The sequence below is a fragment of the Daucus carota genome, chromosome 2, assembly GCF_001625215.2.
Source record: "Daucus carota subsp. sativus chromosome 2, DH1 v3.0, whole genome shotgun sequence".
NCBI classification, from domain to species: domain Eukaryota; kingdom Viridiplantae; phylum Streptophyta; class Magnoliopsida; order Apiales; family Apiaceae; genus Daucus; species Daucus carota.
In genome coordinates, this window is record NC_030382.2 from 58,005,898 (window position 1) to 58,077,986 (window position 72,089).

The 72,089-nt window shown below is 33.9% G+C and overlaps 2 protein-coding genes, 1 long non-coding RNA gene, 1 other non-coding gene and 1 pseudogene across 9 annotated transcripts; 2 read left to right on the plus strand and 3 right to left on the minus strand.

The window, feature by feature from the left end:
* The first annotated feature begins 18,430 nt into the window (after positions 1–18,430).
* On the plus strand, positions 18,431–22,308 carry LOC108206150 (BTB/POZ domain-containing protein POB1). Its single transcript, XM_017376354.2, has 6 exons — positions 18,431–18,824; positions 19,435–19,575; positions 19,775–19,917; positions 19,993–20,056; positions 20,255–20,531; positions 21,258–22,308. Exons 1-6 carry the CDS (start codon positions 18,614–18,616, stop codon positions 22,075–22,077), a joined length of 1,656 nt encoding a protein of 551 aa, XP_017231843.1. The 5' UTR covers positions 18,431–18,613; the 3' UTR covers positions 22,078–22,308.
* A 228-nt stretch (positions 22,309–22,536) lies between these two features.
* On the minus strand, positions 22,537–25,182 carry LOC108208147 (uncharacterized). 2 transcript variants are annotated; one of them, XM_017378641.2, is made up of 5 exons: positions 24,992–25,182; positions 24,669–24,914; positions 23,926–24,120; positions 23,173–23,460; positions 22,537–22,886 (listed from the first exon to the last, which is right to left on the minus strand). In XM_017378641.2, the coding sequence occupies exons 1-5, from the start codon at positions 25,025–25,027 to the stop codon at positions 22,812–22,814; spliced, it is 840 nt and encodes a 279-aa protein (XP_017234130.1). In that variant the 5' UTR covers positions 25,028–25,182; the 3' UTR covers positions 22,537–22,811. The 2 variants fall into 2 exon arrangements, with proteins under 2 accessions (XP_017234130.1, XP_017234128.1); XM_017378639.2 differs by having other exon boundaries at positions 23,920–24,120.
* Positions 25,183–26,535: 1,353 nt separating this feature from the next.
* LOC135150874 (uncharacterized) lies at positions 26,536–29,787 on the plus strand. 5 transcript variants are annotated; one of them, XR_010289333.1, is made up of 5 exons: positions 26,536–26,737; positions 26,811–26,880; positions 27,741–27,846; positions 28,765–28,850; positions 29,475–29,768. It is a non-coding gene; the product is annotated as an uncharacterized LOC135150874 (long non-coding RNA). The 5 variants fall into 5 exon arrangements; XR_010289331.1 differs by having other exon boundaries at positions 26,811–27,846; positions 29,475–29,787; XR_010289332.1 differs by having other exon boundaries at positions 26,536–26,880; positions 29,475–29,764.
* Positions 29,788–31,996: 2,209 nt separating this feature from the next.
* LOC108207884 (uncharacterized) lies at positions 31,997–45,839 on the minus strand (annotated as a pseudogene).
* Positions 45,840–52,899: 7,060 nt separating this feature from the next.
* Positions 52,900–71,240, minus strand: LOC108207885 (uncharacterized). Its single transcript, XR_010288664.1, has 24 exons — positions 70,986–71,240; positions 68,548–70,662; positions 68,129–68,449; positions 67,961–68,047; positions 67,302–67,889; positions 67,042–67,206; positions 66,660–66,954; positions 66,297–66,511; positions 65,911–66,216; positions 65,749–65,812; positions 65,279–65,518; positions 61,549–61,658; positions 60,620–60,759; positions 58,576–58,718; positions 56,537–57,984; positions 56,033–56,353; positions 55,867–55,953; positions 55,140–55,724; positions 54,889–55,053; positions 54,517–54,811; positions 54,155–54,369; positions 53,763–54,068; positions 53,277–53,661; positions 52,900–53,191 (listed from the first exon to the last, which is right to left on the minus strand). It is a non-coding gene; the product is annotated as an uncharacterized LOC108207885 (transcript).
* Between the last annotated feature and the right edge of the window lie 849 nt (positions 71,241–72,089).

A 72,089-nucleotide genomic window follows, 5' to 3' on the forward strand; every position in this document is an offset into this window, starting at 1 on the left:
TTTGTTTGGCTTTTTGAGAATAAAATTTTCATAAATCAAATGGAAGCATCATACAATATAAGTTGTTCATCAAACATAATTGGAATTATAAATTACCAACTTTTCTTACATAATTGTGGGCTTGCATGAGTTGGATCTAGACTAAAATCCTAACTTATCTGTAAATATTAACAAAAAATTAATTTTTAAAATATCAGTATTAATTAAAGATTAATGCATAACCAGATTTTAAATTCCGCTAAGTTTTAAAATTTTATACTTTATTATTATAGTCCCGAAACTGTGATTACCTAAAATTCTTTTCCTTAATTATCAATCACAATTATTATGCACTGATGTGCCGTCATGTATCATATAATTGTTGTTCCATCTCAGTCTAAGTCGTATGGACTATTGCAAATTGGCAACGTATAGTACATAGATTCCTTAAGTTACGAAATAAATTAAGACAATAATCTCCCACTTTTCACTCAAGAATAAACACACATCATCACATCGGAGCCCAGTTGTTTTTCTCTGGTTTGCTTTAGATATAATAAGAGATTAAAAATGGAAACCATGCACTAATTAAGCACACAAATGTTTGATTATTTCCCCCAAAATTCGATAAATTTCTTGTCTTACATTTTAGCCTGACATTTTTCTTTCTTTTACATTCTAAGAAGAACGAATACTTGCCCAATTTCAAAATAACAGTCATTTTTTACTTTTACATGTATTTCAATATATTATTCTTTAACTTCTCTAAATAAAAATATAATATTATGTTTCAAAAAAAAATATAATATTATATTTTTATGTATATAAAAAATTAAAAAAAATATGTATAAGTATATTTTTTTCGGGTTAAATGGCTATTTCGTCACTGAAGTGGGACTAAACTTGCAAGTAGGTAATTGAACTGAAAAAACTTTCAATTGAGTAACTAAACATCATTTAACTCTCAATTAAATAACTATACGTACACATAGATTTCACAACCGTTAATTTTCTTTGACTTTTAACAGCAGACTGTTAACTATTGCCATTCATCGTCCATGCAAGTGAATAACCCGACTTAAAACTTGACCCGATCCATAAATAACAAGTTTTAATGCCTCCCATATAGGAGCAGCAATCCCACATCGGTAGTTCACATGCTCAAATCTTCGATTCAGTCTTCTTCAATTTGTAACTGAGATTCTAGAATTTGAACCAGATGAGCTCATGATTCAACCTCGAAAAGCAACAGATGTGTTAAATCTTTAAAGAATAATGAGAGTTAATGATATACTCCCTCTATTTTTTTTATTTGACATTTCGACTTTTGACACACTTTTAAGTGCTTTGACCAGGTAGTTAAAATTATTACTTCTCCGTTCCTTTTTACTTGTCACTTTGACTTTTTGCACATAATTTAAGATGATTAAAGAACATACTTCTACTTATTATTTTTAATTTTTTTTTTCTGAATTAAAGTTTATAGTTTATATTTTTATTCATAAAAAGAAAATTTTTAAAAAAACGAGCGGAATTATGTTTTTTAATCACCTTAAGTTACGTGCAAAAAGTCAAAGTGACAAGTAAAAAGGGACGGAGGTAATATTTTTTAAATTTTATTTTTTTGAATAAAAATATATAATCAAAATTTTAATTCACAAAAAAAATTAATCAAAAAAAATATTTTTAACTACCCGGTCAAAGCACTTAAAAATGTATGCCAAAAGTCAAAGACTCAAATAATAAAAAACAGAGAAGAATGAGGACTGGGTTTAATCTTTATTTGGGGTTAACCGTTCAGCCAAGTCAGCACAGCCACATATGCTTATTTTAAACAAATCAGCAAAGACGTTAGTTTTCCATCCATTTCTTAAACTTTTAAACCGCGATTACCTGATTGAAAGTTTCAAAAGATTTAACTAGTTAACTGAAAGTTTTTTCAGTTCAGTTACTCACTTGCAAGTTTAGCCTCACTTCAGTGAGGAAATAGCCATTTAACCCATATTTTTTCTACAACTCAAATTACATGGAAAAAATCAAAAAAAAATTATTTTGAAATAGAGAGAATATAATGCAATGCTTTATATGAACGAATTTTCTATGGTGTGCCCATGGACACACAATAGTCACTAACTCTCCTGAAAATATTGATTTTGATTGGTGGATAGATAATAAAATGTTAATGGTCCCCCTGCATTTACATCAAGTCCACCAATCAAATGAAGCCATTTTCATGAGATTTGGTGCTTATTGTGTGCCCTTGGGCACACGTTAGAAAGACCGTCATATGAAACGTTAAACATATATGATCCGGATAAACAAAAACGACAGGTCACAACAAATAAAAAGTTGAGAATAGCTGATGACGATCTAATTAATTTCCAGATTCTGCCTTTAATGCAGAACTATACGATGTTTGTCTCCGCCGAAGCTAAACATATTTACAGATAATGCTACTAAAAAGCTGCAGTGCATATTACTCTATAAGAAATGGCATAATGTGTTCATTCCAACCATCACCATAACATATAAACTCGATCAAAAGAATCTGATGCCACACATAAATAGCATTCTTAACTGTAAAGGGTTCAACCAAAACATATGGAATAACAAATGAAGTCCTCATACAACACTGATTTATTTAAGGTTACAGATGTTTCGATGAGCTTTTTGATGACTTTATGAAGCGGCTTCAGGTCTTATGTTCTGCAAATATTCGAGTAACATGAAAAGAATGCCAGTTTCACATGTTCATGTCATGGATCCTCAATAATTTGCTGGAACCCATTCTTTGGTTCACTTCGAGCAAAAACCAACTGAGTCAGACTTTTTTTTAAAAAAATAAAAATACTTCTGAATTGAAAATTAAGAGAAAAGACCCCAAACATCATTATTTTAAGATAAAATTGTCTCAATATAACTCTGTGTTATATTTTAGCTTTTTTGAAAAAGAATTTGTAAAACGGAAAATCACAACTTAAAGTTGCGTTTTGTCTGATATTATAAACACAACACAAAATTGTATTTTGAAGTGATATTTTGGAATTCAAAAAATGACAACAAATTTTTTTTCTACTGAGTAGTGACATTTGGGGTCAACGCACTTTAGTTAAGCTCAGTTCTATCTGGAACACCCAAGTGTGCAGTTAATAATGATTGAAGTGCCCATAATTTCAAAAGAAGATGGAATATCTGAAACTCATTCACATCATGGAATTCATTCGTTATTCAGTTTAAGCTACAACCCTCAACTGCAGAGAAAGAATATTTGAGACGAAAATAAGTATATAACATTAAGTTATCCCAAATCGGAAGTTTATTTCTGACGATTGTTGTGAACGAGTAATGAAGAAGATTAGTCATGACCAACTATCATGTAAAATCTCGAAAAGTTTATCAAAACGACCTCATGCGTTGGCGTACTTGACCTCGTTTGGTGCCTTCATAGTTCTGTATTTTTGAATAACGGCAGAACTTGAAAAGATCCGGATGCAATGTATTATACTCCCAACAACGATCATACACTTTTATTCATAATTTATAAAAAAATAAATAATTTTAAATAGATAGCCAATGTAAATTCAAGAAAAGACATGTGTATCAAAAATCATATTAACTTGTGAGAGAAAATTGAGGGAGTAACAATCAATCAATCAATCATCAATCAATCAATATATATATATAAAGGAGGATGCGGGCGTCTCTAGAATTGTTTGATTCAGTCTTCTGATTTTTCTTGAATTTCGGATAGAAAATATAGTTACAATTCAAAAAATCATGTTTAAGAATTCTAAAGGTAATATAATTCTTTTCTTATCGGATTCTAAAGATCATACAATTCTGTATATATTTATATACTGATAATTCTAAACCGTTAAGAAATAGGAATCTTAAAAAAAATATAATAACTAAAATCTATGAAATTCTAAGTAGTTAAGAAGTAGAAATCTTAAAATAAAAGAGACATAATTTTATCCAATTATAATTATAATTTTATCATAATATAAATGATTCTTGATTAGTATTATGCTTGAGGGGAGGGCGGCCCAAATTAATTTTTATCTAAATAATAATAATTTTTTTATTATTATTATGTTTGACGGGAAAACGGTTAAAATAATTTTTTGTCTAAATTTATAAAAAATTTATAACGCCGCCGCGAAGCGCGGCTTTTTTCACTTCCTTTTTTAATACAATTCCTTTTTGATTGGGTTTTAAAATAATACAATTCTTTTTCTTATTTAGAAATCATACCTCTTTTTTTACGAATCGACGGACTACAGAGTGAATGAGAATGCATGTGAATGGCCATCTGATTAAGAACGATAATACTGGGTCATCAAGATCACCTAAGACTACCATATCGAGTAATCTGTTCATCTCCCATCTCGAACCTAAGGCAGGACTAACATGAAAGATGGTCAGGCTTTAAATTCCAAATATTCTGAAAAACTTCTACTCAGACGGATGATACTGATACACTGATGATGCTGAAAGAAGATGCTATAATGTAAATGAGCCATAATTTTCTTAAATTTTAAATTAAAAATAAAGGATTGTAAAGAATATAATCATTAAAAAAACTAATAGCAAAAAAATTAGAATCATAAAAGAATAATAATTTTTAACTAATAAATTGGAATCATAATATAAAAATAATTAATAAAATAAAATATAAGGCATCAGCCCAGCTCAATGCATCTTTGCCATGCAGTTTTTGATACTCCTAACAACTGGGGATGATAAAATTTTCCGAACCAACGATATCCGACCGAATCGATCCAAATGATTTTTACTGGACCCGATTTTTATGATATGGTTATGGGTTTGATTTATTGAATTTGATTCGGGTTTGGTTTTTAGCTAGGTCAATCGAACCAAACCCAGCTCCGATCAACCGAACCCGATTCGAAACAAATATTATTTTCATCTAAACATCCTATTACTAAAAATTATTTATAAAAGAATTATAAAAGTTTTTATAATTCTCTTTTTTTTATAATAATTTATAAAATAAATTATTACAATATCTTTCTTACAAAAAATTTAACTACATTCATAGTTTGTCACTATTATTTCTTACTTTCTTCTTTCTCCTTGAAACTTATATATAACTTTTCATTACATTCTCCCCTCATTTCATTCTATGAAGTGAACACGGCCTTAGTTTTTGAAACAGCGCTGATTTAGAACACTCCTGAAGCGACTATACTTTGAAAGTGCTTCGCTTTCAAAGTATACTAATAATATTTATATATTTAGAGAATCTGATTTTTAATCAGATTAATTTCCAATCACCTGACTAAACTTGACAATCGATTATTTCCCTTTTTTGGTTATTATATAAACTAGCGAAAAAAGCCGCGCTTCGCGGCGGCGTTATAAATTTTGATATGAATAGCATAAAAATTATTTTGAGTCATCTTCCCGTTAAACATATCACTAGTAAAAAATTCTCGTCAAACAAAATACTAATAGAAAATTTATGATAAAAATAAATTTGGGCCGCCTTCCCCTCAAACACAAAACTAATTAAGAATTTTTTTTTAGAAATTTTGATACGAATCAATATTATAATCGCATAAAAGTTATTTTGAGTAATGTTCCCGTTAACTACGTAACCTCCCTCGTACTCTCGAGAATCATTTACATTATAGCAGCTTCTTTCAGCATGTATCAGTATCATCCGTCTGAGTAGAAGTTTTTCGGAATATTTGGATTTTAAAGCCTGATCAAACAATTTTTTTTATTAGTATTGTGTTTGATAGGAGGGCCACTTAAACAAATTTTTATATTGATTATAATATTTTTTTATTAATGATATGTTTAACGGTAACACGACTCAAAATAACTTTTATGCAATTATAATATTAATTCGTATTAGAATTTATAAAAAAGATTCTTTATTAGTATTGTGTTTGAGGGAAGGGCGACCCAAATTAATTTTTATCTAAATAATAATAAATTTTTCAATTAGTATTATGTTTGACGGGAAAGTAGCTAAAACAAGTTTTTGTCTAAATTTATAAAAAAAACATAGCGCCGCCGCGAAGCGCGGCTTTATTCACCAGTGTTTCACTATAAATCATCTAATTTCTTCAGTAGCCCATTTACAGAGGTTTCTTCATTATACTCCAAAACATATACTCCAGCCTTCTAAATATATTTGGGCCAGCCCTTTTTGAAAGTGGTAGAAATTATGTAAGATTATAGGTGCTTCACAGCAATATTGGCCTATTGGGTTTCGCAGTAATCGAAAAACATGTCCAGTCATCGAATCTATACAAGTGAAAGAAAATAATCTTAATTATTTTTTGTATAGTCAATTATATAATTTAAAATACTCGAGCACATCAGAATTGGATAGTCAATTATACAACCTTGAGTTTGTATCAGAAAAATTGATCCATACAGAGTTTGTTCTTGATCTGAACATCTGGGCATCCAAACGCATCAAAGACGTAGCTGATAAACAAGTTGGATCGGATTCGAGTGATAAACAAGTTGGATCGGGTTCGAGTGTGATCGATATTGATAATAGGTTTCTTCACTTATTTTACTGAATTACGGAGCCGGTTCATGTACGACATAATTCGGATTTGATCTCAATAATATGCCATTTCGTCAGTTTATGTGTATGACCTTCGTTTATAAAATCTTGTATATAAATAAATATTCTTTTTGTAAGGGCAAATTTCCACTGACGGTCATAGAATTAAAATTAGGGTTTTAAAGCAAATTCACGGAGGCCTTGCTGGTAACACTGCTGGAAATTGCATCAAGAAGCTGCTAATATTACTTGAAAATAATTAGCAGCTTTTTATCAATTAAAACAAATTATATTGTATAAAATTTGTATTATCTATTTAATACTCTCTGACATCCATTTAGAAGTTTTGACCATATAATTATAATTAATATTTTTTAAAAATACCTTTTTATCAATAAAAAAATCAAACTAATATTAATTTTCACAAAAGTAATTTTAAATATACTAAGTGATCGATTGAGCGAGCTCTGTATACACCAGTAAGGCAGTAATCATGCAATTATATACTCTTTTCGTCTCAAAATACATGCCTCTTTTGAAAATAATTTCAAAAAATCTTTGTACTTCTCTCTTTCCAAAGTAATTGTTTAAATATTTTTTCTATAAATATCCTTGTAATTTAATTTCCAATTCTCGATTAATATACATATATACACAACTCAATTTAATCCAATACATTATCAAGGATGGATAAAAAAATTAAATATTTAATTAATAATTTTTAATATCTGTCATTATTTTAAAAAAACATGTATTTTGGAACAGGCGAGAACTAATGAAAAAGATCGTACGAAAATAGGGGAGAGTACATATACACTCCGGTTGGACCGGTCTTTAACAGAAGTAGTAGTAGTAACATTGAAAACTCAACAACCAGCAAACATCAGCATTTAAAAAGGTGGACTAAAATCAGATTACCAAGATGATCAGGATAAAAAGTGAACCAAACCAACAATAAAGAATAGACATAAATGGAAATACAAGGAATAGATCTGAAAAAGAGGATATTTGGGTAATTGCAAACAAACAAGTACAGTGGGAGACAGACTTGTCTAGGAACTTGTTGCTCACCCACCCCCTCTACTAGGGGTGATCGCGGTGCGGGCGGTGCGGTTTTTCGCTAAAACCGCGAACCAAACCGCGCATGCGGTTTGGTTGAAAACTCAAACCGCAACCGCACCACGCTAGCATAAAAACCGCGTAAACCGCACCACAAAAATGCGGTGTGGTGCGGTGCGGTTTGTGCGGTTTGTATGCTTAAGAATAAATATTTTTAGTTGAAGTTCGAAATAAAATTTAAATATACAATAATTAATATCTTTCCTTGTAATGAATTTATATGATATTTATCATTTTAAAACTACAAAAACTACTAAAAAAACATAAACAAAAGTGTAAATATGATAATAAATATGAGTACTAACTACAAAAAAACATATTATAATAATATAATCATTTCATAAAAATTTAGTGTTATAGTAATGCGAGATTGATAGAATAATATTTAACTATTATTTGAAGAGATTTAACAAATATATATAACATAATAAATAATATATATGTATATAATATAATTTTATTTGATTATCACTAATATATATATATATATATATATATTATAATATCGCGGTGCGGTGCGGTTTGAACCGCACTGCTAATATGTCAAACCGCAACCCGCACCGCACCGCGCGGTTTGTGAAAAATTCAAACCGCAACCGCACCACGAAAATTAAAAACCGCGTTTTGTGGTTCGGTTTGGTGCGGTGCGGGCGGTTTATGCGGTTTGGGCGGTTTTCTGATCACCCCTACCCTCTACTCTCCCATTTCACGCGGAGCCAATACCACCACCTGTAACCCTAAAACCACTTCTGGTTTTGCCTCGTATCTGCTTCTCCACAACTTTGATATCAAAGTTACAACCTCTGGGAGATGGTATGGAGTATTTCACCTTCAAACCCTAGGATATCATAGTTCAATTTCTCATGTACCAAATTGTCAGATCTTGTTATGAAATATGAATATAAAACACAATAGGAGAGTTAATTAAGATACATAGCATTCATACCCTAGCAAATGATAGTTCAATTTCTCGTGTACCAAATTGTCAGATCTTGCCGCAAAATATGAATATAAAACATAAAAGGAGAGTTGATTGAGATACATAGCATTCATACCTTTGCCGTGCAATATTTGATATGCAACAATATATAAGTGGTAGAACTCAACCTAAGGGAGCTCCCTTCAGTCCAAATACAGGAAGCTTAAGATTCAATAAGTCTCCCGCTTCATTCACTCAGTTACTGCTAATTAAAACTGTTTTTAATTAGAGGATTTGGATGAATGAGTCAGCAGCTAATTGAACCCTACATGACACCCGTGAGTGGACTGAAGGAAGCTCTCTCGTCTAATTCCTCTTCCTGCATTTCAAAACCGCAAACCTAAATATACATACTCAAGTCCACAAAGATTAAAAAAAAAAGTAAATATTATTATTTACGACATAGCAAGGTTACTGCTGCCCCGATCTGTATCAGCCAACAAGTTGAATTTATCAGGTTTGTCAGCTAAAAATCTTTACTGAGTAGCCAAACGATTAAAAGTGTGACCAAAACTAGTGCCAAACTGAGCAAAAAAAAACATTACAAGGGATGAGTAAATGTATATATGAGAGATTGAAAGTGTAATACTGGGGAAGATATATGTGGAGTTACTCAAGAATCACAGCCTCACAAAAAGCAAGAGGAACTCTGATATGGGATTGTGAGGTTTGCAAGAGCGGTTATTTATAGCAATGAGAAAGGCATTACAGGGTAAATAATACTTTCAGTAGCATTATTGTTTATTATGCACGAATGCTTAATACAGAGTATGTTTATTAGGTTTTATTAGTAATATATACTACATGAGAAAAAGAAATTATTCATATTCTCTTCTTCCTTTAGAGCACACTAGCCCTTGATCTCATTGCATTTCGAAAAGTACCATAAACCATGGCTCCTTTTCATATGATGCTGCTTTTATCTTGCATTTCTAATATTATCAAATAGTATTACTCTTTTTTATATGATAATTTAAATTTAATTGTCTTTTTACTATTATGATATATATTTTAAAATATTATATATGGCTAAAAATTTTACACTAAAGCATCTAATATTATAAAAACTTTATTTAAACAATTCACCGAGGAAAGCCATTCAAGAACTATCACCGTATAAAATCATGTATACAAGAATATTGTTTAAAGTACATCAATAGATCTAGACATCCAGATATTATTTTTTCTTCATAATAGGTAAAACAAATACTGCTAGGGGAACATAGCTAGAGAGAATAAGCTACTGTAATAATAATAGCCATAGGTTTCCATTTATGTTCTTTTTGGTAGAATAACCCTAATTAAGACATGTTGATGTAGTTAAATCTAGACCTATAGCAGCTAATTTTAGATCATGTAGCCTTTCTTTATATGAGTTGGAGAGAAAATCATATACATATAATATACTCCTTGCCCACCTGGACAAAAGAGTTGGTACCAAAACTTTGAATCATGGTGATTAATTTCAAAATACTTATAATTTGTACTAGTAACAGTTTGTTATATAGTGGGTGTTTGGGAGTCATGCTTACGGGCTTAAAAGCCTGATAAGCTCACTCCACTTTTAACCTGTGTGTTTGGCAATGTGAAGAAGCGGCTTAATTCAGTGGAAAAAAGCTCAGCAAAAGAAGCTAGGAAATCTAGCTTATTTTCAAACACTCGACTTCTGCTTTTTTTCGTTCTAATGACCGCAGCTGCGAATGGTTTGGTGTAACTAAAGTGTGACTATTGTGTCATGATCTTCGCCAGACTCGTTTCTGGGTGGTGGACTTAGCCTGGGCATAGACATACACTTATATTATAGATCCAGCAGCAGATTACAACTTTACTAAAATATTTAGCAGATCCTTATAACTTTACTAAAACCCATTAATTTTTCAAAAGAAACAATTTATTTATGTTACAAAATTACTAAATTAATACCAACTTATAAGTTAAGTTATCCAAACACTTAAAAAACTTTTGATAAATTATAAGTCACGGTACCCAAACACTTTTGGTAGCTTATAAATCCAAACCAACTTCTCACTTTTAATCCACTTCTTTACTTTAAGCAATAAGTCACTTCTTTTAAGCTGAGCCAAACGGCCTCATAGTATATTAATAAATCATAGTCTAGAATATCTTAATAATTAAAAACATTTAAACAATTTGATGAGATAAAGTAATGAAATACACATCCCTGTTTTTTTTTTAAAGGTAACTAGACATGGATCTGAATCTTGTGTATATAATAAAATATACTTTATAACATTTTGGTGAGGCAAGTGCACACACTTTCAGCCAGTTGTCTGAGATCATGTATAATTTGTTCCATGTAGCATTAGCCATAGAAACACTGTACCAGAAGGATGCACTGTATATATTTATAAATACTGTATTCAATCTCCCGGAAGAAAAATCATTACAAAACTATTCACTCAGCATACATTTTCTGACTTCAAGTAAAGGAAACGTTTGATTCACTTCATTATCATTATTACCAAAAACAATTGTATGTTCCTCATCAAAGTCTCTTATTTCATTTTGATATACCGAAAGCATCATAAAATTTAAAATTAGGTCAAGATGATATCAATAAAGATTAAACCAAGGGGTCACTGGATTTGGTTGCAAATGTGATATTCAAAGTCTGAGATTTGTTCGAATTGTGGCACCTAGCTCATGAGTGGCACAAGGGAAGAAATCACAAGCGAAGATAAAATATCAGGAAAAAAATAGGGAGATTCCTGAGCAAAGTGATGAGACACAAAGACATGAACAAGTAGTACTGAAAACAGGTCTTGTCAACCCGAAAAGGCTGACCTGAAAAATGGCCGGGTTCTCTTCTCTCACTCACTCAGAAACATACTTTTTGGGATACAACTCCATGCCACCACCATTCATATCCATTATCATTATTATACTACTACCACTGGTACTACTCTTCCTCTATATTCGTTGTCCAATCACCAGTTTTGTGTTTCTTTTTTGCTGCCCGGCCTCTTTACCTCTTTTCAGTTTTCACCCTCCCATCAATCCATCCATCCCCTTTTTCTTTTTACTCTCTCATCATACATTCATACCACCCATGGCCATATATACGTGACTCGCGAACCGATTAAATCTCCGATCAATTCGATTAATCCTTGATTGATCTTTGTTCTGATATTTGTTTCGTGACTTCATCGATTAAGTCCGATTTCCGCTTTTTACGATACTACTTATAACCTCTGTTCTAAAAGTTGGTGATCAACCGATTAATCCCTGTTCTGTAGCTCGTCGAACTGATTAAATCACCGATTAATCACCGATCAATCCGATTAATCCCCGATCAATTCAATTAATCTCCGATTAATCCTTGTTCAGTGACTTCACCGATTAAGTTCGATTTCCGTTTTTTACAACACTACTCACAACTCACACACCAGTACCACATGCTCTATTCGTCCTTCTCTTTTCTCAGTAATATTACAGTATTACTCTGTCGAATATATCTACAGTCGCGCTGCTGCATATATACTTTTCTTCCTCCTCGTTGGAGGTGGTTCGGTTTTCTCAGAATTTGGTTCGTCTACTCACCCGTCACACTGTTCCTGTTACAATTTATGACAGTGGCTTTATTGCAACCGGAACAATATTCAGCTTACAGTGTAACAGGCCGAGAGTGCACTACATTTTGCATTTGATTAAGTTGTTAAAGTTTGTTTAGTTATTCGACTCATCTGACTACTTGTTTTCGGTATACCATCCCTGTTCTAAACAAACTTAACTTCGGCGGTTGAAAATCTATGAGTGAATATTATTATAATTTTATATTTTTTAATTTCAATACAATTTAATATAATATATTTGATGGTGAAAAATAAATAAAATTTTGAAATAAATATTTATCATACTATTCCTAAAATCTCACACTCTCGTTAAAAACAAATTACTCTTTTTCCACATAGAATATAATAAAAATACTGTACTATATGACGTCCTGAAAGAGTAATGGATTGAGTTTCATAATATCCACCATCAGCACCTCACGCAAAATAAATTATTTATATCATAGTCATTATATTAATATTAATTGATTTTACATATCTTTATTTCTTAGATGTTTATCTGTTATGTGTGTAGAAGCGGGTATTAATTATTATCCACGAATACGTGTGAAGCGGGTATTATTTATTATTCACGAATTTTGAGTTTTAAATTATTTAATACTTCATTTTTATATAAAAAATATAACTTTTTATAGGAAAATATATTTCTTGTATAATACACGTACTAAAGCCTTATCATATTTGTATATTAAAAAATTAATAAATAATGTTACATGTAAATATAATATTTTTATATTTTTGTGATATACTTGATGAGTATATTTATATTTGTATACATATAATACGTATATATGAAAAGGGTGCGGGTCCGGGTCCGGGTCCGTCATGAGACATATTATATAATATTTATACTCATTTTTTTAAATATTTTTTATATCAAATATTATCCGCTTTACGATATTATATATCCGGTCTTCCATTAATTATTTATCTTGATCGATTGTATCTAGAGGTACGGATGCAAGCGGTGAAGATCACCATTCCAAATGGTGTCATTTCGTGGGCTTATGTACCCTCAAAAACTTTATTCTGTGGATCTCAAAATAAGATATTCACATAATGCACCATTTCAATTCTTCATGTCTGGCACTCAGGAATTTTCAAGTAAAAACACATTTCATAATTCAGAAAAAGGAAAGCTCTCCACGTACAAAGTTTCTAAAGGACTTACTTTACGATGTACAAATTCTATTATCAACATCATAAAATAAACTGCTAAAGCATCCCATTAAGGGACAGCTAGCATTTAACTTTTCAATTAAAGTTTTATCCTAGCATCAACACATGCTAAATTAGTTATTAATTACTTTAGAAACACATGAGCGAATCAGGTAATTGTGATTTGAATCTTCAGTGATCACAGTAGACCAAACCAGCCGTATTAACCAATATTTAAGATGACAATCTTGGCTTTAATTTGTACTTGGTCGACAGATAAAGTGAAGAAATTATTATATCATTAGAGTCTTTTCCAATGCAGCAGCTTCTTATTCTCCAGTATGGCCCTTTTCTTATTCTTTTTACTTTATTATTTTCAAACATTTTTTTATATAGCACTTTTAACTTGTACACGCAATTTTAGTTGGGTTAACTGGATAGTAGAAATTATTGTTTTTAATTGATATTTTCTTATGAATTAAAATTTTGATTATATATTTTATTCAGAAAAAAATATTTAAAAATAATGTTTTTAACTACCCAATCAAAAGTCAAAAAATCAAAAGCATATATTAAAAAACAGAGGGAATACGCCTTTTTTGAATATTACATCTGATAATAAAATTAAAAAACTATATGAGTTGCATTTTATTCAAGGTGCTGTCAAACCCGAGGGTGCACTCTTTCTTCTTAAGAGTTCTTGGGAACAATATATATGGCAATCGGAATAATGAGCTAAAATAATAATGGATTGATATATTTTATATGCCGGCAAAATTCCAGTTTAAAATATAAGTAAAGATCTGATGACCAAATTTTAAAGAGCAATCCAAATCGTTGTGCAGGCCTTTAATTGCTAAGTATAAGTTTGTTCGATTTTAGATTCAGTTAATTTAAATATTCAGATATTTGAATATTCAAACAGGATTACAATCTTATGACTTAGATATTTAAATCATATTAATAAGTTTTCATACGATAATCAAAGGAAAAGTTTTAAACTATTATACATATTACTAAAAAATAACACAAATAATTATATATGTATTTTTTCTAAAAAATAAATACTAATGTTTGAGCTTGACTGATCATGAGAGAGGGTACTCTTTTGTCTGGTTTTATATTTCTTGTCCACCTTTACTAATTATAATAAATTAAATTAAATGGTATGAATATGTATATTTTTGTCGGATATTGAAAATAATAACCAAAATATATTTTAAAAGATTTTAATTTTAAAAAAATAAAATAACAAATAATTTGAAACAATTTTTTTTTTTATAAAATGACATGTGCACTGATAAATGATAGCTTCGCTTCATCTAACCTAAAAATCATCCACTTGTTCCTTCAATGATGCGCATCCGTTTTTAGGGTAAAGTTCATGTGAACAGATATACATGTCGCTCTATGTCAAATATACAAGAACATCATATCATTCATGTTTTAGAAAAGAAAGAGCAATGTTGTTGTGTTTTGTCCAGCAATTTGAGTACCTAGTCCGCGTTTAGCGTGGTGCATGCATTTTCGGTAGCTAGTCCTCATTTTTGTTACATCTTGATTGCTTATTATAATTTTCGGTGCCGGTCAATTATTTATAATTTAAGGAATTATTTCAGAAAAAGTTTTTTTTTCAAAAATTATTTCTTATTTTCAAAAAATAAATTTAGTCAAACAATCTAATATCATTTAAGAAAATATATTTAGCTAAACAACTCTAGATCCAGAACTCACCCCACGGCCCCAAACCTGCAAACAGAAGCCAGCATACAAGTTATATCAACTGTTCATGTAGCTTATTGTTTTAGTTCACCAGTAATGGAACAATGAACTTTTGTGAAACTATTTCAATGAATGCCATTTTATTTCACAAGTTTTTAATCCTGGTCATTCATCTCAATTAAAATTATGTCAACTATGTTTAAAGTTAATTTTTATAACAAATACCCTGTTTAATGTTTATAATGATCGCTTTTCAGGTACATTTGGTTAAACAAATGCCCTGTTTTACTTGTTCTTGGTCCTTTTCGACTTTTTGCACATAAATTGATACGTAAAAAAAAAAATCTACAAATTATTTAAATTTATTTCAATATAAATTTAGAAATTTTACTTTTATTAAAAGAATTATATATAAAAATACATTTTTATACCTAAAATTATGTGTAAAAAATAAAATTATTATTATTATTTCTAAATGAAAATAAAAAAATCAAAATAATAATTATTTTGATATTGAGCAAATACATGTTATGTTATATACTCTAACTTTCAATTTTTAAAATCCAGTCAAACAGGTTCTAAATTATATGAGATGGAAGAAGGCTATAAGAGCTAGAACCATTTAGAACTAGACTTAAGAAATAATTATTTATTATTTCTTATTTGTAAAAATAAGTTAATCACTTTTAATAATAATATATATTGTTTCAATTTTCCAAATAAGTAAGTTATTTTTAAAATAAGGTTAAAAAAAATCTAGAATCTATTAAATTTTAAAATCTTGGTTGAATATTTTTACAAATATTTTCCACAATTCTTTTCTGACATAATCTTATAGATATTTTAATACTATTTTTATTTTCTCATCCCCGCTCTTCCCAGAAACGAATACGTCTGGGCTAACTTTTATGGCCCAATATACCTTTTTGTTGCACACACAACTTGTATTTGTCCACGAGGCCTGTTTAGGCCCAACATCCGCATTTGGCACGATTATTCGGATAAGTCAAAACAATATCGGGCAGTAGGGGTGAACATAAACCCGTTCAACCCGCTAACCCAACCCAAACCAACCTTTTTTTAGACCGATTAACCCGACCCATTTAAAACCGAAAAATAAATGGGTTAGTTTTTAAAAAACCCGATAAAATTGGGTTGGGTTAGAGTTTTACAGATTTTAACCCTAACTAACCCAACCCAACCCGATTATATATGTGTGTGTATATAATATTTACATACCTATCTTACATTTTTGAGTTTATCCTCATGAATCTTTAACCTGAATTTGATTTATCTAGGGTGTGTCTATACATTTATAATAATAATATGAATAATTTTAAGTATCTCGATAACTATAAATGTAAATGATGACTTTTGGAATTTGAACATGGTTAATGATCTGAACTGATATACAACTTATAAATAAGAGTCCATAACTGAGGGTGTATACAACAATTTTCTATTATTTCACCATTTTTCAAATGTTTTACTAATGTAATAGGCTTCCCTCTTTAATTAAAAACTTACGCATCGACTAATATTAGTGAATGATTGATTCATAGAAACTGAATAACTATAAATATGTATGCCGACTGTTACTAACTATCGACGTGCGAGTGAGTATATTTTTTTTTCCTATCCTGATGAATGACTAAATTTTTATTAATTATTATTTTCGCATGTTTTACCCAAACCAATCCGAACTAACCCGAATTAATTGGGTTGGGTAGGGTTGGGTTACATAATTTTTTTTCAATTAATGGGTTGAGTTTTTATTAACCCGCACTAATTGGGTTGGGTCGTTTTTTTCTAAAAACCCGCCCAACCCAACCCATGTTCACCCCTATCGGGCAGATATATATACTACATAAATTTACATGTCCATTTTTAATAAAAATTTTATTTGAAATTATTTCTTTATTTTAATTTTTAATGTAAAATCATATTTTTAAAATTATTTCTACTACACATATCTCTTATTTATAATTTATAGATCAATCTCACCCCACATATTTTGATCATTTAATGCAATTAATTTGTGATCATCCATTTTTTTTAAATCGTGTGATATTTTTAAAATGGACATCTAAGTTGAAACAGAGAGAGTATTATTTAATGTACAAATTCACACGTCTGACAAATACCATATAAATATCTTGAAAAATAGCATCTTATCCCCAATGGGGTTGTGGTAATATCTTGAAAAATATCTTGACTATATTGATGATAATAAATGATGTGTAATATTCTTATTGATTTTTTTTATGCATGTAGTGAATCGACAAATAATTATATACAAAAGATATGTATGGATGGAGTGTGATTTTTTGAAGATATTGCTTATAATTTTTTTTTTTACTTTTTATATGTCAGTTAAAATTTTAACTAAGTGTTAACTTGCCTTTTTACTAAAAAAAAAAGTGTTAACTTGCCTTTTAATACTAGCCGATGTTGAGAAGATTATTAGGGCGTTTTGGTATCCCCTAACTCGAAACGTGACGCTAACTATTATATTATAAAAATTATAATGACCCCATCTTCGATAAATAATGTTTTTTAGCGTAGTGGCAAGCGCCATAACGATATGAATATCTTTGTGACAATCTTTGTACCAAATTTGTAGTAATAAAGCATATAAAAATCATATCCTAAACTTTTGTAATATGTATGTATTTGAAATAATAAAAAATAAAATTTAATGTTTTATAAATCTAATATATTATAATGAATCCAAAAATGATATCGATTATATTATATATATTATTTGAATAAATTAAATTTTAAAAATAATATATTACAAACTATCCGTTCTCTGCAAAGGATGTGAACTAGTCTTTAATTAACAAATTTTCTATTGTGTTCATTATCATATACTAACGACAATTTTTTAACCATTTCTCAAGTATGTGACGGCTTTTGATTTCGACAATATCATTAATATTTGTTAATGATGACTCTTTACATGTAAAAAAACCTCCGCTAATAAAAATCTTTCATTATTTGTTTGACAACCTATTTACTAATAAATTAAATATATTCCATTTTAATAAATAATAATATGATAAATATACAAATAATGATTTAAGTAATTTAAACCCAATACGAGAAAGCCATAAATTTCGTATAAATACGTACTCCCTCTGTCACATTTAATTCTATACGTTTCTTTTAAACTGTTCGACACGCATTTCAATGCTCTTATAAAATATAGTTCCGTAACTTATTTTTGAGATTTTCTTTTTCTGTATAAAAATATAACATCTAAACTTTAATTCAGAAAAGAAAAATTTTAAAAATAAATTGCACAACTACAATTTGCAGGAGCATTAAAGTACGTGCCGCGTCCCCGTCCCCCGATGTATACAACTCAGGGGGGACGGAGGGAGTAACAACCAAACAGATAGACAGTGATACAGAGTGACACTCATGCTCCTTCTGCCTCGATTTCTGTTCCTTGTCATTGTCTAGACGCAGATTTGTGTTTGATCAAGAACTTATAACTTTCTCACATACATGGCTTCGGACTCCTCTCCGGGTCGGGTCGGGTCTCCGCCGGACTTTGCCTTCGCGTTCAACGACAAGAATTTCTCCGATCGAATCCTGAGAATCGAAATTGTCGCCGATAATTTCGGGACCGAAAATGTCGCTGAGGATGAATTTGATGCGGTTGATGAAGTGGGTGGTCATCGGAAACGGAGACGAGAAGAAATCAAGAATGATCAAGGTATAAATATAAATCCCCAATTTCAAATTTATCTGCGTATAAAAGCTTTAATTTTATTATGTTTAATTTATAAAGCCCTAATTATAATGTGTTATTAAATTTAGTAAATTAGTTTGTGTTATTGAGTACTGGATGGTTTCTTGTTGGGGAAATTTGTTTGATCAATATTTGTCGAATGTGAATTTAGGTTGTGAATTGTGACTGTTTTGTGGATATATTAGAGTGTATGTGTTAATTTTATTCTGATTTTGAGGTGTTTAAAGACTGGTGGTTTAATAAACAAGTCATAGTCTCATAGAGCTCGAATAAGACAGGATAATTGATTCGTAGTTCTGTTTTTTGGGTGGAATTCTTGTATGGAGTATGGAAAGGTTAGCCAGTTTTTGATCCGTAGCTTAGTTAGGGTAGTGTTAATCATTAAGGGCAAAACGTTGTCCAGGGTGATTACCCCTCTGCCGTTTAAACTTGTCTTTACAGTTTAGACAAATAGTTAAATAGGTTGATATGCTTGAAAAGTACAATTATGGACGAGGGAGTCTGCATGGTTCTGAATGATGCTATCTTGGCAGATTTTGTTTGATAATGAAGTGTGCTTAATTTGAAATTGCAGTGACTTATCAAGAGGAACAAATTCTGAATTGTAACATGTCGGACACAGAAGATGGTGAAACGGGCGTGAAACAAGAAAAAGATGATGTCGCAATGGTCAAGGAATTACCTTCATGCAATTCACTTGTTTCTAATCAATATGGTATGCATTTCACTTCCGTTGGTGTTTTTAATGCCTTTCTTATATGTGTAAGTTAACCTTTGTGTGCATCTCAACGAGAAATTAGTGCTTGGAATTCTTATGCGCCTTTCAAGAAGATTGTCTTAAAAAGTTAAAATCTTATATCTGTTCAATATGTAATATATAGGCAAATGTGAAAACTATGCTTCTTGTTATGTAGGTAAACTTTATGCTTTCACAGAAGATAAATCTATTCAAAGCAGTGATGCACGTGGGAGCATGAAGGATCCAAGAGTTCTTCGAGTGAACACTATACACATCAGCTCTCTGATATTGGCAGCTAAAAGCCCATTTTTCTACAGGGTGAGGACTAGGTCAATCTGATAACTATTCTATATCTGCATGACGTAATCTGATTATCTTACAACTTCTGTGCAGTTATTTTCGGAAGGAATGAGAGAGCCTGAGCAACGGCAGGTGACTTTGCAGATACAAGCCTCTGGTAATTATTGAAGTTTTCCTTTAGGTTATTAAAATGCAGGATGCTGCAACAATCTTATAACTTGGTTTTTATTTTGATATGTTGAATATTATATATGTTTGTACTTCTGACATACTGTAACTCATGCATGGGATATACCTATATGTTTGTCCAAAACGAGCTTACAAAATTTTTTCTTCTTTTTCCTTAATTGAACAGAAGAAGCTGCTCTTATGGAAATTCTGAATTACATGTATAGTAATACCATATCAACTACAGTGCCTTCAGCTTTGCTTGATATTCTTATGGCTGCGAACAAGTATGAGGTTGCTTCATGTATGAGATACTGCAGCCGACTTCTGAGTAGCCTACCTATCACTTGTGAGTCTGCTTTGCTTTATTTGAATCTTCCTGGTGTTTTGAAGGCTGATGCAGTTCAGTCACTGACAGAAGCAGCCAAGCATTTTCTTGCCCTTAGCTACAAAGACATAAACAAGTAAGTTGCATCATTTTCATTTTAAAATTTAGACTGCAACCCAGGCTTTCCCAACCAATTTTAATCTCCCAAGATTATAGCAGACGCAGGACAAGGCATAGGGACTTCGGAACTCTTCCCGTATAGATATATTAAATAGAAGTATTTCTCCCAAATACAGCACACAATATTTGAAATGTAATAGTTCAAGTCTGCTTGATAATGAGTATAAGAAGAGTTCATGTAGAAATCCTTATCAAAACCTACATTCTCATACTACTCTGCTCCGATATCAAAAGTTCACAACTCCTTTTATGACTCTTATTTTCATTAATATAGAACATTCTGAATATTCCATCTACCTGGTATTACTTTAAGTAAAACACCTAATTAGTTACAGATATTTTTATTCGTGATTACTCTATAATATGTGATTTGATTTATAATTTCTTTTTCCACATTACACACCGAGGAAACACCACCCTCTCGTAAAAAAGTAGGCAAGAGTAATAAAGTATGAACTATGTTTTTGTTTTTTTTTTTTGGTTTTTCCGCACATCATCTCTTTGGAACTTCTATAATTATTTGTATGTTATCTTCCGGAGCAGCATAGTTGCTGATTTTGTTCATTGTATTAAATATAATTCTCTTTTGGAACTTCTTACCATATTTATAGAAGAGGTCCTACCGTAGTTGCTAATTTTGCTCTTTGTAATTTATATATCTTTATTCGGGATTCCTTGCCAGATATACAGAAGAGGTCCTAAAGTTGCCTTTAGCTGGAATAGAGGCTGTCCTATCCAGCGATGATTTGCAGGTAGCTTCTGAAGATGCTGTTTATGATTTGGTATTGAAATGGGCTAGAATTCACTACCCAAAGCGGGAAGAAAGAAGAGAGGTTCTAGGTCAACGTCTCAGTCGAGTTATTCGTTTCCCATACATGACCTGCAGAAAGTTAAAGAAAGCACTCACATGCAATGACTTCGATGCTGAAAAGATATCTAAGGCTGTTCTGGAGGCTCTTTTTTTCAAGGCTGAGGCACCATATAGGCAGCGATTGCATGCTGCAGAAGAGGCCAGTGTCACTTCATTACATCGTTTTGTGGAACGAGCCTACAAGTATCGGCCTGTCAAGGTAATCCAGTTTGAAGTGCCTCGACAACAATGTGTTGTATATCTGGATCTGAAGCGTGAAGAATGCGCGAATTTGTTTCCTTCTGGTAGGGTTTACTCGCAAGCGTTTCATCTTGGTGGGCAGGGATTTTTTCTATCAGCTCATTGCAACATGGACCACCAAAATGCATTCCGTTGTTTCGGGTTGTTCTTGGGTATGCAGGAGAAGGGATCTGCAAGTTTTTCAGTTGACTACGAATTTTCAGCTAGGTCAAAACCAACCGAAGTATACAACCTTAAGTACAAAGGTAACTATACATTCACGGGTGGCAAAGCTGTTGGATACAGGAACCTTTTTGCTGTACCTTGGACATCATTCATAGCCGAAGACAGTGTGTATTTCATCAATGGTGTACTACACTTGAGGGCTGAGCTCACCAGTAAACAGCAATGAGTGAAAATAATAGGAGTTGCTGACTTTAGGTTTCAGAGTTTGATATGTATATCGTTATGACCAATAGTATTATGCTAGGACAGTCAACTTTAACTAGAAGTCGTATTATCAACTCTTAACAAGAGTTTCCCTACTTTTGAAACATTTTAGTAACGCTGTGTTACCTATCATTGATGGGCAGCATAGTTGGTTGTGTTTTCAAGTTTAAGTTTGAACCGAGGTTTTCCCGCCTTTCTCTGTGCATATATTTTTCATCATTTGCCATTGTATTGGTAGCACATATTTGCTTTTGACATGTCAAAAATTTATCGAATTTTAGTAACATGTCTGTTGCTCCATAACCAGGTTATTTTGGTAGAGAAAGATACCTTCAGTAAGCATGTCTAGTGCTCCATAACCAGGTTATTTTGGTAGAGAAAGGTTTCACGAACATGTATAATTAAATTAGCAAAGGAAGAATTAAGACAAACATTTAAAGGCTTTAATTTACTTGACCAAAATAAGAACCAGTTCAAAGAATCACCGGCGAAATATGCCAGATCAAAATAGAAGAAATCAACTTGCCAAAAAAATAAAAATTAAGAGAAATTATGCCACCTAAGAGTTTAGAGACAAAAGGAAACGAGGAGTTCAATTTCTATAACTTTCCGAGTTGTAAATTAACATCAAAATATATAACAGCACAGGCACATTAGTCTTCTTGGAACTTAACATAAAAGGAATGCCGTAGTCTTTCATTCTTGAGTAGTCTTTGCTCGCTTAGAATCCTTATCACCAGCCTCTGTCGGGCGTTTAGTTTTATGTTTAACCTGTTACCAATGAAGAACCTTGAATTAAATAAAGAAAAAGTGCAACTATATATTATAACCAATTACACTACAATGCATAATTAGAAAAAAAACAGAGGAACAATATCGACCATTATAAGGTGTTTAGGCGTCAACTAGCAGCATGTTTACAAACTTAACAATATGAACGTGAATTAGAAAACATTGTATATATGTTGAGACTACAAATATGTGCAGAGGATGATACCAAATGTCAATCTGAAGAAACTAAAACACATGAGAAGAAAGAAAAGGGGTCTGCCAATACCAAAATAGATGAAGCCGACGTGAGGTCGTTGGCCAACACGAGTTTGTTAGCTTGAGTTTCTGGGACCTTTTTGGATTCGGAGAAGTCAGAGGAGTCTTCAGCTTCACCACGAGTTCTTTTCCCGTCTTCTCCAGGGGAAGCATTGGATTCTTCAGAGTCAGATTCTGAGGAGTCTGAGAAGTCTGAGAAGACTGTGGAGTCTGAGGAGTAATGGTAGTTAACGGGAATCATTCTGACTGGGAATGGTTCTGGGAATGGTCCTGCGCTATCTGAAACTTCTTCTTCTACCTGCACACAGGAATCAATTAGTATTTGTTAGTCCAAATAGAAATGCTTTGTAAATTCAGAGCTTCTTCAAGCTCTCACCTTCACAAATTCATTCGTTCTACCCATCACCATACTTTCTTTCTTTCAAAGCCGTGTCAATTAAAGTTTTCAATTCAAATTCGGGTTGAGCCCACCCCGATACTACTTCCAACTTGGTTAAATTGTGTGTAATAGTTATGAGCTTCTTGCTAAAAGTTCTAAATACATGTGGTTTCTCCATATCTATCCATGTTTGTTATATTAAGTCACTAATAAAACTACATTGCAAATGAAAAATAACAGATGCGGTGCAGGGTTGCGTTTTGACATAATACACGTTAAAAACTGAGTAATTATCAAAAATTCATCGCACAAGATATAAGCTAAGTAGCTAAACAGTGAATTGAAGTAATTGAAATTAGACAAAAATATCATAAATACCCATACAATTTTCGGCTCCTGACGAGCATTAATTTCAGCTTCACCACGAGTTGTGTTCCTGTCTTCTCCAGGGGAAGCATTGGATTCTTCAGAGTCAGAGTCTGAGTCATCTGAGGAGTCGTCGGAGGAGTCTGAGGAGTAATGGTAGTTAACGGGAATCATTCTGACTGGGTATGGTTCTGAGAAAACTTCTTCTTCTATCTGAACACAGGAATCAATTAGTATTTGTTAGTCCAAATAGAACGCTTTGTAAATTCAGAGCTTCTTCAAGCTTTTACCTTCACAAAGTCATTCGTTCTACCCATCACCTTTCTTTCTTTCGTTCAAAGCCTTGTCAATTAAAGTTTTCAATTCACCTTACTATCAAAATATCTGGTAAAGTTAGGGCTTTGATGAACCAAATTCGGGTTGAGCCCACCCCAATATTACTTCCTACTTGGTTAAATTGTGTGTAATAGTTATAAGCTTTTTGCTAAAAGTTTTAAAATACAAGTAGTTTCTCCATATCTATCCATATTTAGTATATTAAGTCACTGACAAAACTACATTGCAAATGGAAAACGGATTTTCTAATGTGTGTTCATGGGCACACCCTAACAACCATTTTTTGATTAGATGACAGATTCCTGTTAGCTCCAATTTCATTAATAATAATAACCCCTACATGCACAAAAATATTCACCAAGCCAATTTTTTCAACCAATTAAAAAGTAGATGCAAGTGTGTGCTCGCGGAGCCCCCATACATACAATATTAGGTTCCTGACCAGCGGCATTAATTTGAGCTTCATTACGAGTTCTGTTCCTGTCTTCGCCAAGGGAAGCATTGGATACTTCAGACTCCGAGTCTAAGGAGTCCGAGTCTAAGGAGTCTGAGTCTGAGGAGTCCGAGGAGTCGTCTGAGGAGTCTGAACAGCAATGGTAGTTAACGGGAATCATTCTGACAGGGAATGGTTCTGGGAACGGTCCTTCGCTATCTGAAACTTCTTCTTCTTCCTGCACACAGGAATCAATTAGTATTTGTTAGTCCAAATAGAATTGCTTCGTAAATTCAGAGCTTCTTCAACCTTTACCTTCACAAATTCTTCTTTTGTTCCACCCATCACCATTCTTTCTTTCAAAGCCGTGTCGATTAGGGTTTTAACTTTTCAAATTTTCGGATAAAATTAGGGCTTTTATAAATCCTGCCGGCGGTTGTAATTAGGGCCTAGAAACTTGAGCCCTAACCAAAACTATTTCAGGCTTCTTTAAGACCTTAAGAGCATCTCCAACGCTAAAGATGAAACTGTTAGCTAAAATATCATCAGCTAAAAAATTTTCTGAGCCTGTAAGGATTTTTGCTCCAGCGGGTATTAGCTAAAACCATTAGCTATATTCAAAATATTATTTTAAATGTTAATTATAAATATACAATAAAATAATTTATTTGATTTTATTATGTATTATTGAAAACAAAATAATATATTTAATAAATAATGATTAATTATAATATTTAACATTTTAATATTATTATATTATAAGTTTTTAAAAATTAGATTGACAATAAAATAACATTTTCACATAATATTACATAACAATATTATTTATAAAAAACATAAATAGTACAGCTATACTTGCAATCATAATAATAGTACCTTAAATATTTCAATTTAGATATTGTAAAAATGATTTTAGGCAAGAATCAAAGTTAAAGTGAAAGATTTTAGGCTAATTATTTTTTGATAAAAAAGGTTTGAGAGAATCAAAAATAAAAAGTTAATTATTTTTTTATTTAATACAGGTGAAAATAAAAATATAATAATAAAAACATATATACTGATACTATTATAATAATAATAATTGAAAAAACTAATTAACAAAAATTACTTATATTATGTAAAACATTTTCTAATTTTCTTTATTAAGAATTCACAATTGACATTAAATAACTATATAAGTTATTATATTAGTTTTATTATATTATTTTTATTATATTATTTTTTTATTCCAAATATTTTTACACTTAACAATACATAAAATTAAGTTATAAAATTAAAATTTTATATAAATATATATAATAGAATTATAATATTATAACACATATATAATATTATATAAACACCTAGGTTGGAGCAGAGTGAAATCTTCTTTTGAGTTAAATTTTAAAAGAAAATGATGTGGATATTATATAGATGACAGACACTCATTCAACAAATGTAACGTGCTGGTTTCTCGGCATCTAAAAATATTGCTAAAAGGTCTCTGCGTTGGAGTGATGTTTTTTTTACATTTTAGGTATATGGGCTGACACGTAGATTTTAAAGCTAACAGGTGCCCTGCGTTGGAGATGCTCTAACAGACTTAAATAGTTTTCGTCCCAAGCTTTTCAGTACTCCCTCGGTCACCCATAGACTAGGAGAGTATTTTAATATCTATATCTATATCTATATAATCCTAATTTGTGAATACAAACAGGATGGAAATTTACCTCATCTACCCTTTCCACTTTTTAATCCTAATACTCTTAAAGGACTTTAGCGTAATTGCACATGCTTTCAGGGTAAACCCATTCAATTTGGATCAAACCCGTACCCTTATTCTATATGTTTTGTATGCTGGTCCGGGTTAACCCATTTTCATCCGGGTTTGAAAACTGATCCTCTCCACGACTCCGCCTTCAGTTATCGATCTCTCCCTACAATTTAGCCGTTCTATTTCAAACTGCTTGCGATTTGAATATGCCTAATTTCAAACTACTCAGTTTTCTGCCGCCATTGTTCTTCAACCAAATCCTGTAATCCGTGTTTATCGCAACGTTTCCGCCTATATGGATTCATCTGGTACGTAAGATTACATGTTCTCTCCCGGAGGTGTCTTCGTCACTTCATTTTATGTTCTTAATATGTGAAACAGGTCTGAAACGATTTCCTTCTTCCATCCGTGGCCGTGAGTTTCATAGAGGTCTTTTGTGAGTTTCATAAAGGTCTTTTGCCATTCCTGCTTGCTTTGATTCAATTTAGGTTAAGATTCTTGGGTTGTAAACTCTTTTCAAGTTGTATGCATCTAATTGTTATCTGGTTAAACTCTTTTTCTGGCTGGTTTAAACTTTTAATGATATTAATTGGCGCTTGCCTTTTGTGACAACTTTGCGATGAAACAGTAGGTTTTCTATGTTGAGGAATTAGGATCCTCAACATGTAAAAGTGTAAGCATGCCTTAGATTCGGGAAGGATACCCTTTAAGAAAGCCGATGTGTGGATTTTGGCGTATTTTACATGTAATGAGATGTTTAGAATTATAAATTATGAGTAGTTGAGCAATTTATTGGAATTTTAATCTAGAGATTTTATGATTTTATGATACTTTCTTTTATCTCAAAAAATTACATGCACAATTTTTTTATAAAATTTGGAGGGGTCTCATTTGTATTTACTACTAATAATTTTAGTTAGTTAAGATGAATTTTATATTTAAAATTTGATTCATTGCTGATATTCTAGCTTTGCTGAGATTCCTCTGGCAGTAATCAAGTAAAAACCAAATTCACAAACTAAACAATATAAGCTCTTAAGCTGATAAGCGATGCACACATATCTATTATTAATATCAATAGTGGCTATTAGTATAATTGCATCGCTTCAATGTAATATTTGTATGCTGCTATGAATTTCTACCATTTTTACCTTGAATTTCTTTCGCTTCTTTTGTTTGCCTAGAGTGCAGTTTGATCATGTCCTCCCTGCCCTACCAATGACTCTGCAGTGGTATATCGGATTAGACTTTATAGTAATTAATTTCTTATCTTATTTTGCTGATGAATATGGTGGAATGCATTATGTGCAGGAAAATGAAGATGGAATGTCTTGATTAATATCTCATATATATATATTCCAGTGAGCCTAAATTCTGGAGCAACTATTGGCCGAACATTATTCGCAAACCCTCCAAAGTAAGCCAGCCCTCTTTCCCTGTGTTATGCAGTTATCTACTTTCTGCTGACTTTGAAAATTGAACGAAGAATTAAGCTGTGATTTATATAGAAATATCACTTAGATCAGTCTTGATTTCTTTATTTGTGCACTGATCAACTCATGCTCTATTACTTCATTTTTGGAGAACTACTCTCAACTACTGGTGTGTAGCATGTGAGTTGTTATCTTTACCTTTGCTAGGCACCCAGATGTTGATTATTACTTAAAGACTTACTAAAGATTTTATTTATAATGTCACTTTGCATAAAGTTAGAGTTCATACATTGCTTCAGTCTGAATTTTGCGAACCCTGTCAAAATTCTTCACATAGTACCTGTTTAATGTCAAGAAAGATATTAATTTTGAAGTTAAAATCATCTAAATTGGATTCATATGAAGACAGAATGAGCTTTATACACGGGATACCTTTTTAAATATCTGGTACATGATCAGCATCAGCAGCGTACTTTTTACTATAAGTCAGACCCGAATGCGGTTTACTTAACATTAAAAATTAAAATAAACTGTTGTGTTATATCATTAATAATCACCCATAAAGATGATTTCAGAGTAAAAGCTTTAGGTAAAGAGCTGTTAACTTGGTGCCTTTGAAAGCCAGGTTTTTTCTAAATTCCAAAGGCCAGATATCATTTTGGTTCTAGATTAGAATCTGTTGCACAACATGGTGGGTTCCCTTCTCTATTTTTTGAGAATTACAGAGAATTACCAAAATCATAAAACCAGGAGCTGAATTATTTTTATTATATAATGATTTAACTTTTGTCTGTGACTTGCATGTCTATAGTGTGAGCAGAATAAATATTATTACTATAATATTATTAATCAAATAGTCTAATCACATATTGTTCTCAGACATTGTGTTTGAATGTTTCCAGAATTTAACAAGACTGTGCCAAATTCAAGTTTTAAGACTCCAACACGTGCTGATAATGTTGCCAACAGCCCTCACACTCCACACAAGGTTCATGTACAAATAATTAGGCATTTATGAATTACAATACTGAGCACCCTATAGCTCTCTACTGCAATCCCTCCTTTATGGTCAGAGTGCCACGATTGAATAAATATCTCGATGATTATTATGTTTTATGATGACGAGAAGGTGAAGTTTCACAATGTCGTGAAGATTTAGTATAGAATGCTAAGGCCTTTATAATTAGAGTATTCTCAGTATTATAAGACTTGCTGGTGTGTTTGAGCTCATATAATTAACAAAGCTGAATTAGATGTAAGTGTTGTGTTATTGTTGCATACTTGCAGGCTGCTGAAAGAGAGAAATCACTTAGGCTTCTGCACAAAAATAGTTTAATTACTTAATAAGCACAAGCTAATCATCTTGCAGATCTAATTCCTTTAAGATCTAATAAATATTATTATTGTAATATTATTAATCAAAAAGTCTAATCAGTCACCATGCGAACCAGCTGTAAGAGGACAATTTATTACTAAATCTTAGTAACTGAAATAAGATTATTACACTTATTACATTTCTAAATAAGGATATTTAGAAATTTCCATTTCTAAATAATGATATTGGCAATAAGTTCCTCTTTGTGACATTCTTCATATTTGTTTTTTGTCTTAGGTTCTGCCGTTACACAAGTCACCAGGGCCAAATCCGTGAATCAGACAGATGCATTTAAGCTCCCAGATCTAAAGAAGTACATGGACAAGAAGCTTCAAATTAAGATGAATGCTGATAGCATTTTTGTTGGCACCCTTCGTGGTTTTGATCAGTTCATGAACCTGGTGATTGACAACACCATGGAGGTGAATGGTGATGAGAGAAATGATATTGGCATGGTGGTTATTAAAGGAAATAGCTTGGTCACTGTTGAAGCACTTGAGCTGGTGCTAATATGTTGTGATTTTATATAAGTATCCGGTCAAGATTACGTGTTTCCACGAATTATTTTGAAAAACCTATATAATATATGAAGATTTTTGTGATAATTTGTTTATATGCTTTATTCTTTATTAGGTATGTTGTTTATACATGAAACTCCAAATTTCAAATCTCTTCGGTCTTTATTAGGTGTTTACTTTTATTTTTCTGAAAGTATATATACTATATTAAAATTTAATCAAATTTCATTCTTTAATTAAAGTTAAACCTTTTTAAATTTTAATTAAAGTATATTTAACATTTTTGAAAGTATTGATTTATTATATTATTTTAATTAAAATCTATTTGTTAAAAGTAAATTCGATGTATGGGAGTTACAAGGCAAATCAATGGCGATATTGATTACTATATAATCACATAATTAAATACTAAATATTTTCAACAATAATTTCACCCTATCTTTTTAAGTGCTTTAATTTATAATCTATTATTATTTTAATCATTTAAATCTATATTATTTTACTCTCTAATAATACAACAACGAAAGTTCTTTTTAATTAGTCTCGTGCCATTATATTAAGCATAGTATATATATTTAATGCAAAAAGAAGACATTTAAATGAATTTTTTAAAGATATTGATTGTAATGATTAATAATTCTAAGTATTTGCTCTAAATAATTGGGATTTATTTTAGTTAAATTTAAATATTTTATGAAGCCTAATTTGAAGTAGTGGGAAATTGAGTAAATACAAAATTTAAAATTCAATAATGATTCAAACTTTATAAAAATCAGTTAATTAAAGTAAATATAAATATTATAAACATGACCCGTGTGCGAAGCACGGGCCAGATTGCTAGTTTCTATAAAGTGTAAATTTATTTTTATAAACTATTTTAAATAAAAGTTAGATATATAAATTTTTGTTCAGAAAAAATAAGTTAAAAGTTATATTTTATAAAAATTAAGATACATGGAGACATCCTCAAAAAAAAAAAGATACGTGAAGACATATGAATACATAATGATTGAGACATATATCCCGTGTCGGCCTTTGCCTTCAACTCAATTCCATTTTATCCGTGTATATAAATTTATAGAACTTTTGATTTAAACAAAAACCGAGTTTTATTCATAAGTCTTGAAGATATTCGATTAGACTATCATTAATAGAATTTCTGTCAAAAAAGATAAATGAAAAAAAAGATTATCATCAATAGAAAGATATCCAATTATTCAAATCATAATATTTTTTTTGTACTGGTTTCGATTTAATTGGATACCCATTTTAATCATCGATTATCCGAATCTAGATCAATTTCATATAAATGAAATTACTTTATAGATTATTATTGAATTTAATTATATTTTAACTTATTATAATAATTTCCGAGTTAATTGTAATTGGCATCCCTTTAATTTCGGCTTATTGCACATTGCACCCAATAGTTTTGGAAAATACACTTTGCATCCCCAGACTTTTAACCCGTAGACACTTTGCACCCTTTCCGTTAAATTTTGCCGTTACCGTTAACTTTTGCAGGGGCATTTTGGGAAATTTAATTATATTTAATTAAAATCAGATCTTTATTTAAATTTTTTGACCATCTAAACGATATTTTCCGGAAAAACTTAAAGAACGAAAGTTGTAGAGAATAAAAAGATCTTCTTAGAACTATAAGGTTCAAAATTTTCGTAATTCTTTATATAATTATTTTTAAAAAATTCAAAAATTAGCAATCTTGTAAAAATGAACAATTATTTTTAAATAATTATTTAAATTTTGAACCTTATTGTTCTAGAAAGATCTTTTTATTCTCTACAACTTTCGTTCTTTAAGTTTTTCCAAAAATTATCATTTAGATGGTCAAAAAATTTAAATAAAAGTCTGATTTTAATTAAATATAATTAAATTTCCCAAAATGCTCCTGCAAAAGTTAACGGTAACGGCAGAAATTAACGGAAAGGGTGCAAAGTGTCTACGGGTTAAAAGTCTGGGGATGCAAAATGTATTTTCCAAAACTATTAGGTGCAATGTGCAATAAGCCGAAACCAAAAGGGTGCCAATTGCAATTAACTCAATAATTTCCTGAAATACTGCAGAAACTTTGGTTAAACAGATAATGTTCCGAGGAAATTTGTACGTAAGATGTCCCATGACGATTCATGAATGGATGCATTATACTCGGTTCTAAATTCTCTGTTTAGCAAACATGAAAAATATTTATTGTCAAGGAACCAGGGAGTCTCAGCAGGAAAATAAATAAGAAGTCCAAGGAGGGTATGTATTATTTAAAGGGTACTGGTCCCTGACATGTGATTGCCGGGATATGTTAAATAACACATAGTTTTTTGGCCGTTGGATGTATATCCAGCAGCAGGACTATAACAAAATTTTAATCCGTTTAGCGGTCAAAAACCGCTAGATGGGTTAAAAAAAATGTTATAATACTGGTTGCTGGATATGCATCCTAACGCCAAAAACCATGGCCAGTTAACCAGTCCACAGCCATCGATGGCTGTGTACCAGGACCCTTATTTAATTACCCTATGATCACTGCAAATTACATAATATGGAGTAGTAAACATGAGTTTAAATCATTTGATGTTGTTTGTGGGCACCAGAATAAGACCAGTATTCCTCAACTAGCTTCCTGAACAGTGAGCCGTCCTGATTCAACAGATTATTGGGCTCATCATACTCGACAATCTCTCCTGCATTTCCCAAACATTCGAGAGGAAACAATCACTATACGAAAATATTTTCACAACGAACACTTACATACTACGAACACTTACATACTGGTATTCATGTATTAGTTTCAGATATATGTACTGAAAAAGAATGTATGATAATTACCATTCCTCATGGAAAGCACCATTGTGCAGTCGATTACGGTTGGTATTCTGTGAGCCACGGTTATTACAGTGCAGCCTGTAAATTCTGTCCTTATGGTTTTCTGTATTATAGTGTCGGTTGCATTGTCGATTGATGCAGTTGCTTCATCCAGAACTAGGATCTTCCTCCTCTTTAATAATGCCCGTCCCAAACAAAATAACTGGCGTTGTCCCATGCTCCAATTTGTTCCATCCTGAACAACTGCATGTTATTCATCTTCAAATTAGTAACTCACACTAACACAGGTATCTTTTCGTAAAGGTTGAAAAATTCTTTAACTGTGCATGCAGTTGTTTTCTTACCCAAGGAGTCCAATCCTTCTTCTTTCTCTTGAATAGCATCTCGAAGGTGACATTTCTCAAGAACCTTCCTCGCATTATAACAAGATTTGGTTAGTTTCTTTGAACAAGATTGGATCTTCAAATAAGCAAGTAGAGAATTATTACCTCCCAAATTTCACTATCAGTATGCTCGAATAAGGGGTCTATGTTATTTCTCACAGAACCACTAAAAAGTGTTGGATCTTGTGGAATGATGCCAAGCTGTGATCTGAGGTCATGAAGCCCAATTGTAGAGATATTAATGTCATCTATTATAATTTTTCCTTCTGCAGGCTCTACTAGGCGAAATAATGCACTTATCAAAGTTGTCTTCCCACTACCAGTCCTGCCAACTATTCCAATACTATGCCCTCCTTCGAAAATGCAACTGATTCCACGTAGAACTAGAGGAGCATTTGGACGGTATTTGACCTGCTTAATTAAGAATTTTCATTATGTACTGGTGTCTGTAAACATTACATTACTTTGAGAAGCACAATAGAGCGACAATACCTTTAGGTTGTTGATCTCTACTCTCCCAGCACTTGGCCAGTTTGGTGGAGGTTGGTTTTCTTCTATTTTTTCAGGAGCTTCACTAGGAATGTGCATGCACTGTTCTAATCTCTCCACAGAAATAATGTAATTTGATAGCTTGCAGTGGATATTTATAGCATATACGAGGATGACATTTATTGAAAGGGAATACGATAGAGCCATCCCAATATATCCTGTCATTAAAAAGTGAGTTATCAAGGCGCTTAGTTCTTAAGGTTCTTTCGAGTACTTAAGACAATAATTTGAATGTATTATCAATTAACTACTACTCTACCACTAATCTCAGTCGCAAGTCTTGCTGTAGAACAAGTACAACTGTATCTTGTATGTATAAGCCTCACGTATATGCGATAGCATGAGAAGTGCATAAAATCGATGATGATAATTAACCTGATTTAGAAGCTTCAAGAGGTATCAAAGTCATGCCAAGTGCAGAGACTGAGACAACGACCGCACATAATCCTTCCAGACGTAGTATCAACCACTCATTCGCTGAAAAACTGTGGAAGCGTGGAATTGAGTTTGCATCAATAAGATGAAAGTTCTCGGAAATAAACCTATCTTCTTTGTTAAACGCTCTGATGGTCACCGCACCAGCAATGGACTCGGCAAGTTGGCTTGCAACTGAAGACTTTGTTGTGCCATCAATACGCATCAACTCATCAGCTGAAGCTAAATAGAATTTCTGCATATTCAGGTAGATGAATCTTGATTTCTTCCAATAACAAAGTAGTTCACATATCTTAGAAGTGTTGTGAAATTACCTGTAAAACTATGGTAATATAAACTGTGGGAATGATGAGAAATAAGATAGGCCAGGTGAGTACAACCAATATTCCAAAGCCGAGACATGTACTCATTATTGATCCAATTGAACTTGAAAATCTTATAGCCAATTCAAGGTCTATGATACTCAGATCAGAAGATAACTATTGAAAATATTAAATACACAAGTCATATGAAGACCATATTATAATAACTCAAATGTAAATTTGGCTAATTAAGAGATCCTTACCCGGCTCAGTATCCTTCCAACTGGTGTCGAGTCAAAGTAGGACATAGGTGCTCGAAAGATTGACACTAATGCCTTGGAAAAAATAGATTCCGACGCCTTAGTACTTAATATAACTATTACATAAGATCTCAGTATTAGGCACAGTGACATTGCACACCCAATACCAGTATATATCCCATTCAGTATAAGGATGCTTATAGCAGGATTTTGTAGTTCAGCAGCCAACCAAACACCTTGAACTAATTGCCCAACCATGAATAACATATAAAATATGACTGCTAATGAGAGGTATAAGAATCCCTGATTTTGCTTCAAGTACTGTACGTAAGGCTTTAGACCACTGTCTCCAATTTCTTTTAGTTCTTTTTCTATTAACTGGTCTCCCGGCTCTTTTTTAAACTCTTCTTCTACATCAGTCATTTGTATCTCTTCGTTGGAAATTGCAGTTCTTTTCGGAAGACTATAACTGGTTTTGTTCTCCCGATTGGTAGAGCCATTTTGTGCTACCAAAAGATTTTGGAATTCTGGACTATGGACCAACAACTGCTTGTATGTATCAGCTTGAAGGATCTTCCCCTCCGACATTAGCTGCCACAAAGTAAGTTGCTTTGTACTATCTGTATATATTTGAACGATATATGGATTTTATAAAATGAATACTAACCAGAACAATGTCAAATACAGGAAGGAAGTCAACTTGGTGGGTAACAAGCAAAACCGTTTTTTCTGACAATGCTCCCATGACATACTCCTGCAGGAATAATTTTTTTTATATAAAACAAAGGAAAATGTCTTCGAAACAAGATCTAAATTAGTTTGGAACTGGGATCACATTAAATAAGCTGGTTGCAGTATGCGCATCCACAGCGCTGAATGGATCATCAAGAAGGTATATATCTGCATCTTGATATAGTGCACGGGCAAGTTGAACCCGCTGCTTCTGCCCACCGCTGAGGTTAACACCTCTTTCTCCTATTACTGTGTGATCACCACGTGGAAGAATTTGCAGGTCCTGTACAAGTGAACATATTTTAAGTGTTTCTTTGTACTTCTGTTGATCCATTGATGACCCAAAGAGTATGTTCTCTTGTATAGTGCCTGTTTGTATCCATGCTGTTTGAGAAACATAAGCTACCTTTCCATAGATGTGAATCTGGAAAATGTAAGGAAAAATTTTCTGAACTGCTAAGAGATGATAGTCAAATACATTTTGAACAATTAAATATATTAAAAGCTGCATTGGTTCAAGAATTGGGAAATATACGCTTGTCCAATTAAGCAGAAACGTCTTCAAAAATGCATGTTACTTAATATCTACAGTATAATATAGTCAACAGGTGGAAGGAAAAAAATAATTAGAGACTCACCATGCCCTTGGTACTTGAAACTTCTCCGAGAATTGCATCTAAAAGGGTTGATTTACCAGATCCAACTTCTCCGCATATTGCAACCTTCTCGCCAGGTTTTACATTCAAATTTATATTGTTTAGAGTGCTCTTTGAAGAACTGATATTCCATGAAAAACTTGCTTCTTTGATCAGTATTGATGCCTCAATATCCTTGCATTGACCTTTGGAACTTCTTTTATGCAATTCTGGCTCCTCAAGAAATTTCACAATACGAGTTAATGCAACCATTGCTTCAATAAAGATGCCTGCAACATCAGGTAAAAACCTGATAGGCTCTTGGACAATACGGGCTGTTGCAAGAAATGTAAACACAGTGCTGGTATCTAGAGGAATTTTCATGAGATAGCAAGCCCAGAAAGTAACTGTTGTAATTATGATAGGAGATGACCAATAGAGAGCTAGGTAATAGCCACTTTGATTCAGAATAGTGGATAACCATCTTGCTTCTTCTTTCCTCAATCCTTTAATAACTTTCCGGAAGTGTGTTTCCCAACCATACAACTTCAGTATTTTCATGTTTGTCACTGCCTCTGTAATAGCCTTGAGCCTTAAGTCTCGTGCTACCATGAAATTTGTCAGGTACTTGTGCTGCAATCTAGCCAATGGAGAATTTCCGACTACCATCAATATCACTACTAGTACAGCTGCAATTGTCGCTTTGCCTACGGAGTAGTAAATGATAAGAAGAGCAAGACATAGTTGAAGGCTTGTTGCCCACATCTGATGAAAATAGTATGGAAATTCACCAATTCTAGAAGCATCTACTATGACATAATTTATTATCTGGCCCGGAGAATGAAATGCTTTAGCAGCGTTTGATAGTCTAAGTTGCTTTTGGTAAATAGCTGCAGATAGCATAGAGCTTACTTGGAGTCCAATTCCTCTTGTTTGGAAGTTCCATTGTCTCTCAGATAGAGATTCCAAACACTTGACCAGAAATAAGATTGCAGCCAGTGCAAATCCCTCATACTTAAACGCTTCCTTGCCTTGAGCAACCTGTATGAAAGCTTTAAGTAGCAGAGGGCCAGTAGCTAGTGCAAGTACCTTGGTCAATGCAAAAACACCCGACAGTAGAATAGCTTTGCGCTGCCAAATAAAAATAGATGAGAGAACTGGAAGAGATGCAGAAGTTCCTTTATTTGTCTGTGCTGAAAGCTGCTCCATAAACAAGGAGTAACATGTCTCTGCACGATCTGCAGGCTGTAAATTTGGAAGATCACTGTCCTCGAGAATTTTGACTTTGCCCGTCTTCAATATTGGGTTCAACCACCAAAAAGACATTCTACTCAAAACCCCTGCATTGTGGAAAGGAGTAACATTTTCATCCTCGCTGATATTGATGCCATCTCCAGGCTCCTCACCTCGCAAAGGTGTATAAAGGGTGGCTTCTTTTATGCTTCTTTCCATATCTGCCTGTTTAAGTTTCACAAAACCACATAAGAAAAAAAAGTGACTGAGAGATGATTGGCACATGACTTGTACTTTTCCAATTTCATATGCACATGCTTTTACGAGTAAAAAAGAAGAAGATCAACATCCAATCAAAAGCAGAACCATCATGCATACAAGAACTCTATTGTCCTGTATCTGTGTACACAAGATACATACCTCTACAATTGACTTGATGCCAAAGTCGATATCATCCGCAGGAAGAGGGGAACATTCTTTGGAATTGAAATGATCCTTGTACATGAAAATTAAATAAATCTGTTAAATATATAGTTCTATATCACAGCTGTTAGTAGTAACTAAGCAGCAAGGTCAATAATATAGTTCAGCACTAAAGTAGTTAGGGAGTCGTACTTTGTTCTTTTCTTTATATTGATTTTCAGCTTCCCTTGTGCTACATATTGTGTATAAAGTACAGACAAGTCTTCTATGTTTTACTCATAAACCTAACAGCAATAGCACAAGACTCTATTTTCGACAAAATTGTCCAAGTTACCAACTTACTCGAAAAATTTTACATGAAAAATGTAATGCTTGTGTGCTAAATATGATCTTCACTCGAAATTATCTTGACTTACAGATTCCGACAGACGCGATGTTGCTGGCTTTCGTATCAAATGAGATGGGGTGATAGAGGATTAGAGCTCTTTGCTTGCTTTGAGCTGTGTTCAGGTAGTTCTGTGACAGGGCCTTCTTATAAGAAGAAAAGGAAATATTACCTGAGTTAGCCATGTAGGCCATATAAATGTTTCTCTACGGACACTTGTTTCCAAAAGTTCCAGGGCATTGATCTCCTATCATTGCATGGCCAACAAATTTCATCCACACGTTATTCGTTATTGTTTGACATAATTTATGCCCACGTTATTCACACAAAGTAATCAAACTATAAACAAAGATAATTATCCATAAGATGAATATAATTAACAAAAACTTTTTTAATATATGATATATATGGTCATCTACCGAGAAATGATATCGACCTGCATTTCAGAGACATGCTTTTTCAAGAGTCAGAAATCAGAATCAATTCCCTCCCTGGCCCCCTTGTGCAGGAATTGATCCTCTTCTACGATGCAAAAGCAAAACTCGTTAATCACGAAGATCACTCACAAATGTTTAGTTGAAATTCTAAACGTATTAATTAAAATGACGTAATAATTTTGGGGGATCACAGGTGACAGAACTAAACATCATTCAAATTCTCTGGCTGTAGCTCTAACTCTTTCAAGTGTAGTTAGTTCCATTTATTTATTAATCAATCTCTTCTGCCTCGTTTAGAATACTATGCAACTGTATGTAATAAACAATTGAATTCCAATGTGTGTGTAGAAAACAAGAACCAGGAACAAAAGTAACAAGTGAAAGGTGTTTAGGCCTGAGCCTCGGCCCCCATCATGCTTACTCTTCGAATTATCAGGAAAGCATTAAACATAGGAGACTATAAATGTGCATAGAGGATGATACCAAATACTATTAATCTAAAGAAACTAACCAAAAAAAAAGGAAGAGGGGATCCATATGAAATATGAATACCGATAAAGATGAAGCGGGAATGTTCAGCAGGAGGTTCGTCTTCTTCAGAGGCAGCATTTGGTTCAAGGTCTTCTGCTATGTCTCCGAAGGAATACTCTTTTTTGTTCACCATTGTTTTATTCTTCTTCTTCTGCAGATAAATAACCTCTTCATCAAATAGTCTAACTAAAAGTGTTTTGTAAATTCATACCCTGTCTGAGCTGCACCTTAAAATATTTCATTAATGGTCTGTTGCAAAAATTCAATATTACATCTGGACCATGCATCAGGCAAAGTGGATGACTGTTTGTTGCTTTCCGATATCAACTCGAATCAGCTAAGTACCGGCTGTTTGTCAAATCTATATATCTTTCAGGGATAAGGTCACAAATATCATTATCAGAGAAAATAACATTAAATTTTGCAATCTAAAATACTAGTTCATATAATATTCATCCATCTTTCACTTCTAAACGTCAGATTTGTAGCTTTTTGAATTTTGAAGTCTTAAATCTATTTTATATAGCGTTTCACTCTAAAACGTCAAATTGTCTTATGTTTTATAGTGATTTTAGACGAGATTGATCTTCCAAAATAATGCCCAAAATTAAAACGCGGATACATTAAGTGATATTTCGGACTAATTCCCATAACAAATAAAGGCAGTTAAGGGAACCGGGTTAAAGGGACGAGAAGACCTGACCTGAGTCCCAAAATTAATGTTCCTCTCTCTTGTTATTATAAATTTTTATCAAAATATAGGAGTGATCTTATAACTTTTGAAACTATAAAAGCGGATTTCAAAAATTTGCTCGGAAAATTTATTCGGTATCCCGCCCGAAAACATTTATTCTGAATCCGCAGCGTACATAATTACATGTATAATCCAAAACTCCAAGCAAGAGTAATCGAAAAGCAAAACAACAAGAAGAGAATAATGTACAGAAGAAAGAGGATTTACCCATGCCGATATTTATGTTAAACCGCTTCAATGCCCGCGGTGAGGAAAAGGAGTGGCAGCGGGGTTTTGCTAAACCCCTTTCGGACCGAATTTTTACCTATCTCGTAAAATTCGGGCTTTGGGTATAAACCCTCTTTTTTATATTCGAAGTCTTATGGGTCATCTTGTAAAACAAAGTGGGTCAGATCCATGGAATATATTTATTCGTTTTTAGACCTAAATACTTATCATTAGTATTACATCTTTCTTTTTTAAGAAAAATGGATGTAGAATTTATTCGAATTTTACGAGTGCTGTTTTTTAGAAATATAAATCAAATTAAATTATTTTTGACAATTTGGCAAAAAAAAAAAAATTATTTTTGACAAGTGCTATCAAGTTTTCTCAGAAAAAATTGAAATCTCACAAAATTCATGGGTCGTTTAGTCCGCATGGCAGTACCTAATTGAAGCCAGCCAGGAAGGTTAATCGATACAATGTGGTTGAGTTTTCGAATAAATATGTTTCATTTGAAATTTTATTAGTTATATTAATTAATTTAAAAAATTAATGATTATTATTTTGTTATAATTTGAATCATTAATATCTATATATTATTATAAATATAATTATTAAATAGAAATGAACAATTTCGCATGGCAATTTCGGGTAACAGATCGTATTCGTGTCAGCAATCGGGTCGATTTTGGGTCAAGTTAAAATCATTTAAAATTGAATAAAACTGAAAATTGAATTCATGAGAAATGAAATTCTCATTTCAGGTCCATTTCGGGGGTGATTTTCGGGTCACTTTCAGGTTTCTGTCTCAGTAAATCAGGTTTCGGGTTCGTGTCGCCTTCGAGTCGTGTCTGATATTGCCGCCCCTTGCATGGATAAGTCCTTGTTTTAGGTTCAAATCTTAATCGATGAGGGTGTGGCATGTGAATGCGAAACTTGATATAGATACCAGATTCTTAAAAGTAATACAATACATATTTCATTGGCACAGGATGAACCATAGCTGTGATTTTCACTCTATAACCCTGAAATTCCCTCCATTCTGAGTTTAAATTGTTTGATGTTGTTTGTAGGCACCAGAATAAGACCAGTATTCCTCGACTAGCTTCCTGAACAACGAGCCATCCCGATTCAACAATTTATTGGGCTCATCATACTCCACCATCTCTCCTGCATTTTCCGAAACAAAAAATCACTACAACAAATATTTTCATGACCAACACTTACATACTGGTGTTAGTCTGCAACTTTTTGTTACAACAATTAATGTATTAGTTTCAGATGTATGTGCTTAAAAAGATTGTATGATACTTACCATTTCTCATGGAAAGCACCATTGTGCAGTCAATCACAGTTGGTATTCTGTGAGCCACTGTTATCACGGTGCAGCCTGCAAATTCTGTCCTTATGGTTTTCTGTATTATAGTGTCTGTTGCATTGTCGATTGATGCTGTTGCTTCATCAAGAACTAGTATCTTCCTCCTCTTTAATAATGCCCGTGCCAGGCAAAATAACTGACATTGTCCCAGGCTCCAATTTGATCCGTCCTCAACAACTGCCAATAATCTTTATGTTAGTAACACACACAGAGGTATGTTAGCTTTTTACACAACTGTTTTCCTACCCAAGGAGTTCAACCCTTCTTGTTTCTCTTGAACAGCCTCTCGAAGGTGACATTTCTCAAGAACCTTCCTCGCATTACATAGTTACACACAAAGTAGTGTCAATTTTTTTATAGAAAGTGAAAACAGAGATTGGACTCTGAATGAGCAAGTGGATAATAGTTACCTGCCAGATTTCACTATCAGTATGCTCAAAGAGGGGGTCTATGTTATATCTGACAGAACCACTGAAAAGTGTTGGATCTTGTGGAATGATGCTAAGCTGTGTTCTGAGGTCATGAAGCCCGATTTCAGAGATATCTATGTCATCTATTATTATTTTTCCATCCGTAGGTTCTACAAGGCGAAATAAGGCACTTATCAAAGTTGTCTTCCCACTACCAGTCCTGCCAACAATTCCAATTCTATGCCCTCCTTCAAAGATGCAACTAATTCCACGCAGAACCAGAGGCGCATTTGGACGGTATTTTACCTGCTTATTTCAGACTTTTCATTATGTACCAGTATCTACAAACATAAATTTATGAACAAAAAAAAAACCACAAAAGAGACACTGATACCTTTAGATTGTTGATTTCTACTCTCCCAGCAACTGGCCAGTTAAGTGGAGGACGACTATCTTCTACTTTTTCGGGGGCTTCACTAGGAATGTGCATGCACTGTTCTAATCTCTCCACAGAAATGATGAAATTTGATAGCATGCAATGCATATTTATAGCATATACAAGGAATTCATTCATTGAAAGAGCGTATGATAGAGCCATCCCGACATATCCTATCATTTAAAAGTAGAGTAAACTTCAAAGTTGTGGCCAAAGTTTACACCGATTTTTAAAAAGTTGGCCAGAGTTTACTATAGAAGCCCGCCATGGAGCTGCACAAACATGAAAAAAAATGTGCTAAATAAAAGAAAGTACCTAACCTGATTTAGAAGCTCCAAGAGGCATCAAAGTCATGCCAAGTGCAGAGAATGAGATAATGAGTGCACATAATCCTTCAAGACGTAGTATCAACCACTCATTTGCTGAAAAACTGTGGAAGTATGGAACTGAGTTTGCATCAGTAACACGAAAGTTTTCTAAAATAAATCTATCTTCTTCTTTAAAGGCTCTGATGGTCACCGCTCCAGCAATTGACTCGGCAAGCTGGCTTGCAACTGAAGACTTTGTTGTGCCATTAATACGCATCAACTCATTAGCTGAAGCTAAGTAGTATTTCTGCAAGTTAAGTTACACGAATCTTGAGTTCTTTCTACAAGAGTATTTCACATTTCTTAGCAGTGTTGTAAAATTACCTGTAAAACTATGGTAATATAAACTGTGGGAATGATGAGAAATAAGATTGGCCAGGTGAGTACAGCCAATATTCCAAAGCTGAGACACGTGTTCAATGCTGATCCGATTGAAGTTGCAAATTTTATTGCCACTTCAAGGTCTATGATACTCATATCAGAAGATAACTATTGGAAGTATTAAACATGTAAGTCATACGATGACCGTATTACCACGACTGGAATGTAAATTTGGCTAATTTAGAGATCCTTACCCGGCTCAGTATCCTTCCAACAGGTGTCGAATCAAAGTAGGACATAGGTGCTCGAAAGATTGACACTACTGCCTTGGAAAAAATAGATTCCGACGCCTTAGTACTTAATTCAACTACTACATAAGATCTAATAAGTAGGCACAGTGACATTACACACCCAATCCCAGTGTATACCACATTCAGTATGACGATGCTTATAGCGGGATTTTGAAGTTCAGCAGCCAACCAAACACCTTGACCTAATTGCCCAACTAAGAATAACATATGGAATATGGATGATAGTGAAAGGTATAAGAATCCCTTGTTTTGCTTTAAGTATTGTTTGTAAGGTTTTAGACCGCGGTCTCCGGTCTCTTTTTGCTCTTTTTCTATCAACTGGTCTCCCAGCCTTTCGTTAAGCTCTTCTTCTACTTCAATTTCTTGTATCTCTTGGTTGGAAACTGGGGGACTTTTTGGAGAACTATAACTCATTCGTCCTTCCTGATTGGTAGCATCACATTTTACGATCAAAAGATTTCGAAAATCTGGACTGTGGACTAACAACTGCTGGTACTTATCAGCTTGTTGGATTTTCCCTTCAGACATTAGCTGCCAAAAATAATGTGCTTCTTATTTTCTGAATATGTATCACTATTAAATGGATTTGACAAATGCAAGACATTAATCTCTCATTCTTCTTTACTGTAGAAGGGAAAACAATATCTCATGTTATGAGTGAAACTACTAACCAGAATTAAATCAAAAACAGGGAGGAAGTCAACTTGGTGGGTGACAAGCAAAACCGTTTTTTCTGATAATGCTCCCATGACATACTCCTGCAAAAATCAAAATTTGTCTATAAGACAAAGGAAAATCTTTGAAATAGGAATTGAAAAAACTGAGATCACATTAAATAAGCTGGTTGCAGTATGTGCATCCACAGCGCTGAATGGATCATCAAGAAGGTATATATCTGCATCTTGATATAGTGCACGGGCAAGTTGAACCCGCTGTTTCTGCCCACCGCTGAGGTTAACACCTCTTTCTCCTATTACTGTCTCATCACCACATGGAAGAATTTCCAGGTCCTGTACAAGTGAACATCTTTTCAGTACTTTATGGTACTTTTCTTGATCCATAGATGACCCGAAGAGTATATTCTCTTGTATAGTGCCTGTTTGTATCCATGCTGTCTGAGCAACATAAGCTACCTTTCCAGCCACCTGGACCTATAAAATATAGAAGTACTCATTTAAGTTGAACTGGTGAGAAGACACATTGCAAAGCTGCATGTTTATAAATTGAGATTTATATGTTAGTCAAATTCTGCAGGAACATCTTTGAGAATGTGTGCTACTTCAGATTTATGTTATAATTAATATTTAGGAGGTAAAATCATCTGTGACTCACCATGCCCTTAGTACAGGAAACCTCTCCAAGAATTGCAGCTAAAAGGGTTGATTTACCTGAGCCAACTTCTCCGCAAATTGCAACCTTCTGGCCAGATTGTATATTCAAATCTATATTCTCCAGAGTGAGCTTTGAGGAATTGGTATCCCATGATAAACCTGCTTCTTTGATTAATATAGACTCTGCAATTACCTTGCAATGACCTTCGGCACTTCTTTTTTGCAATTCAGATTCCTCAAGGAACTTCTGAATTCGTGTTAATGCCACCTTTGCTTCAATGAAACTTCCAACAACATCTGGTATAAGCCTAATATGCTCTTGGACAATACGGACTGTTGCAAGAAATGTAAACACGTTGCTAGTATCTAGAGGAATTCCCATCAGATAGCATGCCCAGAAAGTTACTACTGTAATTACGAGAGGGTATGACCAAAAGAGTGCTAGGTAATAGCCTCTTTGTGTCAGAATTGCGGACAACCACCTTTCTTCTTCTTTCCTCAAACCTTCTACAACATGTCTAAAGTGCGTCTCCCAACCATACAACTTCAGTACTTTCATGTTAGTCACTGCCTCCGTAATGGCCTTGAGCCTTATGTCTTGTGCTACCATGAGTTTTGTCAGGTACCTGTGTTGCAGTTTAACCATTGGAGTATTTACCACTATTATTAGAATCACTGCTAGTAGGGCTGCAATTGTCGCTTTGCCTACAGTATAGTAAATGACAAGAAGTGCAAGACATAATTGCAGACTCGTTGCCCATATCCGATGAAAAAAACATGGAAATTCACCAATTCTATAAGCATCTACTGTGACATAATTCAGAATCTGGCCCCCAGAATGAATTGCTTTAGCAGCAGTTGATAGTCTGAGTTGCTTCTGGTAAATTGCTGCAGAGAGCGTAGATCTTACTTGGACTCCAATCAGTCTTGTTTGAAAGTTCCATTGTCTTTCCGAAAGTGATTCCATACCTTTGGCCAAAAATAAGCCTGCGGCTAGTGCATAGCCCTCGTATTTAAAAGACTCCTTGCCTTGAGCAACCTGAATGAAAGCTTTAAGTAGCAGAGGACCAGAAGCAAGTGCAATTACCTTGATCAATGCAAAAAGACCGGACACTAAGATCGCTTTAAGCTGCCAGATAAATATAGTTGATAAAATTGGAAGAGAGCCAGAGGTTCCTTTTTTTGTCTGTGCTGTCAGTTGCTCCATAAACTTGGAGTAACACGTCTCTGCACGATCTTCATGCTTTAATTTCGGAAGATCAATGTCCTCCAAAACTTTAATTTTACCCTTCTTCAGTAGCGGGTTCAACCACCAGAAGGACATTATACTCAGAATTCCTGCATTACTGAAAGGAGTAACATTTTCAACCTCGTTGATTTTTATGTCATCGCCAGCCTCTTCACCTTGCGAACGTACAGAGGGTGTCTTCTTCAATTCTTGTTTCCATTTCTGCATATTTAAAATTCCACAAAAACACGTAAGGAAAATATATATAATTGCTCCTGGTCAAGTTAAGAAGAGGGCTGACAGAGGCTTGAAACCCTAAGATAACACCGCTAGCCACTGATGCCAACAATCTGGACTAGGTACTCCCAAGAGTAAGAGATTGTTTTCATTAAGACCACGGTTTTTAAAAAATTAATCTTTGAAATGTCATAAATTAAGAAAATTATCCCACTAAAGAAAACTATCATATTTCTTACACAAGCTTGTACAAGTCAGTAAATTTCAACTTACAAATACAAAACCATGATTAACATTCTGAAAATGCTAGATACCCAAAAATTGTTCCGAAATCTAGTTAGACAATATATGATTGGTTCCACCACACTAATAATAATAATAATAATAATGGGATCTTTATACGCACATAATCTGTCCAATTAAAATCAACCATTTGTCGGTTACATCATTTAAGGAAAAAAAAATTATGAACAACATTTGTGATAAGTAACATTACTCCTAACATTCAACCAGGAGCAAAAAACCATCATGCATACAAGAACACTAGCGCCTTCTGTTTTTCAATAATGACACACTCACGCACCCGTCTTGTCGTTATCTGTCTATGTTATGAACCCACAAGTGAATGAGTAAAGAACACACACCTTCTACGATCGACTTGAAGCAAATGCAGATATCATATAGAGGAAGAACGGAAGATTCTTGAGAGTCGAAGTATGATTAAGCAGATTCTCCAACGACAAGGATTTAATATGTAATGTATTAACCATTACAGTGAATTATTACTATAACTAGAAAATGGAGAAAATGCCCCATATGCGAATCATTACATGTGAAACGATTTCAATTTTAAAACAAACTTAAAATCGCCAATAATGCAATTTAATATGTTGATGAACGTCTAATTATAATGGTCATTTCCATTATTGGAGCAATTTAATCTGATGTATGACCTTGCACAGGGCGGAACTAGGGCTGAGCATTCGGTCGGTTCGGTCCAGAACCGGACCGGACCGAACGGACCGAGAACCGAACTTTGAAAATTTTCTGGACCGGACCGGACCGAAGTTTGCATATGGACCGAACCGGGACCGAACCGAAATAATTCGGTCGGTCCGGTCCGGTCCGCCAGAACCGAATTAAAAAAAAAATTAATCTGTATTTACAAAAAAAATCAGCAAGCATGATAAAAGAGAAAAAAGATAGTACCACCAATCCACATCCACCACAGATAATCTAGAGAGCTAACATTCAAAGCACAACTCCAAAATAGTCATAAGTTTATAAATTTTAAAAACCACCACAGTAGTCTCAAGTCTGCTAGTTCAAAAATAAAATAAATAGTCTGCTACTACTAGTCTTCAACTCTTCATCATTTTGTTTGTCCGCTGATGCTCTGCTGCTCATGTTCATGGAACTAACTCATGCTGTCATGCTCGATTAGGTATGCGTATGCTCGATTAGATTAGGTATAGAGAGTCTCGACGGTGAATATAGTCTATAGATATTAGATAGTATAATTATAATATGGTATTTAAAATATAAAATAAAATTATTATTTATATTATATATAAAAGTTCGGTCCATTCGGTCCAGGACCGAAATTTTTCGATGGGGACCGGACCGGACCGTATTTTATTTCGGTCCGGACCGAAATACCCGAACGGACCGAATTTTCAGAAAATTAGGACCGAACCGGACCGAAATTATTCGGTCCGGTCCGGTTTTTCGGTTTCGGTTCGGTTCTGCTCAGCCCTAGGCGGAACCAAGGGGGGGCTAGCCCCAGCGCCAGCCCCGGCTGAGAAAAAAATTAATAAGTAAAATATATATATATTCAACTTTTTAGCCCGGGGGCAAATTTAAAAATGATTATATATATAAAAAATTAGCTCAAATTGAAATTACATTTCTCTGAAATGGACTAGGTTTTGTTAACAAATCAGCTGGATAATTTCATTTATGATGTGCAAAATGATAATAGTTTCTCTGAGTTTCAAAATATTGCAGAGCTTGCTATTAAGATGGTCGGAACACATAGAAGTACAACTTATCCTTTGGTTTACCGTCTCACTGGGCTAGCTTTGATTTTAACTGTCGCAACAACTACTGTTGAAAGAGTGTTTTCTGCAATGAAAATACTTAAGACTTATTTGCGTAACAGGATGGGGATGAGTGGTTGAACGATAGCATGCTGGTTTACATCGAGAAGGTCATATTTAGAGACATAAACGACGAAATTATCTTACAAGGCTATCAAATTATGCAAAATCGTAGAGTTCAATTGTAGTTTAGCCCGGGGTCAAAATTAATCCTGGTTCCGCCACTGACCTTGCAGCAGCATGAGCATCTATAGTGATAGTTAATTTAATCTGATGTGTCTTGAGGTCTGAAGAAATATTTCTCTACAGAGTTGGTAAAACATATACTACCACGTTCTTTTAATTTTGGCACATTCCTAAGACTTTTACATTATAATTAAAATTATTATTTTTATAATTTTTTATTTAAATTATATCAATCATATAATTTTATTCCGAAATTTATCTTTCCAAAAATAATGAGTTTAATTCTATGATTAAACGACTAAAAAAATACATGTCAACAAGGAAAGCGACTATATTTTAAATCAACCGAAATAATTCACACGATACGAAATATTATAATAATAACATAATGTTCTTTTGAAAAGAAATATGACACATTTTTTATTCTTTATTATTCAATCAACAATTTTTTTAATAAGACAACTGAGTGTGTTTGCCCGGATTTTATATTTGAATTTTAAGCTATTTTAGACTCTAAACTGTATGTCTGCGTGATAAGTAAGAGTTAAATTTAGAAGTCGGTAGGATGTACTTTTTTAATCATTTTATATTATTTTAATGTTTTTTATAAAAATCAATTTCAACCCTAGAATAAACTATCAAATTTTTTTAATAACTCATAAGTCATTTAAAATATAAATTATCCAAACAGACAACCTAAACTAAGCACTTATCACAATAAGGAGCTGCATGGCTTATTTTATTTATAAATGAAAAATAATTTTTAATTTATCTATTTGGATATATTTTTTGATTTTTACGGCTTATTGAGTATAATAATTATTAACATAATAACAAAATATTATAAATTATTTTTAGAATGGTCCTTTACATTTTTCTAAAATCAAATTTCAAAATACAAATAAGTTAGTCTCGACTTGATATGACTTATAAGCTGGGAGTTGACTTATATATTATTTACATAAATGGAATGAAAAATTGTTGAATGGTTCCCACGGATATAATTCTAAATTAATAATAAATTTTAATCAATAAAAATATACTTTAATGTGTTCATTATAATAAATAAAATTATATGATATCAACCTTTTTCTTTTCTTACAAAATTGGTAGAATAATTACGAAGTTTGTAATTTATAATAAAATAATACAAAAACTTACGAATACACAATAACGATTTCAAACTATAAAATTCAGAAAAATAATAAAGAGATTTCATGATATTTATAATAAATTACTTATTACGACTAATATAAATTTTTGTGATTCATGAAGTTTCATAGTATATATTCATGTACTAATTGTATTGTACAATTAAAACAAAATCATAATAATTAAATAATTAAAAGATATATAATATAATGTAAAATAAGTATAATATTGTAATAATTAAAAAGAGTAACAAAAGTAAAGATCAAAATATTTGAACCATTCGGACACAGTTTAAAGGCAGGGTGGTTCAGAGGAAAATTTGTGTATTTTAAGTTTTTAACTACCGATTCAACTAGTGTCATTAGTGAATAAAAAACAAATGACTCCTGAGTCATTCTAAATTATACTGTACAAGTCACCCCTAAATTATTACTCTCGTCCCTTCCATTTCTTTACATTTGTGTCCCACCCAATTGTTTACATTTCAAAACTTACCAAAAATAGTCTATGGGTCCCGCCACTTCTCCACTTTTCTTTCCATTTCACACTATTTTTACTCCACTATCTTCTTTTTATACACAAAAAATCAATAGGTCCCACTACTTCATCCATTTTTCTTTCTCTTTTCTCTCTACTTTATACATAATTCTTAACTTCCGTGTCCAACTCATTTGATAATAAACTAGTTGAGAAACCGCGCGTTGCGGCGGCCTATAAAAATTATATTAATGATTCTTATATTATAAAAATCTTGATGTAATACCAATACTAATATATAAAATTGCGAAATTGGACTATAATTCATGGTGAAAAATTGAAAATAAATTTGTACACGTAATTAACAATTTAAAGCATAATGAATCTTAATTTTATTTGTTTTTTTTAAAAATAATCATGTTCTTACATTGTCACCTTCCTCCAATTTTTTTGGATTGATTGTGCATAAAAACATCTAACTTAATTAAATCTGCGAGATAGCAGTCTATAACTACCCTCTTAAAAGTTGCTTGAACGGAGCAAACAGATAATGCATGAATAATATTTTCATGTATACAAAGTAAATCATATAAAAATTAACAACAACAAACATGTCCGATGAACAAAACAAATATTATAAAAGAATAACCAACAAACATACATCACTAATAGTTAATTTATTAATATCAACCATCAATATCATGTCAAGACTACATTCTTTTCTCGTGTTTGGATTTGTCGACTCCAATATAACGGTCTATAACTACCTTTGCTTGCTACAACTTTTATTTTTTTAATACTGTATAAACAACCTTCACTCATCGTTGAAGAAGAACGGCACCTCCGAGTTAGAAATCGAGCAAGAGAACTATCACCAGAGAGAGGTAGGGTTATGGTATTGAGAGAGAGGAGGTTGTGTTTAGATGATCTAAAACCCTACAATCTATAGGGGTATTTATAGGTGCAGAAAGACTTGTGTGCTACTCTTTCCTATAATTAAATAATTTGAAACAAAATCAGATTAAAACTTTCAAGCTATTATATTCCATAAATAATCTGTTTTTCCCATAATTAAATAATCTGAAACAAATTCAGATTAAAACTTTTAAGCTACTATATTCCATAAATAATTTAAAACAAAATTAGATTTTGAAACGTGCTTCTAATATACCCGAAACTAAAGAAGGTAGTTCTAATTTTTAATATTTTTCATCCAAAAAATCCAGAAAATTAGAAAAATAGAACGGAGCGATGTGAGAGGCGCCACCTACATGCCCCTCACTTCTCCTTTATATAGGTAATCGAGCAATAGAACTATCACCAGAGAGAGTTAGGGTTGTGGTATTGAGAAAGAGGAGGTTGTGTTTAGATGATCTAAAACCCTACAATCTATAGGGGTATTTATAGGTGCAGAGAGACTTGTGTGCTACTCTTTCCTATAATTAAATAATCTGAAACAAAATCAGATTAAAACTTTCAAGCTATTATATTCCATAAATAATCTGTCTTTCCCATAATTAAATAATCTGAAACAAAATCAGATTAAAACGTTCAAGCTACTATATTCCATAAATAATTTAAAACAAAATTAGATTTTGAAACGTGCTTCTAATATACCCGAAACTAAAGAAGGTAATTCTAATTTTTAATATTTTTCATCCAAAAAATCCTGAAAATTAGAAAAATAGAATGGAGCGATGTGAGAGGCGCCACCTACACGCCCCTCGCTTCTCCTTTATATAAGTATATTGATCGGAGGGAGGGAGGGAGTAGAAGTTACTACTACTCGTATAATTTTATAAGTCGGCTTAAACGAATCGAAAAATATCAACTTGATCCCCCTTTGTATGTTTTATGAAAATAATATCTTTTACAATGACGTCAGTCATGTGACAAAATTAACCAGCCGATGCGATCCAATTGAACAATTTATAATGTTGGTTGATGTCGCCTGAATAAGACCAATATTCCTTAGTTAACTTCCTGAACAGCGAACCTTCCCTACTTAACAGTTTATTAGGCTCATCGTATACTCCACCAACTCTCATGCATTTTTTTTAAAAAAATTATAAACAAAGAACTCTTTGTTCGAGATATAAATTTTAAATTACTTTGCATATATTGAGTTGAAATGAACGAAATTCATGTCTCAATCCATGTAACTTTGTACCGAAGGAGAAATCAGAAATTCTCAGGCTCTTTTCGCAGTAGCTTCTTATGCAAATTTCTTGTAATATCACTAATTTTAAGGAAAATAATATATTTAGCATAATGTAATATATATCAAAGTAACGTTTTATAAATACATGGCCAATAATGTCAGCAATACGCTATTATAGAATGATAATAACATAAATTGTCCTTGCCCGAATGGATATCAAGCTAACCCGAATTTAAAAGAAATTCATCATCCGATCGGATTTTATGAAAGCGTTTTTATGAGAAAGGAAAAAACCCTAGCTAATTGCCCGAGACGAAGTTATACACTCAAAAGTAAAATGACAACCCTAATTAAAGGTTTTAGCAGAGCAAAAAGAAAGAGCATGGGTAAGCAAATCCTTGTTTTATCTTCAGGTGTGCCTATTGCTCAATGCTCTGCATTTGCTTGTGTTGTGTATGTATGCATGCATGGAATTTGGTGGCAATATACCGGTTGTCTAGATTGAGTTCGGTTAACAAGAGAATGGGAACCTCGTGTTGGTGTTTTCACAAGAGGTTTAAGGGTCTGTTTGGGAGTGCTGTTAAAAATTATTGTGCTGTCAGAAAAAGTGCTGATAAAAAATGTGCTGTTGTAAAAATCAGATAACTGTTTGGTAATTCTTTTTGATATTTGTTTATTTTTAGTTATAATATAAAATAATAATGTTTTTGATGAGGTTTGATAATAAAATCTATAACAGCTTTCTACAAAAACTAAAAAGCAGCTTTTTCCAAAAGCATGGGGACCTGTTTTTTCTAAAAACAACTTTTCAGCTAAAAGTTGTTATCGGAAAAGTTACTTTTAGATTTACCAAACAGTTTTGCAGCTGTTTTTCAGCGAAAAGCTAATCTTGTTATCGGCAACAGCAACGCCAAAAAGTACTAAATAAGCAAATTATTATATGGAATGGGAATCTTATTCCAATTTTGGGGTAACCAAACCTAATAGCCTCCATTCCCATGCCCCACTTTCCCATTCCCCCCACAATCCAAATGCCCCGTACAGCCGTACTATATGTTATGCATGCAAGTATTCTCTGAGCCATAGCTCTGGTTATCACTCTACAACCCTGAAATTCTTTAAATTGTTTGATGTTGTTTGTGGGCACCAGAATAAGACCAGTATTCCTCAACTAGCTTCCTGAACAGCGAGCCATCCCGATTCAACAATTTATTGGGCTCATCATACTCCACCATCTCTCCTGCATTTTCCAAAACAAAAAATCACTATAACAAATATTTTCATGACTAACACTTACATACTGATGTATGTGCTTAAAAAGTTACCATTTCTCATGGAAAGCACCATTGTGCAGTCAATCACAGTTGGTATTCTGTGAGCCACTGTTATCACGGTGCAGCCTGCAAATTCCATCCTTATGGTTTTCTGTATTATAGTGTCTGTTGCATTGTCAATTGATGCTGTTGCTTCATCAAGAACTAGGATCTTCCTCCTCTTTAATAATGCCCGTCCCAGGCAAAATAACTGACATTGTCCCAGGCTCCAATTTGATCCGTCCTCCACAACTGCCATTCATCTTTATGTTAGTAACAAACACAGAGGTATGTATATTCTTTACTTAGCTTTTTACAGAACTGTTTTCTTACCCAAGGAGTTCAGCCCTTCTTCTTTCTCTTGAACAGCCTCTCGGAGGTGACATTTCTCAAGAACCTTCCTCGCATTACATAGTTACACACAAAGTAGTGTCATTTTTTTTATAGGAAATGAAAACAAAGATTGGACTCCGAATGAGCAACTGGATAATAGTTTACCTGCCAAATTTCACTATCAGTATGCTCAAAGAGGGGGTCTATGTTATATCTGACGGAACCACTGAAAAGTGTTGGATCTTGTGGGATGATGCTAAGCTGTGTTCTGAGGTCATGAAGCCCAATTTTAGAGATATCTATGTCATCTATTATTATCTTTCCAGCCGTAGGTTCTACAAGGCGAAACAAGGCACTTATCAAAGTTGTCTTCCCACTACCAGTCCTGCCAACAATTCCAATTCTATGTCCTCCTTCAAAGATGCAACTGATTCCACGCAAAACTAGAGGCGCATTTTGTCGGTATTTTACCTGCTTAATTCAGACTTTTCATTATGTACCAGTATCTACAAACATAAATTTATGAACAAAATAAACCACAAAAGAGACACTGATACCTTTAGATTGTTGATTTCTACTCTCCCAGAAACTGGCCAGTTAAGTGGAGGACGGTTATCTTCTAGTTTTTCGGGGGCCTCACTAGGAATGTGCATGCACTGTTCTAGCCTCTCCACGGAAATGATGAAATTTGACAGCATGCAGTGCATATTTATAGCATATACAAGGAATTCATTCATTGAAAGGGCGTATGATAGAGCCATCCCGACATATCCTGTAATTTATAAGTAAGTGATAGACGCACTTAGCTCTGTTTTAGTCCTCGGATGACAATAAAACTGAACAAGACACTTTCAAGCTCACAAATGGAGCTGCACCAACATGAAAAAAAATTTGTGCAATATAAAAGAAGATACCTAACCTGATTTAGAAGCTCCAAGAGGCATCAAAGTCATGCCAAGTGCAGAGAATGAGACGATAACTGCACATAATCCTTCCAGATGTAGTATCAACCACTCATTTGCTGAAAAACTGTGGAAGTATGGAATTGAGTTTGCATCAATAAGACGGAAGTTTTCAGAAATAAACCTATTTTCTTCTTTAAAGGCTCTGATGGTCACCGCTCCAGCAATTGACTCGGCAAGCTGGCTTGCAACTGAAGACTTTGTCGTGCCATTAATACGCATCAACTCATTAGCCGAAGCTAAGTAGAATTTCTGCAAGTTCAGTTACAAGAATCTTGAGTTCTTTCTAAAAGAGTATTTTACATTTCTTAGCAGTGTTGTAAAATTACCTGTAAAACTATGGTAATATAAACTGTGGGAATGATGAGAAATAAGATAGGCCAGGTGAGTACAGCCAATATTCCAAAGCTGAGACACGTGTTCAATGCTGATCCGATTGCAGTTGCAAATTTTATTGCCACTTCAAGGTCTATGATACTCAGATCAGAAGATAACTATTGAAAGTATTAAATATGTAAGTCATATGATGATCGTATTATCACGACTGTAATGTAAATTTGGCTAATTTAGATATCCTTACCCGGCTCAGTATCCTTCCAACAGGTGTCGAATCAAAGTAGGACATAGGTGCTCGAAAGATTGACACTACTGCCTTGGAAAAAATAGATTCCGACGCCTTAGTACTTAATTCAACTACTACATAAGATCTTATAAGTAGGCACACTGACATTACACACCCAATCCCAGTGTATACTGCATTTAGTATGACAATGCTTATAGCGGGATTTTGAAGTTCAGCAGCCAACCAAACACCTTGACCTAATTGACCAACTATGAATAACATATGGAATATGACTGATAGTGAAAGGTATAAGAATCCCTGGTTTTGCTTTAAGTATTGTTTGTAAGGTTTTAGACCGCGGTCTCCGGTCTCTTTCTGCTCTTTTTCAATCAACTGGTCTCCCAGCCCTTTGTGAAGCTCTTCTTCAACATCAATTTCTTGTATCTCTTGGTTGGAAACTGTAGGACTTTGTGGAGAACTATAACTCATTCGTCCTTCCGGATTGGTAGCATCACTTTTCACAATCAAAAGATTTTGAAAATCTGGACTATGAACTAACTGCTGGTACTTATCAGCTTGCAGGATTTTCCCTTCAGACATTAGCTGCCAAAAACAATTGCTTCTTATTTTCTGAATATGTATCACTATTAAATGGATTCGAAAAATGAAAGACATTAATAATCCCTCATTCTTCTCTACTGTAAAAGGGAAAACAATATCTCATGTTTTGATTAAAATTACTAACCAGAATAATATCAAAAACAGGGAGGAAGTCAACTTGGTGGGTGACAAGCATAACCGTTTTTTCTGATAATGCTCCCATGACATACTCCTGCAAAAATCAAAATTTGTCCATAAAACAAAGGAAAATCTTTGAAATGGAACTGAAATTAGCTTAAAACATAGGTCACATTAAATAAGCTGGTTGCAGTATGTGCATCCACAGCGCTAAATGGATCATCAAGAAGGTATATATCTGCATCTTGATATAGTGCACGAGCAAGTTGAACCCGCTGTTTCTGCCCACCGCTGAGGTTAACACCTCTTTCCCCTATTACTGTCTGATCACCACATGGAAGAATTTGCAGGTCCTGTACAAGTGAACATCTTTTTAGTACTTTATGGTACTTTTCTTGATCCATAGATGACCCGAAGAGTATATTCTCTTGTATAGTGCCTGTTTGGATCCATGCTGTCTGAGCAACATAAGCTACCTTTCCATCCACCTGGACCTATAAAATTCAGAAGTACTCATTTCAGTTGAACCGGTGAGAAAACACATTGCAAAGCTGCATGTTTATAAATTGAGATTTATATGTTAGTCAAATTCTGCAGGAACATCTTTGAGAATGTGTGTTACTTCTGATTTATATTATAATTTTAATATTTAGGAGGAGAAATCATTTGTGACTCACCGTGCCCTTAGTGCATGAAACTTCTCCAAGAATTGCAGCTAAAAGGGTTGATTTACCTGAGCCAACTTCTCCGCAAATTGCAACCTTCTCGCCAGATTGTATATTCAAATTTATATTCTCCAGAGTGAGCTTTGAGGAATTGATATCCCATGATAAACTTGCTTCTTTAATTAATATAGACTGTGCAATTACCTTGCAATGACCTTCACTTCTTTTTTGCAATTCAGATTCCTCAAGGAACTGCTGGATACGAGTTAATGCAACCTTTGCTTCAATGAAACTTCCTACAACATCAGGTAAAAGCCTAATATGCTCTTGGACAATACGGATTGTTGCAAGAAATGTAAACACGTTGCTAGTATCTAGAGGAACTCCCATCAGATAGCATGCCCAGAAAGTTACTACTGTAATTACGAGAGGGGATGACCAAAAGAGTGCTAGGTAATAGCCTCTTTGTGTCAGAATTGCGGACAACCACCTTTCTTCTTCTTTCCTCAATCCTTCTACAACATGTCTAAAGTGGGTCTCCCAACCATACAACTTCAGTACTTTCATGTTTGTCACTGCCTCCGTGATGGCCTTGAGCCTTATGTCTTGTGTTACCATGAGTTTTGTCAGGTACCTGTGTTGCAATTTAACCATTGGAGAATTTCCGACTATTATTAAAATCACTGCTAGTAGAGCTGCAATTGTCGCTTTGCCTACAGTATAGTAAATGACAAGAAGAGCAAGACATAATTGCAGACTTGTTGCCCATATCCGATGAAAAAAATATGGAAATTCACCAATTCTATAAGCATCTACTATGACATAATTCAGTATCTGGCCCGGAGAATGAGATGCTTTAGCAGCAGTTGATAGTCTAAGTTGCTTCTGGTAAATTGCTGCAGTGAGCATAGATCTTACTTGGACTCCAATCAGTCTTGTTTGAAAGTTCCATTGTCTTTCAGAAAGTGATTCCATACCTTTGACCAAAAATAAGCCTGCAGCTAAGGCATAGCCCTCGTATTTAAAAGCCTCCTTCCCTTGAGCAACCTGAATGAAAGCTTTAAGTAGCAGAGGACCAGAAGCAAGTGAAATTACCTTGATCAATGCAAAAAGACCGGACACTGAGATTGCTTTAAGCTGCCAGATAAGTATAGTTGATAAAATTGGAAGAGGACCAGAAATTCCTTTTTTGGTCTGCGCTGTCAGCTGCTCCATAAACTTGGAGTAACACGTCTCTGCACGATCTTCATGCTTTAATTTCGGAAGATCACTGTCCTCCAAAACTTTAACTTTACCCTTCTTCAGTAGCGGATTCAACCACCAGAAGGACATTATACTCAGAATTCCTGCGTTACTGAAAGGAGTAACATTTTCGACCTTGTTGATTTTTATGTCATCTCCAGCCTCTGCACCTCGCAAAGGTGTATAGAGGGCGCCTTCTTTCATTCTTGTTTCAATTTCTGCATATTTGAAGTTCCACAAAAACACATAAGAAAGATATAATAGCTCCTGGTTAAATTAAGAAGAGAGCTGACAGAGGCTTGAAACCCTAAGATAACACCACTAGGCACTGATGCCAAAAATCTGGACTATGTACTCCCAAGAGTAAAGAGGTTTTTTCCATTATGACCATGGTTTTCAACAAATTAATCTTTGAAATGTCATAAATCGAGAAATTTATCCCACCAAACAGGGGCGGATCTAGTAAAAAGCACCATTCCAAATTTTACAAAATCTTGGTCTCAGAAAATTTGAAAATATACTAGTGGTGTACGGAAATTTGCTTGGTATCCCTAAAAATACCCCAAGTCCTACAATCCTTGATCCACCCCTGCCACCGTAGCAAACTATCATATTTCTTACACAAGCTTGTACAAGTCACTGAAGTGAGTAAATTTCAACTTACAAATACAAAACCATGATCAAAAAAACATCATGCACACAAGAGCACTAGCACCTTCGTTTTTTCAATTATGACACATTCACGCACCCATCTTGTCTTTATCTGTGTACATGATGAAAACAAAAGTAAATGAGGAAAGAACACACACCTTCTACGATCGACTTGAAGCAAATGCAGATATCATACAGAGGAAGAAGGGAAGATTCTTGAGAGTTTGAAGTATGATCCAGCAGATTCTCCAACCACAAAAATTTAATATGTATTAAATTCTCACTGAGCAATGCAATCAATTATTACTCTAGCTAGACAATGATAAGGTTTTGTAATTACTCTATTTCTGGGCCTTTTAATGTGAACAAAGGAGCATCGATATTACATGATGTAGCCAGGTAGGCCATGCATGTTTTATCTCATTCATTGAGCAAGAATCGAACCTTTAATCTAACTTATCATAATTTAACCTTTTTCTATAACTAAAACAACATTCACACAAACCAGGACACATGTTCAACTTTTATCACTAGATTGAAGACGATTTCAATTTCAAATCAAAGTTAAAATCGGCAATCATGCAATTGCAGTAGTAGTTGTGTCTCGGGGTCTGAAGAAATATTTCTCTTTATGGAGTTGGTAAAACATATTTCACACGATACCAAGTATAATAATAATAGAGTAAATTCCTCTTTGCACCTGGTATCTTAGGGTGGTTTTTCAGTTTGGTCTCAATATTTTAAAAATATTTCAGTTTGTACTCCAAGTTTCCGGTCTCTCACAATTTGCACCCAGGTGAGGTGACCCTTTTACATCCAAACCAACGTTAAATTTAATGGAGTGGAGGGGTGGAATAAAACATACACAATTTCAAGGGTCATGTCCTCCTCTTTATATACTGACGTCGGAAATGAGACTATGATGCGGCGGTGGAGACGACGGTCCAGTTGATTGCTTGTTTTGAGTAAGAGCTCATCTTTTCGAAGCAGCCGATTGAGACGGAGCTTGGTACTACTCGTTTACCCGATGTTATTGAACTGTCGAGGGAGAGACGGGAGTTTATTTGTTTTTGGACTCTGATTTGGAGGGTTGCCTTTTTCCTAGGAGCGCCGGCCAGGTGCTCGATGAAATGCCACAATGAGTTGTTGATCTTGGAGGTGGTTGAGGTGGGGCTGCTTTTGAGGGAGAATTGTGGGTTTGTTGTGCTCGATTAAGAGGACGTCTTCGGGCTCGACTCGGTGGCGACAGAATGGGCAAGTCGAGTGAGCGTCTAGCCATGTATCGAGACATTCGACGTGGAATGCGTGTTTGCATTTTGGGAGTAATCGTAGAACTTCTGAGGGCTCGTAGTTTGCATTTTAGCCCGTCGTTTTGGCCTTTGAGTGAGCTGAAGCGGAAGACTGGAAGAATGTCTGTGATGTTAGGGTCGATTCCGGAAATTTTACGATGAGTGTGAGGGACTGTGCTGGCTTCTTGAATTATACTGTGTCTGCTTGGTTTCAGTGGCGGTTTCTTTTGATTTTGAAATTTCTACTTCTCCGTTTTGTTAAACTTCACTCAGTTTAATTTAACGGTGATTTAGATGGAAATGGTTTAACTGGGGGTAATTTGTGAGATACTGAAAATTTGGAGGTGCAAACTGAAATGTCTTGGACATTGAGTCAAATCGAAAAATGATCCTAAAATACTGCATGTATAATGGAATTTATTCATAATAATATGATATTCTTTGAAAGAAAATAGTATATATTACATATTATTTAATATTTATTAGTTTATCTATATTTTTTTAATATGATACTTCCTCGGTCCCAAATAAATTGGTAAATAGTAGAGGGAGCTCAACACGTATTTTAAATTCTTATAAAAATTAATTATTAATTAATTTTTGATTTTTTATCCTGAATACAAATGTGATATTTAAATATTTATTAAGAAACAGAATATTTTAAAAATAAATCATAAAGTTATTCTAGGTCAATGTAATAACTCAATGCGGTACAGACAAGAAAAAAAAATTAATTTGATCACCTTTATTATATTCATAAAATTGAATATCTTTACAACAATCTGATTTATTCGACAAAATTAACCGGCCGATGTGATCCCACCATACTGAACAGGATCATACGGTTAATGTTGGTTGATGCCGCCAGAATAAGTTCTGCAGTATTCCTGAACTAGCTTCCTGAAAAGCGAACCTTCCTTTGTTTAACAGTTTATTAGGATCATTATACTCCACCATCTCCACACAATAACCTAGCATGTAGTGATCATCATATTCATACACTACCAAGTACCGATCACCACTGGCGGAACCAGGATTAATTTCGACCCCGGGCTAAATTATTATTAAAATTTCAGCAAAAAAATTAAAAGTAAATATGCATATCTTAATTGGTTAAGTGGTAACATCTTTACTGCCGTTTTTTGAGGAAGGAATGGATGACAACTGAATTCTACGATTTTGCATATTTTGATAGCGTTGTAAGATAACTTCATCGTCTATGTCTTTAAATATGGCCTTCTCGATGTAAACCACCATGTTAAGTGGGCTATTTTTTATATATATAATCATTTTTAAATTTGTCCCCGGGCTAAAAAACTAAAAATAAATAAGTTATACTTATTATTTTTTTTCTCAGTCGGGGCTAGCCCCCGTGGTTCCGCCTTTGCCAATCACTACAAGAAAAACCGGCTAAATTTGACCGATTAAATCTAAGCAGCTATTTTTTATTATAGAGTGTTGGTGCACATAACACATGTGTAAGTCTTACACTGTAAGATGAGAATATAGCTGAATATTGTATTGCAGTAGTTGGGGGTAGTTGGCAAGTCTTGATGTCTTATTTTGTGGTGCGCCATGTATCTTTATCTTAAGATTTTATTTTTATTTTTGTATTCGGAGTTGGTAAAAATCATATTTCATGCTATACGAAATATAATACAATGTTAATGAATTTGATCGCTTTTTATGTTTTTACAGCAAACCTAGCTAAATTGGATCATTCGTTGGATCATCCTGGTACTTAACAGAGTACTGAGCACTTGCAGAAATGAATTTTTACCCTTCTATTAGTTAAATCTAGCTACACACGCCTGCATCTCTGATCAACATACTGTATGGTTAATGTTGATTGTGGTCACCAGAATAAGAGCAGTATTCCTCAACTAGCTTCCTGAACAGCGAACCCTCCCGATTCAACAGTTTATTAGGTTCATCGTACTCCACCATCTCTCCTGCATTTCATAGAAAGAATCACTGAATGTTGTTGGCCTGCAACTTTCTGATACAATATTTAGCGCATAATTTTCAGATATGATGATGTACAATAAACGTGTAGTGCCCACCGTTTTTCATACAGCACCATTCTGCAGTCGATCATAGTTGGTATTCTGTGAGCCACTGTTATTACGGTGCAGCTTGCAAACTCTATCCTTATGGTTCTCTGTATTATGGTATCTGTTGCATTGTCGATTGATGCAGTTGCTTTATCAAGAAACTAGTATCTTCCTACTCTTTAATAATGCCCGTCCCAGGCAAAATAACTGACATTGTCCCAGGCTCCAATTACTGTCTGATCACCACTTGGAAGAATTTCCAGGTCCTGTACAAGTGAACATCTTTTTAGTACTTTATGGTACTTTTCTTGATCCATAAGTTATTCCATCCACCTGGACCTATAAAATTCAGAAGTACTCATTTCAGTTGAACCCGTGAGAAAACACATTGCAAAGCTGCATGTTTATAAATTGAGATTTATATGTTAGTCAAATTCTGCAAGAACATCTTTGAGAATGTGTGTGACTTCTGATTTATATTATAATTTTAATATCTAGGAGGAGAAATCATTTGTGACTCACCGTGCCCTTAGTACACTAAGCAGAGGACCAGAAGCAAGTTGGTAATGACACTCCAATCATGCTAGTGACTAAAATCGGAAAAATGGCAATGATTTTAGGGGCAAGGTTTTCTGCTTATTGTTGCACTTGTCGTTAGATTCATCCTCGCATTCCGATGATTCGGAAACCACCAGAGTTGACAAGAGAGAAATGAGGATGAAGAAGATGCAGATGAGCTTAATGAGCTTAGTAGCCATTAGAGCATTCAAATAGCCCGTCAAGTCAGTGTGATCAGATTAGTTGATTAGTAGTTGTACTTTGAGATAAGTTTGTACTAATCAACTTATCTGATCACACTGACTTGAGTGGCTATTCGACTGCTCTAATGGCTACTAAGCTCATTAAGCTCATCTGCATCTTCTTCATCCTCATTTCTCTCTTCTCAACTCCAGTGGTTTCCGAATCATCGGAATGCGAAAATGAATCCAACGACAAGTGCAACAATAAAAAGAAAGCCTTGCCCCTGAAAATCATTGCCATTTTTTCGATTTTAGTCACTAGCATGCTTTAAGTAGCACAGGACCAGAAGCAAGTGTAATTACCTTGATCAATGCAAAAAGACCGGACACTAAGATTGCTTTAAGCTGCCAGATAAATATAGTTGATAAAATTGGAAGAGGACCAGAAGTTCCTTTTTTGGTCTGTGCTGTCAGCTGCTGCATAAACTTGGAGTAACACGTCTCTGCACGATCTTCATGCTTTAATTTTGGAAGATCATTGTCCTCCAAAACTTTAACTTTACCCTTCTTCAGTAGGGGGTTCAACCACCAGAAGGACATTATACTCAGAATTCCTGCATTACTAAAAGGAGTAACAATTTCAACCTCGTTGATTTTTATGTCATCTCCAGCCTCTTCACCTAACAAAGGTGTATAGAGGGTGTCTTCCTTAATTCTTGTTTCCATTTCTGTATATTTTAAGTTCCACAAAAACACATAAGAAAGATTATAATAGCTCCTGGTCAAATTAAGATGAGAGTTGACAGAGGCTTGGAACCCCAAGAAAACACCACTGGCCACTGATGCCTAAAAATCTGGACTATGTACTCCCAAGAGTAAAGAGGTTGTTTCCATTACGGCCATGGTTTTCGAAAATTAATCTTTGAAATATCATAAATCAAGAAATTATACCACCAAACATGGCGGATCTAGTAAGAAGTCCCATTCTAAATTTTTACAAAATCATAGAATTTGTCTCAGAAAATTGGAAAATATATCAATGTTTTTCGAAAATTTGCTGTAAAAATACCCTAACTCCTACAATCCTAGATCCGCCCCTGCTTCCGAAGCAAACTATCATATTTCGTACACAAGCTTGTACAAGTCAGTAAATTTCAACTTACAAATACAAAACCATGATCAGAAAACCATCATGCCTACAAGAACAATAGCAGTCTAAGCCTTTGTTTTTTCAATTATGACACACTCACGCACCCGTCTTGTCTTTATCTGTGTACGTGATGAACACACAAGTAATTGAGGAAAGAACACACACCTTCTATGATCAACTTGAAGCAAATGCAGATATCACACGGAGGAAGAAGGGAAGATTCTTGAGAGTTGAAGTATGATCCAGCAGATTCTCCAGCCACAAAAATTTAATGACATATTGCATCGATATTGCATCGATATTGCATGACGTGGCCAGGTAGGCCATGCATGTTTTATGTATGATCTTGCAGCAGCAGTTGCATCTGCAGTATTAGTTGTGTCTTGGGGTCTGAAGAAATATTTCTCTTTATGGAGTTGGTAAAACATATTTCACACGATAAGAAGTACAATAATAATAGAGTAAATTCCTCTTTGCACCTGGTATCTTAGGGTGGTTTTTCAGTTTGGTCTCAATATTTTAAAAATATTTCAGTTTGTACTCCAAGTTTCCGGTCTCTCACAATGGTCTAGTTGATTGCTTGTTTTGAGTAAGAGCTCGTCTTTTCGAAGCAGCCGATTGAGACGGAGCTTGATACTACTCGTTCACCCGATGTTGTTATTGAACCGTCGAGAGGGAGACGGGAGTTTATTTTTTTTTGGACTCTGATTTGGAGGGTTTGTAGGAGTGCCGGCCAGATGCTCGATGAAATGCCACGATGAGTTCTTGTTTCTTGATCTTGGAGGTGGTTGAGTTGAGGCTGCTTTTGAGGTAGAACTGCGGGCTTCTTGTTCTCCATTTTGTTAAACTTCACTCTGTTGAATTTAAACGTTGGTTTGGATGGGAAAAGATTAATTGGGTGCAAATTGTGAGATACCGAAAATCTGAGATCAAATCAAAAATCATCCTAAAATACTAGATGCAAAATGAAATTTATTAATAATAATATAATATTCTTTGAAAGAAAATATTACATATTATTACATATTTATTAGTTTATCAATATTTTCTTAATATGATACTTTCTCCATCCCGATGAATCGTAACGGTAGAGGGAGCTTAACACGTATTTTAAATTTTTATTAAATATAATTTCATTAATTATTTTTTATTTTTTTATCCTGAATAAAAATGTGATAATTAAATATTTATTAAGAAATAGAATATTTTTTTTTTTTTGACAAAAAGAAATAGAATATTTTAAAAATAAATCATAAAATTATTCTATGTAATGTAATAACTCAATGCGGTACACAAGGAAGACAAAAATAATTTGATCACCTTTATTATATTCATAAAATTGAATATTTATACAACAATCTGATTTTTTCGCTTTTTATGTTTTTACAGCAAAATTAGCTAATTTGGATCATTCGTCGAATAAGACCAGTATTCCTCAACTAGCTTCCTGAACAGCGAGCCCTCCCGATTCAACAGTTTATTAGGTTCATCATACTCCACCATCTCTCCTGCATTTCATAAAAAGAATCACTGCATATACACAAATTTTGTTGGCCTGCAACTTTCTGCTACAATATTTGCGGATAATTTGCAGATATGATGATGTACAATAAACGTGTAGTACTCACCGTTTTTCATTGACAGCACCATTGTGCAGTCGATCACAGTTGGTATTCTGTGAGCCACTGTTATTACAGTGCAGGTTGCAAACTCTGTCCTTATGGTTCTCTGTATTATGGTATCTGTTGCATTGTCGATTGATGCAGTTGCTTCATCCAGAACTAGGATCTTCCTCCTCTTTAGCAGTGCCCGTGCCAAGCAAAACAATTGTCTCTGCCCCATGCTCCAGTTTGAACCATCTTGAGCAACTGCCATTCGTGTTCAAGTTAGTAACACGCTTAAAAAACACAGCAACATGTGTTTAGACATGCATATTGTATATCTAGCTGCTTCTAAAGGTTGAGACTCCGCGGTTCATGGGTATCTTAGGCGCAAAGACTCATACCCCACCCCCACGACAAGGTTATAAAACTTAATTGCTACAAAATATATAGAAGAAAAAATGAAGTCTTTTTTATCTGTACGATTGCTTTCTTACCCAATGAGTTTAGCCCTTCTTCTTTCTCTTGAACAGCATCCCGAAGGTGACATTTCTCAAGGACCTTACATCACATGGTTGATAGTTGCACAAACTGGTATCAGTATATTGAAGGATTTTTGACACATTAAATTTTCACATTAATAACGGGAGAAACTATACCTGCCAAATTTCAATATCAGTATGTTCTGCTAAGGGGTCTATGTTATATCTCACAGAACCACTGAAAAGTGTCGGATCTTGTGGAATGATGCCAAGCTGTGATCTAAGGTCATGAAGCCCAATTGTGGAGATTTCTATGTCATCTATTATAATCTTGCCTTCAGTAGGTTCTACAAGGCGAAATAATGCACTTATCAAAGTTGTTTTCCCACTACCAGTCCTTCCAACTATGCCAATACTATGCCCTCCTTCAAAAATGCAACTAATTCCACGCAGAACTAAAGGGGCATTTGGCTGGTATTTGACCTGCGTAATTAAGAATTTTCATTATACAGTAGAGTGTTTTTGCATAAGATTTTATGACAAAGTAAAAAGATGAACAAGACCTTTAGATTGCTGATCTCTACTCTCCCAACACTCGGCCAGTTAGGTGGAGGCTGGTTTTCATCTATCGTTTCAGGGGCTTCACTACGAATGTGCATGTACTGTTCTAATCTCTCCACAGAAATGATGGAATTTGATAACATGCTCTGCATCTGTACAGAATATACGAGGAACACATTCAAGGAAAGTGCATATGATAATGCCATTCCAACATATCCTGCCAACAGAAAATAGGCAGCTGAACCACTTTGTTCCAAAAAGATTTCTTATCCTTTAGATGCTAACTTACATTGAAGACATTTTCAAGTATAAAAATGACAAGTAACATGAGAAAAATGTTTGGAAGATCAGTTGTGATAACAAACCTGATTTAGAAGCTTCAAGAGGCATCAGAGTCATGCCAAGTGCTGAGAATGAGACAATAACAGCACATAATATTTCTAGACGTTGTATCAACCACTCATTTGCTGAGAAACTGTGGAAATAAGGATTTGAGTTGGCATCAATAAGATCAAAGTTCTGTGAAATGAATCGATCTTCTTCTTCAAATGCTCTGATAGTCACTGCACCAGCAATGGACTCAGCAAGATGGCTTGCAACTGAAGACTTTGTTGTGCCATCAATACGCATCAACTCATTAGCAGAAGCCAGGTAAAATTTCTGCTTGTTTTAAAAAAAACCATGATTACTTCTAAATGTCTAGATACTAAAGGACATTCACATTTCTTAGCAGCTTTATAAAATTACCTGTAAAACTTTGGATATATAAACTGTGGGAATGATGAGAAATAAGATAGGCCACGTAAGTACAGACAATATTCCAAAGCTGAGATACGTGTTCATTGTTGTTCCAATCGCCATGGTAAATTTCATTGCCAAATCGAGGTCCACGATACTGAGATCAGAAGACACCTATTGAAGTAATGGATATGTAAGTCCTAAACATAATTATCATGACTAAACGTTTTATGTTTTATTATAAATATGAATCATCTGAAGATCCTTACCCGGCTTAATATCCTTCCAACAGGTGTCGAGTCAAAGTAGGACATAGGGGCTCGAAAAACGGAGAATATAACCTTTGAAAAAATAGACTCTGATGCCTTAGTACCTAGTACAACTACTGCATAAGATCTAAAGAGTAAGCCAAGTGACATCACACACCCAATAACAGTGTATATCCAGTTCAGTAAAAAGGTGCTTATATCAGGATTCTGTAGTTCAGCAGCCAACCAGACACCTTGTAGTAATTGACCAACTATGAATACCATATGAAATACAACTGATACTGAGAGGTATAAGAATCCCTGGTTTTGCTTCAAGTATTGGATGTATGGTTTTAGACCAGTGTCTCCGGTCTCTTTCTGTTCTTTTTCTATAAGCTGGTCTCCTGAACCTTCTATTAACTCATCTTTAGCATCAATATTTTGGATCTCTTGGCTGGAAATTCTAGGTCTTTGTTGAGAACCATAAGTAGTCCGCTTCTCTAAATTGGTAGTGTCATTGTGTGCAATGAGAAGGTTTTGAAATTCAGGACTATGGGCCAGTAAATGATGGTAATTATCAGCTTGAAGGATTTTTCCCTCAGACATCAGCTGCCAAGATATATTTTACTGAGAAAAGAATTCCATAAATAGAAAGATTTTCAGGTTGTTAAACTACTAACCAGAACAACATCGAATACAGGAAGGAAGTCGACTTGGTGTGTCACGAGCAAAACAGTTTTCTCTAATAATGCTCCCATGACATACTCCTGCACAAATCATATTTATTCTGTAAACAAAGAAAAGCGTTCTTAAAACAGGATATGAAAATGATTTAGAACTGTGATCACATTAAATAAACTGGTTGCAGTATGTGCATCAACTGCGCTGAATGGATCATCAAGAAGGTATGTGTCTGCATCTTGATATAGTGCACGGGCAAGTTGAACCCGCTGCTTCTGCCCACCACTGAGATTAACACCTCTTTCCCCTATTACTGTTTGATCACCAGAAGGAAGAATTTCCAGGTCCTGTACAAGTGAACATCTTTTTAGTACGTCTTGGTACTTTTCTTGATCCATTAATGACCCGAAGAGTATGTTCTCTTGTATGGTGCCTGTTTGTATCCATGCTGTCTGAGCAACATAAGCTATCTTTCCATAGACCTGGACCTGGAAAAACATATGTTTTTGACTAAGATTATGTTCACTGATATTTGAGATAACTAAAAATACTTCGACATTTGGAAGAATCGACATTTGAGACTCACCGTGCCCTTAATGCTTGGAACTTCTCTGAGAATTGCAGCTAAGAGGGTTGATTTACCTGAGCCAACTTCTCCACATATCGCTACCTTTTCACCAGGTTTTATATTTATATCTATATTTTCCAATGTGGCTTTGGAAGAATTGATATCCCAGGAAAAACTTGCTCCTCTAACCACTATAGACTTTTCAATATACTTGAAGTGACTTTTTGCACTTCTTTTTTGCAGTTCAGGTTCCTCAAGAAACTTTGCAATGCGAGCTAAAGAAACCTTTGCTTCAATGAAAATGCCGGCAACATCAGGTAAAACCCTAATAGGCTCTTGAATGATACGGACTGCTGCCAAAAACGTAAATACAGTGCTAGTATCTAGAGGAATATTCATGAAATAGCACGCCCAGAAAGTAACTATTGTTATTACGATTGTGGATGACCAAAAGAGAGCTAAATAATAGCCTCTTTGAGACAGGACCGCAGATATCCACCTTGCTTCTTCTTTCCTCAATCCTTGTATAACGGTCCTAAAGTGTGTCTCCCAAGCATACAACTTCAATATTTTCATGTTTGTCACTGCCTCTGTAATAGCCCTGAGCCTTCTGTCTCGTGTTACCATGAGTTCTGTCAGATACTTGTGTTGCAGCTTGGCCATTGGAGAATTTCCCAACACTATCAAAATTACTGCAAATAAAGCTGCTATCGTTGCTTTGCCTACAGAATAGTAAAAGATAAGAAGCGCTAGAGATAATTGAAGACTTGTTGCCCACATCTGATGAAAATAGTACGGAAATTCACCAATTCTATAAGCATCTACTATGACATAATTTATTACTTGGCCTGGAGAATGAAATACTTTAGCAGCATTTGAAAGTCTAAGTTGCTTCTGGTAAATAGCAGCAGATAACGTAGATCTGACTTGAAGTCCAATTAATCTAGTACGAAAGTTCCATTGTCTCTCTGACAGTGATTCCAAACATTTGGCCAGAAATAAGCCAGCAGCCAGTGCATATCCCTCGTACTTAAATGCTTCTTTGCCTTGAGCAACCTGAATGAAAGCTTTAAGTAGAAGGGGGCCGGTAGCAAGTGCAAGTACCTTGGTTAATGCAAAAAGACCCGACAGTAGGATAGCTTTCCGCTGCCAGATAAATATACTTGACAAAACTGGAGGAGATCCAGAAGTTCTTTTTTCTGTCTGTGCAGTCAGATGCTCCATAAACAAGGAGTAACAGGTTTCCACGCGATCTGTATGCCGTAATTTTGGTAGGTCTCTGTCCTCAAAAACTTTCACTTTACCCTTCTTCAGTATTGGGTTTAACCACCAGAAGGACATTCTACTCAAAATTCCTGCAGAACTAAAAGGAGTAACATTTTCATCCTCGCTGATTTTATTTCCAGCACCGGCCCCTTCACCTTGCAAAGGTGTATAAAGAGTAGCTTTGTCGATGCCAGTTTCAGTGTTTGCATGTTTTAGTTCTGCTAAAACACATAAGAAAAATAAAATTGCTCCAGGCATAGTTAACACATCAAGAACGCTTTTCAAGGATGCTTTGCTGTAGGCAATGACTTCCCAGCCTGATGAGATGCTGATGAATGCAGCATAGAGTACAAAGAGAGCTGATAAAAGCTTCAACGCAATATCAGGTGCATATTGTTGCTTTCTGAAACTAAAAGTACCAAGAATCACCATTATGAAACCTTGGAAGAACACCACTAGCCACTGATGTAGTGGTAAGAGGGTGCTTTCTGAACTGATTTTTTGAGTAATGATTGCAATTCCTAGACCAGAATAAAGCAAGCCAATGCCACAGTTCAAAACGAATGACCATAATGCCAGTGGCACGTAGCCTTGACGTGATTGGGAAACTACAATATCACTCCGCGATGATTTATACAGGATGACAGTGAGATAACTTATGAAGAGAAGTATATTTAAAAAGATGACAAAGATGTGACTGACACATGAATTTGCACTAAAAATGTCTACAAAACCAGAGTTGCATCTTCCAACTTCATATGTGCATATACTTGTCCAGAGATCTGCATTCATATCAACGAGTTCTTTCCAAATAAGCACTGTTTATGCACCAATAAAATGCACAGACACGCAAGCCTGTTGCAGTAACTTGATCATAAGCAAAATTGCAAGTAATTAGTTCAAAGGCAAATAACTTTGTAGAGAATAAACAATAGTTTTGGCTTTGGCAAAGCATTCTAGCAAACATTTAACACTGCAAAATACTTCAAAAATTACTTCCATCACTTCAAGAATTCAAGTCATCAAACACTTAGTATACAGAATTGGATCATCTAATAAAAGCAAAACATTCATACATGTTCTTTTACAAGTAACCAATTTTAACTCTAAGAACTATCCAATAAAAAGCAATCTAAACAGAACCACCATGCACACACTGTGTGTATGTGTGAAAGAACTTATAAAATTACCTTCTATGATAGTTCTGAAGCAAATGCTGAGGGAGAAGGATGATTCTTGAGAGTTGAACTATGATCCAGCAGTATGGGCATCTATTTTAGTATTTATATAGCAAAGAAACCTAGGATTCTTGAAGTTTGATCTTCATAAAAAGTTGTATAATATGTTGATTATTGATGGTCACACAAGACATGTAAAAGCTGAGATCATAGCTCAACAACCTTGTATCACAGTTGTTTTCATGCGCTGCAGCATTGGAAGGTGAGAAATGAGAGTAGATAATATATTATATACAAATTTCTTGAATATATAACTTATATATAGATATATATTTAACTTATCGGAAAATAATTTATACAACGTCTATTTGGGCTTGACTTTAAAAATTATTGCACTGTTAGGAAAAATTCTCATAAAAAAATCGATGTTTTAGAAATTAGAGATAATGTCTTGTTTTTTTTTTTGAAATTTGCTTATTTTGAGTTATAATATAAAAAATAAAATTTTTGTTGAGGTTTAATAATAAATCTCTGACGGCTTCCCAAAAACTAAAAATCAGCTTTTTTCGTCTTTTTTTTCTTTTGAAAAATAATTTTTCAGCTAAAAATTAACATTCGACATCTATTTTTCAACAAAAAATTTAATTATAATTTTGTCATAAGGGTCTATGTCAAGTACCTCCCACACATTCGTTAAAGTTCAATTATAATTTTGCCATGACCAAACATGCGTTGTTGATTGCAAATATGCCAAGAGGAAAATATGCACAAACGATGGGACAAACACATTATTAATCACTAGAGTTCAAATTTTGAAAGGCGTTATCACTTTCTTGGATTGATACCCGACGAAAACCGAATCTTGGACCAATCCCGACAATGCATATCATTCGTATAGAATTGAATTTTGTTTCTATGTTTGTTAAGCCGGTCAGAAACCTGATTAAAAAGTGTGAAAGTATTTTTATTTAGGGACATCTTCTCTAATAATATTGCCTTGTTATTGTGTAAAATACTGACTAAACTATAATTTTTTAAAAGAAAATCTTTTTTAATCATCTTGGCATTAGTTGGATCATGGACGGGATAAATATGATACCCTATTAAAAGTTGCTT

Excerpts from the sequence above, each read along its gene's own strand:
- LOC108206150 (XM_017376354.2), top strand. The coding sequence starts at position 18,614 with ATGGCTTCGGACTCCTCTCCGGGTCGGGTCGGGTCTCCGCCGGACTTT. Across the intron at positions 19,918-19,992 it reads AAAGCCCATTTTTCTACAGG|TTATTTTCGGAAGGAATGAG; the intron begins GTGAGGACTAGG and ends ACTTCTGTGCAG. Across the intron at positions 20,057-20,254 it reads TTTGCAGATACAAGCCTCTG|AAGAAGCTGCTCTTATGGAA; the intron begins GTAATTATTGAA and ends TTAATTGAACAG.
- LOC108208147 (XM_017378639.2), bottom strand. The coding sequence starts at position 25,027 with ATGGTGATGGGTGGAACAAAAGAAGAATTTGTGAAG. Across the intron at positions 24,121-24,668 it reads CTGGTCAGGAACCTAATATT|ATAGAAGAAGAAGTTTTCTC; the intron begins GTATGTATGGGG and ends TCCTGTGTTCAG. Across the intron at positions 23,461-23,919 it reads AGGAGCCGAAAATTGTATGG|GTAGAAGAAGAAGTTTCAGA; the intron begins GTATTTATGATA and ends TCCTGTGTGCAG.